The following is a 72,089-nucleotide window of genomic DNA, read 5'->3' as shown; positions in this document are numbered from 1 at the left end:
TATACAAGTATTTAATTACCGGTTTAATTACTCATTAACCAAGAGGTTTTATTGTAGAAATAAATAATATCCAACTGGTGAAGATTATAAAACTGTTTTGTGTTATAAAATGTATGGTAATTAATCTCGTAAGCTGTATGATATATCTTGGATTTTGATGTGTATATAGTATTTTTAAATTTAATTTCCTAAGTAATTCATAAAAAATAGTGACCTAAAAATTGGTTGATATTGTGAAAACATACCTATTTCCTAATTCTTGGTGTAATTTGATTATTAATTCTTCTTCCTCTTGGGTGTAGTTCCCATGTTTTAGATTTGGCCTCAAGTAATTCAACCAGCGAAGTCTGCAACTTTTCCCACACCTTGCTAAACCTATAACAAAGAACCACTAATACTCATCAACACTTATGGCATATAATTAATGCATATATGATATATTTAGCTCAAATAATCAACTTTTTTCAGTTTTCTTGATTCTTTAATAATATATTCAAAGCAGAAATTAAAGTTAATTATTATGAATGACTGAAAATATATATGTACCTGCAAACTTTGGGAGCTGACGCCAATTAGAATGACCATATCTTTGAACAAAAGCTATTAATCTTTGATCCTCTTCTCTACTCCATGCACCTTTCTTCACTCCATATTTGTCATAGAAAGGAGCTCTCACCATCTTTTAATGATAATTTGGCTTTGGATTTGTGTTTGTATTTATCCGAGACAAAACTGAAGAGAGTAGTAGTAATAAAATCAACGCACCATGTTGGGGAATTTATACAATTTTATATGCCAATAAGAATGATTAAAAGGAAGGAAGGTTAGCATGTAATGACAATGTTACTTCCATTCATTAGCCAACCTAGCTAATTAAAGAAAGTGGAAAAGACTGACCTAAGTCTGACATATATAATTGTTTATTATTGCCAAATTGAAATTATAATAAGGAAACCTTCGTTGTCTACTTTATAATATATAGTGTTATTGAGATAATTATATAGCTTTTAAAATAAAAAAAGAACCTTCTCTTACGTCTGAAAGGGAAGACTATACAAGACTAGCTAATAAGAAATTGGTTTAGCTCACTATATATGGATTGTAAGTAATTAATGTCGATATGAAATCTACACATTTAAATATGGTTGACTTTAAACGAGTTGAAAAGTAAACCCACGTAGTTATATCGTTCAAATTTTAATTTGATCATAGTATTTACTATTTAATTAATTTAGGGTCTCTTGAGATAGAAGTGATAGAAATTGTGACATAGGAGTAAAGAAATATTTTTTTTTTTGGTATGTGTCCCTTATTTTGAGAGATATAAAAAGACAAAAGTACAAAAACTAATCCACTTGATAAATTTGACTTTGTGTGATTTAGCAAAAAAAAAAAAAAATTCAATAAAAACTCAATAAAATTTGACTATGAGTTTCATGTCCATAAATACAATCAATTAAAACAGCGCTTAGCAAAAAAATTAAACTCGAGCACAATTCAACACTTTGATGTCATTCAAGGTCCCTAAATACGAACACAAAACAAACTAACATCACCATCAGAAACATCTACTACATTTTTAACACTGGCGACGTGATCATGGTGAAACACAGTAAAAAACCCTAGTGAAAGGTTAATAAAAAGCCATATCCTTATAACTAATAGAAATTAAGAAAACTGTAATCCTGTTAGCAAAATCAACCTGTATACACACCGCCCAAAGAAGACAATAACTTAACCATCCCTGGGAATTTGTCACAGTGCTAGATTCAAACAACACCACATTAAGCACACAATTATATTTGTCAAACTTTTATCTCATCCTTTCTCCTCAAACCGTCATCTCATCCTTACATTTGCCGACAATTACATTGAGCCTACAAACACTAATACTCCCGTGCGTTAAAGGTATTACAGTTTAACCTATGCCTTGTCATACCTTGTATTCTCTTTATTCGGTTGCTTTGAGTTGAGAAGTTTATGAAATAGGATTTTCAATTTTAGGAGAAGAAGGACACTGGAGCTAAATATACAGTAACATTTGAAAATTTTCATAAATAAATTAAATTTTTAATTATTAATTTAATAATTTAATAATTGGATTTTTTTTACATGTTAATATCATTGAGGACGCTAACAATACACGTAAGATCGTTATTATCAAGATGGAATTTAGTTTAGACAATGGTAGCCATGTCTCCCTTCCAAAGTTTTCATAAAAGAATTAGGAGTATTTTTACAAAAGAACAAATATAGCTCAATTGATTTAAATTTTATATTTAGATAAATACTTTTTTTGGTCTCTAATATTTTTTCTGTGAGACATATAGCATTTTAATAATCTTTAAATCTCAATCTAATTCTCACCCATTAATAAAATTGGACGAATCGACCCCTACAATCAATTAGCAGCAGGTTGTCTTCGTTTGACGTGTCAGATGGGATATGATGTGTCAATGTCGAGTGATAGGTATCAACTCCAAATAGTTATAAGAACTAAAATCTTCTAGTAGCAGGTTGTCCGTCTGTCGTGTCAAGTGGGATATGATGTGTCAATGCCGAGTGACAGGTATCAACTCCAAATGATTATAGAGACTAAATTCCCTCCTCCTCCTCCTCCTTCTCTCATTATCATTACTATCTACTTCTACGGTCTTAAAACTCTTCTCGCATTAACCCTGAAAAAATTATAAAGCTAGTGATCCGTATATCATTAACAAGATTAAGGACAATCAGAAGACCTGAGCGACGAGCTTGAATGCCTCATCAGATGTCACATGGAGACTCTTGTAACGCTTGCGGAGGATAAGGCATAGTTAAATGACTCTGGACGTAGTACCAATTAGGAAAGAGGAAGTTGTTAGCGGTGACGGTGTGAAAGACGGTGAGGACAGTGAGAATCTTGGTGACGTCGAGAAGATTTAAGGTGAGCTATTGAGCGAGGTTGAATGAGGGTGAGAAGAAGAAGAAGAAGAAGAAGAGGAAGAGGGAACTACGATGGTGGTGACTGTTATTGGCAAAACAGAGTGAGAAGATGGTGGTTCTGGAGATGGCGCGATGGAGGAAGAAAAAGAGAAGAAGAGGAGGAAGAGAAAAGGAAGAGAAAAAAGAAAAGAGAAGTTGGTTCGACGATGGTAGTGCCATGGTGATGGTTGTGAAGGTGAAGTTCGATGATGATGGTGACTGGTGAAGAGAAAGGAGAAGATGACGAAGAAAAGGGGAAGAAGAGAAGATGAGGGTTTTTTATTTATTTTTTATTTTTTTATTTTTGCAGAGAGAGAATTTTTAGTCTCTATAAGTATTTGGAATTGATATCTGACATACTCCTGATACGTCAAACAGACAATTTGCTGCCAACTAATTGTAAAGGTCGATTTGTCCAATTTTATTAATGGGTGGTGGGGTTAGGTTGAGGTTTAAAGATGATTAGAGTGCAATATATCTCATAGAGAAAAGTTCAGGGATCGAAAATGATATGTATCCCTTACATTTTTATTTTAAGTTTGTGGGATCAACTCTCACTTTTTGCATTTATTCAATCATTTTTTATTTTAAACATTAACCTCTTAAATTTGGACTTTAATGGACTTTCACAAATTAAAGGTTTTATTGGCTTATTTATATAAATTAAAATCTCATTCTCATTATCATTTATTATTCTCATTATCAACAAGATTTTACAATTTTAATGTTAGAATTAATTGTAGTAAAATTAATTTCTTTTATCTATATAATTATTTATTTTATAATAACATTTTGGACTTAGGCTTCAATAGACTTTTACAAATTAAAAATCTTACTGACTATTTTATACAAATTAAAATTTTATTTTTATTTTTATTTATTATTTTTATTATTAACAAGATTTTATAATTTTAATATTAAAATTAATTATAGTAAAATTAATTTATTTTATCTATATAGTTATTTATTTTATAATTTTAATTTTAAAATATTAATGTATTATATAATATTTGTCTATATAATTATTTATTTATTGTCATATTAATAATAAATTTAAAAATAATGATATTTATACATTTTTTTAACATAGGTAGCTCAACACAGTAAAGTAGAGCATAAAAAACACAGGACAAGAAAAAACATAAATATAAATGAAAGTTGTAATCCGTTGTCATCTCCGGCATTGCCATCAACAACCAAACGGATCAACTCCACACCATTTCTTGTAACTCAAGAAGGATAGAATCTTCACTCCTTCAACACTTGTCTCTACCCTCTGAAAAACTCTGCTATTCCGCTCCAACCATATATTCCAAATAACCGCACAGAAGCCTATCAGCCATTTCCTTTGCTCAGACTTTCCACCTGCTACTCCAGTCCAACTCTTAAAGAACTCCTTGATTGTTCCCGGAACGGCCCAAGCTCTATCAGTAAACGTCAACCATGCACACCACGCCTGTCACGTGAACTCACAAGCAAAAAATAGATGATGAACAAATTCTATGTCTTTTTTACACAATACACAGATATTGTCATGATGATTAACAATGCCAAGTCTACTCAGCCTCTCCTTCGTGTTTACCCTGCCTACTAGCACAAACCAAGTAAAAAGTTCAACTCTTGGAGGAACCAAACCTCTCCAAATGGAGCTTGTGAAGTTGTAGCTCGTAATGTCGGCTGAGAGAGTCTCTTTTTGTAGCACCTGCACAAAAGAATTAGTAGAAAAAACTCCATTTTTATCAAATTTTCATACAACTGAATCCTCTCTATTAACCGATAACCTTACAACTCGTAACCGATCGTGAAGTTGATTGAGCAACTCTAGCTCCTATTGGAAGAGTTCTCTCCTCCATTGAAAGTCCCAAACCCACTCTAGCCCATCCCAAAACCCACAGTCCCCTATTACGGATCCTTGCTGATTTGAAACAGAGAAGAGTCTCGGAAAATAATCTTTCAAGGAGCCATCTTGTAACCAAACATCCTCCCAAAAACGGATGTTTCTGCCATTTTCCACCTCCATGGACAGACCCCTGATAATCATATCTCGAACCTGTTGCTCCTTAATATTAAGCTGGCAAATATCTTTCCATGGTCCCCCTCTAGATGGCAACGGTTGGTTTGACAACATTACCGTTGGGTCCAACTGATTATAAGAGCAAACAACCTTCTTCCAAAGCGAGCAGTCCTCCTTAGAAAAGCGCCGCCACCACTTGAACATAAGCGACGCATTCCTAATTAGAGCATCTCCCACCCCCAAGCCACCTAACTTTTTCGGAGCTTGAACTATCTCCTATTTCACCAGTAGTATCCCTTTATTCCCATCTTCTTTACTCCACAAGAACCTTCTTTGAAGCCCAATGATCTTCTCTGCAACCCCCTTTGGCATCTTATACAAGCTTAAGTAGTAAACCGGCAGGCTATTGAGAACAGATTTTATGACGACCAACTTACCCACTTTGTTGAGCGATCTCGCTTTCCATAAGCTCAGCTTGTCTTCCACCTTGTCCATGATTGGTTTCTAGGTCTTCACCAATCGAGGATTAGCACCAAGAGAAATTCCTAAGTACCTGACAGGTAAAGCCTCTTCGGCACATCCCAACAGACCACACATATTCGTCACCCATTCCTTCTCACAATTGACTGAAATTAGGCTCGACTTTTCAAAGTTGATACTCAGGACAGACATTAACTCAAAACAGCGCAGGAGCCTCTTGTAATTCAGTAACGTCTCCGTTTCCTTTGGACAAAATAATATGGTGTCGTCTGCAAATTGGAGATGCGACAATTCTATATTGTCCCTTCCCACCAGCAGTGGAGAAATTCTGCCATTTCTAACCGCCTCCCCCACCATCCTATGCAGAACGTTAACAACAAGAACAAACAGGAAAGGAGAGAGAGGATCGCCTTGTCTGAGGCCCCTCTCCATCTTGAACGGCTTGGTTGGTGATCCATTGATCAACACTGACATAGATGCTGTAGTCACACATTCCTTCACCCAGGTCCTCCATCTAAGACTAAAGCCCATCTTCTGTAGCACTATATCCACAAAGCTCCATCTTCTGAAAGTCCAATTTAATAATTGCCGCTTCCTTCTTTCACAGCTTGAGCCAGTGGACCGTCTCACAAGCAATGAGTGCACCATCATGTATTTTGCAACCCTTTACAAAAGCAGACTGAGTCTCCCCCACTAGATGTGGCATCACTGATCGCATTCTTCTTACTAGCACTTTGGATATCACCTTATATAAGCAGCCAACCATACTAATTGGTCTTAAGTCTTTGATTTCCTTGGCCCCCACAAATTTTGGAGCTAGTGCCACCCAAGTAACATTTGCATCTGCTGGTAGCTTTGCATTCTGGAAAAAGTCTAACACAACTGCAGTAAACTCCTGACCAAGCTCATCCCAGCATTTCTTTATGAAGTTCATATTATAGCCATCACTACCTGGAGCTTTACTGGACTCACAATCCCACACTGCCTCTCATACTTTCTTTGTCGATGGCATTTTCTCTAGCACTGCTGCCTCTTCTTTAGTAATCTGCTTGACCAGCCCATCACGGATCCCAATCAAAGGGGCATGCTCCTGCCTATATAGTTCTTTATAAAAAAACCCATAATCACAGTCTTTATTCTAGCCTGATTCCGTGTCAATCTTTCATTCAACACTAGAGAATCGATTCTGTTGTTCCTCCTTCTTGCCGATGCTAGATTATGGAAGTACCTAGTGTTCTTATCCATATCTCTAGCATGCTTGGACCGGGACATCTGCTTCCAATGCATCTCTTTTCTGACATACCACTTCGCACATCAATTCACCAGAGCCTTACGTCTAGCCTCCATTGTTCTGTCATAACTACCGGTACTAACCTTATCATCAATATTCTTAATCTCTTCCTCAAACTTCTTTATCCTGTTGTCCAAGTCCCCAAAATTATCCCTATGCCATCTTCTGAGCGGTACTGTCAACGCCTTCAACTTGTTTGTAAACATGTCACCTCCCAATTTCTTCCACTCATCCTTTACCAATTTCAGAAACCCTTCATGTGTAAACCAGGAGTCCAAACTGCGAAAAGGTCTTGGACCCGCACATATTCTAGAATCTTCTAAAATCAATGGGCAATGATCTGATAAGCCTCGCGGTCCTCCTTTCAAACGAGAATCTGGGAACTCCTCAAGCCACTCCAAACTGACCAGAATCCTATCAATGCGGCTACAAGAACTACCTCGAAACCATGTGAACTTCCGGTCGGTTAACGGTAAATCGACTAGCTGTAAATCTTGTACCCATTCCTTAAAATCCTCCGCAGATGCCGGTAGGCTTGTCGCGCCTTTCCTTTCTTCCAAATGTAGTATCTCATTAAAGTCTCCCATGAAGCAAAATGGAACCTGACATAGACCCACCATGTAGCTTAACTCCTCCCACATCACCTGTTTCTCACTCCGAACATGTGCACCATACACCAAACAGAAAACACATTTGAAATTATTTTTATCAGAAAACCTTCAACGCACAGCCAGCCATCCCCTTTATAGCAGTTCAATCTTTTAAATAAAAAATTATCCCACATTAACAATAAACCACCCAATGCACCGACAGATTCCACAAAATCCCAATCCACTGTATCACAACCCCACAAGCGTGCTACATCAAACCTAGACACAACCTCCCTCTTGGTTTCAATCAAACCTAGCATATTCAATCTATATTTTTTCTTCAACTCTTTCACCATACTCCACTTGCCATGCCCTCCTAGGCCTCTAACATTTCAACAACTATAAATCATTTAAAATAATTTCTACACACCTTGTAATGTTGTTTGGGTCTGCTCCTCCTAGCTTTCTCCTTTTGTTTTGTCATCTTTCTTTTTGCTGCCATTACTTCATTCTGACTTTGTAATATCGCCATAATATCTTCTTCATCATCATAAAAAACTGCACCTGACTCCACTGCTAATTTCAATGTTTCCTTATTCTCTACTAACTGTTCTGCTTGTAAGCCCCTCTGAACAGAATCTGGTGGTGCATTATCAATATATGTCTCGGAACTAGCATCCTCATTATCTCGTTCAGTCACATTGCCTTGACCCACATCTTCATCTTTTCCTACTATCTCTTCCAAATGTACAGACCATCCGCTTACTTTTTTAACCAAACTCTCCACTTTCGGTTCATCATCAAAGGCAGTCGGCGGTTTTCGTCCCACCTTTCTCCCAGCTCTTTCACCGGCGCACTGTACCAGGGCAAGGCTTCGGTCCTCTGCTTCCCCGCCAGGCCAGCCAAGAGCGCCGCCAGGACAGTCGGCAGCGCCTCTCCTCGACGCAGAGGGAAGCGCGCAATCCCGGTTATCCACCCCATCCACCACGGGAGGCGTCGCGCGGCTAGTATCACTGAGTACGCCCCTGGTTGAGTCACCTTCATACATCTTCGATATGGGAGTGCAGGGAGGCAGCTGACCCTGTCCAGACTCGCATCGTTGTTGCTGGTCTGCCCTACCCTCCTTCTTCGACCCGGATCCACGAGCACGCAACTGACCCGGTCCGTCTTCAACTCCACGTTCCAGATCCTGGCTTGTCTCATCATGGTCTCCAGGCCTAGATCCGCGAGGCCGCAAGGAACCTAGCCTAGCCTCTTGTCCGTCTCCTTGTTGGAGCTCCACGCCACTCAACTCTCCTTGGGCCCTGCCTACATGGAACATATAGACTCTACTCAGCAGCCCATCACGCCAATATTCCTTCTCAAGCCCATTGCTTGAATGCCCCAGCAGCTGTTTGGTGTTATTACTAACCTTGTGGGCCTCTCTCCCTTGTAAAAACCCATTTACCTCATCTCCACCGTGAATAATGTTCTTTAGCTATTTGGTCCCACTTCTTTTTTCAATGCATATCTGTGTAACAGTTTTCTCTGATTCACTTTCTATACACTCGTCAAATCTCCCAAAATCAGCATTGTCATTAACACCTTTAGATTTGAACTGATCCGTCATCCGTTGTCTCTTCATGGCCATTTAATTATCTTGATTGCAATCATTCAAAAAAATGTCTGTTGTGACCATTGTACCCTTGTTTTCACCATCGTCATTAGCTCGTGTTCTGATTAGGTCCGCCGCCGGATCCCACATTGCCGCCGTCAACAACATTTCTCCGGCTTGTGAACTAGCATTTGCATATATTGACTTCACACTTGCGTCTTCCAAAAAGCATTCATCTCCGTATATTTCACGCCCTATCTCTTTCACAAAAACATCAAAACCACTAGTCCCAACCGTGATATGAATCCTTTCCTTGATATCGTCAAAGACACAGGTATCAATTAACACTCTCCCAACACTGAAGGATAATGCAGACTTCGTCACATCATCACACTTGACTACTTCACCCCATAAACCGCCTATTGTATTGAACGTCTCCACTGACCAGCATGTAATGGCACTCTATGGCATTCTAACCATACATTTTATTTTAATATAAATATTATTATATAATTTTTATATTAAATTTTTTTGCCTCCCAAAAATCTTTTTAAGTTCTGCCACTTAGGCCCAGTTTGGATAAACAACTTAATTAAGTTACTTTTGAAGAAATAACTTAAACAATAAATGTTTATATTAAAAGTAGCTTATAAATAAGTTATTTTGTATTTGGTTTCTTAGTTCTAAAAGTACTTGTTTTAAGAGAAAAGTGATAAAAAGCTTTTTATTATGAGAGAAGTCATTTTTTTTAACTTCTCCTTAAGCACCAAAATAGCCTTTTAGAAAGTTACAATTTTGTTTTAAAAATTGTACCAGACATTAATGCTATACCTTTTCATAAGTTAAAAGTTAAAAAAAACCACTTATGAACCTATCCAAACGAACCCTTATTACTACATTGTTACTGTATAGTTGATGATTGGTTAAATTTGTCTAAAAGAAGCTACTTTTTATACTTACAACTTAAATTTTAAATTTTACATGGTCATATTTGCTAATATTATATCTTTCATGGCCAGAGTGTTAGTGCTTGTTTAAACTTTAAACAATTGCGCTTATCAACCTTTTTGGTCTTATATTTAATCACATTCCCACCCGGGATAGATAATTAAACGTGAACTTCGCAATGTAAGTTTCCAAGAAAAATGATCAAATAAATATAATAATTGTGCTTCCCAAAATGACTGAACTGATTGATTACGTTACTATTTATTCTTTAATATGCAATGACTCACATAATTGGCCCTTGGCGCCTGGCGGATTGAAATGGTCGCATGTATGAGATATTTGATATATTTTTATCGTATGAAAGGCACCTTATTATTCTAAAAGATGAAGGGGAACTATTTCCCGTACAAATTTCCACATGTGAAGAACGAATATAAATATACTCTTGCAAACTTAAAAAAAAAATCAAAATAATTATCTATTTTACAAGGAATCTAGTATTAGATCTGGCAATTTGCTTCATGAACTGTTAAAAGTATTGTTGCATGACGCTATTTTTAACGCGCTAATGCGTGAGCATATGATATCATCATCACTTTTTATACGATCATATATATGGACAATTCACCTAAATAAATTATTTTACCTTTAAAATTACGTAAATACATTGTTTTATATATCTATGGAAATTTTTACTGGCAGCAGCGGTTTACACAAACACAGAATCCACTGCTACCAACCGCAGATTACGTTGAGTTGTGGCGGTATGAAAACCGCTGTCGCGATTTCTGCATGATTATGGTTGGTACCAATAACGGTTTATATGCATTGGGACACGTGTGTAAACCGCTAGAGGCAGCTGCTATTTACGTTGAGTATAAAAACAAATAGTAAAATTAATTTTTATTTAAAAAAATAATTATAAAACAAATAATTAATGGTATATACTATTTAAATAATATCATAAATAAAAAAATTTAATTTATCATTTCACAATATAATTTAAAAAATATAAATATGCATGTAATAAATTTTTTATTTGTATTTATTATTAAAAGTGAGACCAAATTACAAATAAAAAATATAATACTCAAAGTATTAAATTATATAAATCAGGACTAATTTTTTTTATTCTCATCTCTTTTAAAATTTATAAATAACAAAATAATTTATTTTTAGCCAAAAGTTTACTAAATCATATATTTTTTTTTAAAATCACTTCTGTAACGCCCTACCATACAGAGTCTTATGCTTAAGTCATAATTCAGAGATGGCAAGGTATTACGACCTCTAAAACAAAAATTTAGTACGTATAGTAGTATGAATAATTGATTATAACTAGGAGCCTTTGTAGAAAAAGGGGTAAACAAAAACCGTAACTCGAACGCGCAACACTCCGATCGATAACGTAACGAGCAAAGGATAAGCTAACGCAAGATCATATATATAAAGAGTGTCAAAAACAAGAATATCAAGACTCAAAACCCGGCTGCGAAGAGAACCGGTCCGAGCATAGCAATATATACATATGATAAAATAAGGAAACCCCAAAGGAAACCCAAAGGGACACAAATACAGAAAACCTATTCTCCAAAAATCCCCTCTAGAAGGAGTCATCACAGTTTGTATTATTTAATGGAGATAAAAGTATCTAAACAAGATATATAAACCAAACAGAGTCCCAAGAACAAAGGATCTTCGCTAATCCAGAAGTCCCCAACATGTCTCAACGAGAAGCCTCGCGTCCTGCATCTGAAAACCACAAAATCCGCATGGGTGAGAACCAGAGGTCCCCAGCACGGTAACAGCTTCCACATATATAATACATAATAATAGAGGAAAGCCAAAGGCAATCCTAGAACTTCCTCCAGATAATATCAAAGCTTATAAACAAGCTAAACCATATAAGGGTATCTGACTAAAGATTCTTCAGTCTAACTAATACTTCCCTTTCCAATTCCTTCAAACCTCCCAACCACCAGCAGGAGTATATTATAGCAAACACAGTTATATCAGACAAAGAATATACAAATAGGAGCAGTTAAGACATTTAGACAATTAGCAAGTAATATGCAGTCAAATAGGCAATCTCAAACAATTCACATAGTATGCATATGATGAATGCCTGTCCCTAGTGGCTGATGATATCATCTGTCGGTTATAGAGCCAACCCGACAAGTCCTGGTAGCTAACCATTGGACTGTCCCTCTGTCGCGCATCCCCAACTCGAGTTATACTCGTTATAAACTTGATCATAAACATGATCCATATCCATCACCCTCACTGGTGAATATTTCGGGGGCGAGCTCATCCGGGTCTTTCACAGTGCCCGGCCACACTTACGACATAGGGTCAACAGAGTCTCGAGCCTCCACCTGGAGCACGTGGTGGCTAGCCACTGCTTCCTCCCAGGGATCTCGTGCCTCTGATAGTGGAAGTGCAAATCTCAATTATCAATAATTCAGCATAAGCATGCATGAATTCTCATCCATGGATCAACATCCATATCAGCCATCCGGCTCACGGTTCAGTCCAGAACCAGCCAATATTCATATTATACACAGCCTTTCCGGCTCACGGTTAAATCCATAACCAGCCGTTTCATTAGCAATTATAGCCTTTCGGCCCATGGCTTAACAAGCACTTCCACCACCATCCTCCGCATCTCACATAATAATCTTGATCCTCATTGATCATTCATTTTTCCCTTGCTTCACTCGCAAGTTACCTCATTCACTAGCCCCCTTTTTAATAGCTAGGCATGTCATAATGATTTAAGACATAAGTGGTGAGATCGGAGGCTTAGAAGTATGAAATTTGGCTTTTAAAACTCAAAAATCAACTTTGGGATGAAAACAGGTCCACGCGTACGCGCACTCCACGCGCACGCGTGGATGGCGCTTTCTCGAAGAACGGCGCGTACGCACCAAGTGCGCCTATGCGCGAGGGGTCATTCTGCTAAAAATTTTCTAAGTTAAAAGCTGCAGAATTTACAGATTCAAACCCCAATCTTCCGACGGACATAACTTCCTCATTTTAAATCGTTTTTCACTCGTTCTTCGAACGGCATGGACATCATGGATCCAATTTCATTTCTAAACAGATTTGGCACAAATCAGAGATCCGTAGTCCAAGTTATGTCCCGTCAAAGTATGCCCAAAAACCATGTTTTCATACAAAACCACAAGGTGCCATTTTCAAAACAAGCCACTTTCAACTCTTTTCAAAATCAATCAAACATGCCAATTTCAATCCTTCTCTTTGAAATCATTCAAAATGTACCAAAATCAACAACAAGCCATCCTCAACTCACACATTGACACTTTACCAAGGTTTCCAAAACCACATCCAACCATTTTAACACTTCTCAATCAAATGGCTAAAGGACAAACACAATATCATGTCATACATCCTTTCCCATCCCAATTTCCAATAATACCATTTCCAATTAACCATCATTATACATAATCAACATCATACTCACCATCAACATGGTACCACCCATCAATTCAACCTCAATTATCCATCAAGCATATATCACAACATGCATTTCTCATATTTCACACAATCAAGGCATCAATATTCATAATCACATATATGAACACATCATATATTTCAACCATTCAACAACACCAACAATTCAATGCCTATCTTAGGGCCTCTAGCCTAAGTATTTCCTACCACATTACATATTAGATACGGGAAACTAAAACCATACCTTAGCCGATTTTCCCAAGCTCCCCCGGAGCACTTCCAAACCACTTATCCACAAGCTCTCAAGGCCTCAACACCTCCAAGAACAGATTTTTCACCACCAAACCCTTTCCAAGCTTTTCAAAGTCACCAATCAAGCTCCAATATTCACATATACACAACCTAAGCCACAACCATCATACCCATACACAACATCTCAAAACCCAAACATCATAGAACAACAAAATCACACTAGGGTTGAGAATCTTACCACACCCAAGGTCCAAGGAGACAACATTAACCTTCTCCTTCAAGAGAGTTGGGTCCTATAACATCAAAGAACCCAAAATCTCAACATTTTACCCATGAAACTCGAAAATAAGGGCTGGAATTTCGAACAGAAACACGTGGCTTACCTCAAGATTAGTTGTATGGGTTTTGTAGAGCTCTCCGCGGTGAACGCGTGGCCGCAAACGGAGCGGCAATCGGAGATCTAGATCAAAAGTTATGGTGGTTTGAAGATCAAGTGAGAGAAAGAACTTGAGAGAGTGTTCTTCCTCCCCTCTCTTCAATTTCAGCGTGTTTGAGTGTGTTGTGAGGAGAGAGAGTGCTGAAAACTAGGGTTTTGGTTTAGTTATGTTGGGCCAAGGGCCCACTTTGGGTCCGGTTGGCCCGGTTTGGCCCGTTCGGTCCAATCTTGGTCCGAATTCTATAAAATTGGTACCGAAATTCTCGTCTCAATTTCCTCTATCATATTAAGCCATAAAAATATCATTTTTGGCTTTCTAGAATAAATTCTCATATATGGGTTAATTAGCCGTTAATTAACCAGGTCTTACATTCTACCCACCTAATTGGGAATTTTGCCCACAAAATTCAAATTCAAATTCAATTACCTGAGAATAAGTGCGGATAATCCGTTCGCATCTCCGACTCAAGTTCCCAAGTGTGTTCCTCAACACCGCCTCGACTCCAAGCCACTTTGACTAATGAAACCTCTTTTCCACGCAACCGTTTGATACTAGTATCATCAATTCTGACTGGAGCCACTGGAAGCGTCAAATCTTCTCTTAACTGAACCGATTCGGGTTCTAACACATGGCTAGCATCAGGAGTGTACTTTCGAAGCTGCGACACGTGAAATACGTCGTGCAGGTTTGAAAGATGGGGTGGTAAAGCCACCCGATACGCCACTGGCCCAATCCTCTCCAAGGTCTGAAATGGACCAATGTATCGAGGATTCAACTTCTTTTCTTTAATCGCTCTACCTACTCCTGTGGTCGGAGTAACTTTCAGGAAAACATGATCTCCTGCCTCAAATTCTAAGGGCTTTCGCCTTTGATCGGCGTAACTCTTTTGACGACTCTGCGCCGTAAGCATCCTATCTCGGATCTTCTTGACTTGTTCAGTGGTCTCAGCTATCATTTCCGGCCCCAACAAGCCTTTCTCTCCAGCTTCATACCAACATAGTGGAGATTGACATTTTCTCCCATACAAAGCCTCATACGGAGCCATTCCGATGCTCGCATGGTAACTATTATTGTATGCAAACTCTACTAACGGCATATACCGATCCCAACTCGCTGGTTGGTCCAAAACACAAGCTCTCAACATATCCTCTAGTGTTTGGATCGTCCTCTCGGATTGACCATCTGTTTGAGGATGGTAAGTTGTACTCAAGCTTAATCGGGTTCCAAAAGCTTTCTGAAATGCACCCCAGAACCTCGAAGTGAAACGAGGATCTCTATCAGAGATTATAGTAGCAGGTACACCATGGAGTCTCACAATCTCCTTTATGTATAACCGAGCTAGCTCCTCAAGGGTGTAAGTCATCCGAACGGGTAAAAAGTGAGCTGACTTCGTCAGTCGGTCCAGATCACCCAGATAGCATCAAAACCAGTCCTAGTCCTTGGCAATCCCGACACAAAGTCCATTGCAATACTTTCCCACTTCCATTGCGGAACCTCTAAGGGTTGCAACATCCCGGAAGGTCTTTGATGTTCAATCTTTACCTTTTGACAAGTTAAGCACTTTGAAACATATTCCGCCACATCATTCTTCATACCCGGCCACCAAAACATCGCCTTTAAATCATGGTACATCTTAGTACTTCCCGGGTGAATGGAGAATCCGCTTTTATGTGCCTCCTTTAAGATATCTTGCCTCAAAGTGCCAACATCCGGCACCATGATCCTACCCTTGAATCTCCATAACCCATCTTTCTCTTCCGACACTCTCCACTGTTTTCCTTGCTCGATAGCCGGTAACACCTTCCATAACGCTTCATCATTTTCATGAGCCTTTAGGAGTTCGGACTTAAAGTCGCTCGAGATTTCTAATCGGCTCAAACACAAGGTTCCAGATACTTCTCGAGCACCAATTTTTAGACTCTCGAATCCCTTGAGCAACTTCTCCTCTTGAAGCATCATCCAAGACGCATATAACGACTTTCGACTTAACGCATCCGCCACTATATTCGCCTTTCCAGGATGGTAATTTAACTCAAAGTCGTAGTCCTTCAACAATTCCATCCACCTTCTCTGCCTCATATTAAGCTCTTTCTGATCAAAGAGATACTTCAAGCTCTTATGATCAGAGAAAACTTGGAACTTAACCCCATAGAGATAATGCCTCCACACCTTCAAGGCAAACACAACCGCAGCGAGTTCCAAATCGTGCGTAGGGTAACTAACTTCATGAGGTCTCAACTGTCGTGAGGCATACGCCACCACATTATGGTGCTGCATCAGCACGCACCCTAGGCCCTTTAACGATGCATCACAGTACACCTCAAAAGGCTCGTTCGGCTCAGGTAACACTAACACAGGTGCAGTGGTCAACTTTTTCTTCAATGTCTGAAAGCTCTCCTCGCACTCAGGAGTCCAAACAAACGGAGTGTCTTTGCGAGTTAACTTTGTCAACGGCAAAGCTAATTGCGAAAAGCCTTTGATGAACCTTCGGTAATAGCCAGCTAAACCCAGAAAACTCCTTATCTCAGTTACTGTGGTTGGTTGCTTCCAATCCATCACAGCTTCTACCTTGGTTGGATCTACGGCTATTCCCTTCTTACTCACCACGTGACCCAAAAACTTCACCTTATCCTTCCAAAACTCACACTTAGACAGTTTCGCATAGAGTTTCTTCTCCTTTAGAATCTGCAACACGGTCCTCAGGTGTTCCGCATGCTCTTCTTCAGTCTTGGAGTAAATCAGTATGTCGTCAATGAAGACAACAACGAATTTATCCAAAAACGGACGGAATACTCTATTCATGTAATCCATAAACACTGCAGGAGCGTTCGTCAACCCAAAAGACATTACAGTATACTCGTAATGACCATAACGAGTCCTGAAAGCAGTCTTAGGGATATCCTCACCCCTCACCCTTATCTGGTGATAACCGGATCGCAAATCAATCTTAGAGAAAACCCCAGCTCCTTGTAACTGATCCATGAGATCATCAATCCTCGGCAATGGGTACTTATTCTTTATGGTGACCTTGTTCAGCTGCCTGTAATCCACACAGAGTCGCATACTTCCATCTTTCTTCTTTACCAGTAACACTGGAGCTCCCCACGGGGAAACACTTGGTCGGATAAAGTTCTTACCCAACAATTCCTCTAACTGAGACTTTAGCTCGGCCATCTCTAATGGTGACATCCTATAAGGAGCACTTGAGATTGGTCCCGCCCCAGGCACCAATTCAATAGCAAACTCGACCTCTCGGTTAGGTGGAAATTCCTCAATATCATCGGGAAACACTTCCGGAAACTCACACACTACCGGAATCTGATCCAACCTTTGATCATCACCCGAAACACCCGCGGTTAACAACAGGATACCCTGACATTCGGTTCCAGAACAGTTCACCATCATTGAATTCAAGTAATAATTATTCACCACAACCGGCCCTTCTGTATCCTCCGGCATAAAGTACACCGACTTGGTAGAACAATCAAGCAGGACATGGTTTTCGGATAACCAGTCCAATCCCAAGATAAGATCAAGACCGATCATCGGTAAGCAGATTAGATTATGGACAAAATCACGCTGCTTGAACCTAAACGAAACTTTCGGGCATCCTAGTCTAGTTACCATGGCTTCATGGGTAGCATTTTGTACCTTTAGGTCATAACCTAAGGTTACGATCTTCAATCCTAACTCATGGGCTTTCTCAAATGCAATTAATGAATGCGATGCTCCCGAATCAAATAAAGCATTTAAAGTTTGACCAGCCATTTCACAGTTACCTCGAATGAGTGTCTCGGATCCCTCTGCACCCACAGCTGAGGTGGTGAACACCCGACCCGTCTGTTGTGCTTTCCCAGCACCTTGCTTTTGCTTCTCTGGACAACTTGCGGCTTTATGCCCCGCCTTTCCGCAATTGTAGCACAAACCCCATCCGGCCTTGCATGGTACTCCCGGATGGTGACTCCCACACCTAGTACAAGCTTGTTCATTCTGAGGTTGCTTCCCAAACTTCTTCCCTTGGAAATTGTTGTTGTTGTTGGGCTTCCTGAAAGAGCTCCCCCTCTTGAAAGACGGACCTCTAGGTGCAAAGCCCTTCCCTCGGTTCTGTGGAAATGAACCTTTGTGACTCCCTTTCTCAGCGGTTGCCCTTTTCACACACTCCTCAGCAACCCTACACTTGTTCACTAATTCGGAGAAAGTCCTAATCTCCATTGGTCCTACTGAACTGAAGATATCACTCCGGAGTCCTCCTTCATACTTAACACACTTCCATTCCTCATATTCCACCGGAGTCCCTTGGCACATACGAGAGAACCTGAACAGCTCCTCAAACTTGTCAGTATACTCTGATATGGACATAGTACCCTGCTTCAGCTGTAACAATTCAAGTTCCTTAGCCGTCCTAGCAGAAGTCGGAAAGTACTTCTTATAGAACTCTTCTTGAAAGACATTCCAGGTGATATAGTCATCACCCTGCTGCAGAAGACGTCGGATGCCTTGCCACCAATGCGACGCTTCACCGGTGAGCATATAAGTGGCAAACTCGACACGCTGTCCTTCAGGTACCACTTGTGCTTGTAATGCTCGCTCTATAGCCTGAAACCATGTATCGGCCTCAGTCGGGCTAGTAGTTCCCTTGAACTTAGGTGGATTAACCTTCAAAAAGTTCGCCAGTGTCATCGGGCCCTGAACTCCACCTCCGTCATTACCATGGTTGTTCATCTGTTGACCAAGAGCCTCAGCAGTGGCTTGCATAGCAGCAGCCATATTCTCCAACGCAGTCATAAAGTTCACCGGGTCATTAGGATTATTCTCCGGTGCACGAGCATTCGTACGACCTCTCGCACTACCTCTACCGCGTCCACGAGGCGCCATCTGGTTCCTATACACACCCAACAATCGATATTAAGTTGATCAGTCTCAATATCGAAAGTCTAGTGCTTCAAAGTCCCAAATGCATGCTCATGAACGTTTATGCCAATTATATCAAGCAGATATACTAATAGCACATAACACACACACAGAGAATGCACAGAAGCATAGTCAGTCCATCCCTCAGGCTCTATAGGAACGAACTGCTCTGATACCATAATGTAACGCCCTACCATACAGAGTCTTATGCTTAAGTCATAATTCAGAGATGGCAAGGTATTACGACCTCTAAAACAAAAATTTAGTACGTATAGTAGTATGAATAATTGATTATAACTAGGAGCCTTTGTAGAAAAAGGGGTAAACAAAAACCGTAACTCGAACGCGCAACACTCCGATCGATAACGTAACGAGCAAAGGATAAGCTAACGCAAGATCATATATATAAAGAGTGTCAAAAACAAGAATATCAAGACTCAAAACCCGGCTGCGAAGAGAACCGGTCCGAGCATAGCAATATATACATATGATAAAATAAGGAAACCCCAAAGGAAACCCAAAGGGACACAAATACAGAAAACCTATTCTCCAAAAATCCCCTCTAGAAGGAGTCATCACAGTTTGTATTATTTAATGGAGATAAAAGTATCTAAACAAGATATATAAACCAAACAGAGTCCCAAGAACAAAGGATCTTCGCTAATCCAGAAGTCTCCAACATGTCTCAACGAGAAGCCTCGCGTCCTGCATCTGAAAACCACAAAATCCGCATGGGTGAGAACCAGAGGTCCCCAGCACGGTAACAGCTTCCACATATATAATACATAATAATAGAGGAAAGCCAAAGGCAATCCTAGAACTTCCTCCAGATAATATCAAAGCTTATAAACAAGCTAAACCATATAAGGGTATCTGACTAAAGATTCTTCAGTCTAACTAATACTTCCCTTTCCAATTCCTTCAAACCTCCCAACCACCAGCAGGAGTATATTATAGCAAACACAGTTATATCAGACAAAGAATATACAAATAGGAGCAGTTAAGACATTTAGACAATTAGCAAGTAATATGCAGTCAAATAGGCAATCTCAAACAATTCACATAGTATGCATATGATGAATGCCTGTCCCTAGTGGCTGATGATATCATCTGTCGGTTATAGAGCCAACCCGACAAGTCCTGGTAGCTAACCATTGGACTGTCCCTCTGTCGCGCATCCCCAACTCGAGTTATACTCGTTATAAACTTGATCATAAACATGATCCATATCCATCACCCTCACTGGTGAATATTTCGGGGGCGAGCTCATCCGGGTCTTTCACAGTGCCCGGCCACACTTACGACATAGGGTCAACAGAGTCTCGAGCCTCCACCTGGAGCACGTGGTGGCTAGCCACTGCTTCCTCCCAGGGATCTCGTGCCTCTGATAGTGGAAGTGCAAATCTCAATTATCAATAATTCAGCATAAGCATGCATGAATTCTCATCCATGGATCAACATCCATATCAGCCATCCGGCTCACGGTTCAGTCCAGAACCAGCCAATATTCATATTATACACAGCCTTTCCGGCTCACGGTTAAATCCATAACCAGCCGTTTCATTAGCAATTATAGCCTTTCGGCCCATGGCTTAACAAGCACTTCCACCACCATCCTCCGCATCTCACATAATAATCTTGATCCTCATTGATCATTCATTTTTCCCTTGCTTCACTCGCAAGTTACCTCATTCACTAGCCCCCTTTTTAATAGCTAGGCATGTCATAATGATTTAAGACATAAGTGGTGAGATCGGAGGCTTAGAAGTATGAAATTTGGCTTTTAAAACTCAAAAATCAACTTTGGGATGAAAACAGGTCCACGCGTACGCGCACTCCACGCGCACGCGTGGATGGCGCTTTCTCGAAGAACGGCGCGTACGCACCAAGTGCGCCTATGCGCGAGGGGTCATTCTGCTAAAAATTTTCTAAGTTAAAAGCTGCAGAATTTACAGATTCAAACCCCAATCTTCCGACGGACATAACTTCCTCATTTTAAATCGTTTTTCACTCGTTCTTCGAACGGCATGGACATCATGGATCCAATTTCATTTCTAAACAGATTTGGCACAAATCAGAGATCCGTAGTCCAAGTTATGTCCCGTCAAAGTATGCCCAAAAACCATGTTTTCATACAAAACCACAAGGTGCCATTTTCAAAACAAGCCACTTTCAACTCTTTTCAAAATCAATCAAACATGCCAATTTCAATCCTTCTCTTTGAAATCATTCAAAATGTACCAAAATCAACAACAAGCCATCCTCAACTCACACATTGACACTTTACCAAGGTTTCCAAAACCACATCCAACCATTTTAACACTTCTCAATCAAATGGCTAAAGGACAAACACAATATCATGTCATACATCCTTTCCCATCCCAATTTCCAATAATACCATTTCCAATTAACCATCATTATACATAATCAACATCATACTCACCATCAACATGGTACCACCCATCAATTCAACCTCAATTATCCATCAAGCATATATCACAACATGCATTTCTCATATTTCACACAATCAAGGCATCAATATTCATAATCACATATATGAACACATCATATATTTCAACCATTCAACAACACCAACAATTCAATGCCTATCTTAGGGCCTCTAGCCTAAGTATTTCCTACCACATTACATATTAGATACGGGAAACTAAAACCATACCTTAGCCGATTTTCCCAAGCTCCCCCGGAGCACTTCCAAACCACTTATCCACAAGCTCTCAAGGCCTCAACACCTCCAAGAACAGATTTTTCACCACCAAACCCTTTCCAAGCTTTTCAAAGTCACCAATCAAGCTCCAATATTCACATATACACAACCTAAGCCACAACCATCATACCCATACACAACATCTCAAAACCCAAACATCATAGAACAACAAAATCACACTAGGGTTGAGAATCTTACCACACCCAAGGTCCAAGGAGACAACATTAACCTTCTCCTTCAAGAGAGTTGGGTCCTATAACATCAAAGAACCCAAAATCTCAACATTTTACCCATGAAACTCGAAAATAAGGGCTGGAATTTCGAACAGAAACACGTGGCTTACCTCAAGATTAGTTGTATGGGTTTTGTAGAGCTCTCCGCGGTGAACGCGTGGCCGCAAACGGAGCGGCAATCGGAGATCTAGATCAAAAGTTATGGTGGTTTGAAGATCAAGTGAGAGAAAGAACTTGAGAGAGTGTTCTTCCTCCCCTCTCTTCAATTTCAGCGTGTTTGAGTGTGTTGTGAGGAGAGAGAGTGCTGAAAACTAGGGTTTTGGTTTAGTTATGTTGGGCCAAGGGCCCACTTTGGGTCCGGTTGGCCCGGTTTGGCCCGTTCGGTCCAATCTTGGTCCGAATTCTATAAAATTGGTACCGAAATTCTCGTCTCAATTTCCTCTATCATATTAAGCCATAAAAATATCATTTTTGGCTTTCTAGAATAAATTCTCATATATGGGTTAATTAGCCGTTAATTAACCAGGTCTTACAACTTCATTCTCTTTTATTTATATCAACCATACAAAGGAGATTCGGAGAGTTTGAAATATGAGTTGTGTTCTTTGCTGCTGATTTGCATTTGAGGTTCTAGCTAAATGAATTTTTTTATTTGTGCAACTTTATTATCTTATGCCAAAAAATAAAAACTATTTGTATTTTATAGTTGATTGATTGGATAAATAATAGTGATAGTATCATAATTTTGATGAATAAAATAAAAAATATAAATATGCATGTAATAATTTTTTATTTGTATTTATTATTAAAATGAGACTAAACAGTAAATCAAAGAATAAGTATTGACAGAGTACTAAAATATATAAACTAAGACTATTTTTTTTTAATCTTCATTCCTTCTAAAATTCATGAATGATAAAATAATTTATTTTTAGTAAAAAATAGTGAACTTTTTTATTTGATTTGCTATTTTTAATGAATTTTTTACTAAAAATAAATTATTTTATTATTCATGAATTTTAGAAGGGATGAAAATTAAAAAAAAAAAAATTAGTCTTAGTTTATATATTTTAGTACTCTTTGAATATTCACTCTTTGATTTGCTATTTAGTCTCATTTTAATAATAAATACAAATAAAAAATTATTACATGCATATTTATATTTTTTATTTTATTCATCAAAATTATGATGCTATCACTATTATTTTTCCAATCAATCAACTATAAAATACAAATAGTTTTTATTTTTTGGCATAAGACAACAAAGTTGCACAAATAGAAAAAAAATTCATTTAGCTAGAACCTTAAATACAAATCAGCACTAAAGAACACAACCCATGTTCCAAACTCTCTGAATCTCCTTTGTATGGTTGATATAAATAAAAGAGAATGAAGTGATTTTTAAAGAGAAAAATATATGATTTAGTAAACTTTTGGCTAAAAATAAATTATTTTGTTATTTATAAATTTTAAAGGAAATGAGAATAAAAAAATTAGTCTTGATTTATATAATTTAATACTTTGAGTATTGTATTTTTTTATTTGTAATTTGGTCTCACTTTTAATAATAAATACAAATAAAAAATTTATTACATGCATATTTATATTTTTTAAATTATATTGTGAAATGATAAATTAAATTTTTTTATTTATGATATTATTTAAATAGTATATACCATTAATTATTTGTTTTGTAATTTTTTTTAGATAAAGATTAGTTTTACTATTTGTTTTCATACTCAACGTAAACCGTTGCTACCTCTAGCAGTTTATACACGTGTCTCAATGCACAAAAATCATTACTGGTAGTAGCAGTTTATGACCAACCATAATCATGCAGAAACCGCGACAGGCAAGCGGTTTTCATGCTACCACAACTCAACGTAATCCGCTACTGACAGTAGGGGTTTCCATAGATATGTAGAACAATGTATTTGCGTCTTCGTTTTGGAAACAATGCATTTACATAATTTTGAAAGTGAAACAATTTATTTAGATAAATATATATATATATATATATATATATATATATATATATATATATATATATTATGGCAAACGTATATTTAACAAAAATGTACGAGAAACAATAAAAGGCTCATTTTTTTCAATACGAAGAACGTATGTGTATTATGCATCGTTATAGAGATTGGATGTGTTAGACGTTGATGTGGTGGCTTTGTTTTTGAAATTTATGTAGAAAAAATTAGATTGTACGGTTTTTTTTTTGTGAAAGATGATATACAAATTGAATGGTCTAATTTGTTTAAAGAAAAAATTTTGAATCCTGCACTTTCTAATCGGTGAGTGCGATTTTAGTAAATTTTTAATTTTAGAGAAAAAGACAAATGGATCCTTGACTTTTTAGTTTGCGGACATTTAAGTCCTTGAAGATTTAAAAATATATTTAAGTTCTTGATTTCTTTAAAATATGGACATATTGATTCTTGAGTCTAATTTGTTTAATTTTAAAAACTCACTCACGTGTGCATCCGTATCAACCAGGTCAGTACAACGGGAGTCACGTTTGATTTTTCCGTTGAGTCTGACAGACCCAAGTGAGCATGAAGGATCGATCGATATGTCTAGGTTTTAAAACGGTCAAGGACTTAAATGTATTTTCAAATTCTCGAGGACTTAAATGTTTGCGAATCAAAAGGTTAAGGACCTATTTGTCTTTTTCTCTTTAATTTTGTTTTTGATAAGGAGCAAATCGGACCGTCCGATTTGTATTAAAAAAAATTAATCCCTAAATGAAAATGAGATTAACCGATTTGTACACAGTGCATTTCCTAGTTGACAGACCTCTCTTCTTCCTTCCTCATCTCTGGAGAACTCTCCTCCTCTTGATAAATTTTCGTTTGTGTTTCAAAAAAATTAAGCTCATTTTGATGTGAGTAAAAAAAATGAATAATAGAATTGTGTTAAAAGTATATTGTTATAGTCAAACTTTGTTACAAATATTTGAATGAGTGAAATTTGTATGTGAGAATTCATTAGACATTATTATTCCATTGATACTCTCATTTGAAAAACTTAAATGTATTATTCTCAAATATCAAGGAGAGTGCCATGTATTTATACAGGTATCTTATATTGGTATTTGGTGGTTTCGTTTAATTTCAAATGAAATATATAACTAATGAAGCGAGTATGCAAGAGATGTTTTTAATGTATATTGGAAGTCGCTCTCAGATGTCGTTCATTGAGTTCTATATTGAGTTTGAACAATTTGAAGCTGACCGAAATATTAAACAGAAAGATTACAATAATACAGTGAGGAAAAGTAACTACGAAGTCGTTAGTCCAGATGGAGATGAAGATCAAACTGACGGCACTATGGAGGCAGATGTGGCACAAGTGGCAAATGTACCAGCAAACCAACATCCGTTTGATGAGCCATCTTTCATGCGCGTTGTAACACCCTAACATTCACATTCTTATACTCGAGTAATAAATCAATGATAATAAGGTGGTACGACTTAAGGTGGAGTTATAATACTTATATAATTAGAAGAATTTATTAAACAAGAAGTCTGAAAAGGAGTAGAAGAAAAATCACGAGCGCACACACACGTATCGAAGAATATAACGCGTTCGGATAGATAGGGTAAAATAAAAACTTAAAGGTAGAATTGAGTAAAGATAGAACGCATGCACGCATGCACAGACGCACGCATGCACGCATGCACGTTACAGTAGTAAAAACAGTTGATAACAGTCTTATCTCTCCCAAAATACATCGAAACCTCTATATGCAAGGTTTCAAAAGAAATATTTACATCACATCATTAAAGTTTTTCAAAATAAAAGGGAGAGGAATCTAAACAAAATACAAGTAGAACTCAAAATAGCAGAATTCAAAATAACGAGATTGTGAGTAAATCGGGAACTCTGTTGTCTTTTCCAACTTGGTATACTTCTTTAAGACGCCTTTTATGTGAGGATTTAGTGATTTCCTCTCCTGCAAACCCTCCATTTATCATGTGTATGTGCCTCTCAGGAGTTTGTGGGGATCGATCTTGCCGTCCTCCGTTATCATCATCTCTTTTCCTCTTTCTTTGATTGTCTGACCTCTCGGTCAGGTACCTTTCTAACCGACCTTTTTCTGACCAGCTTGTTGAGTTAAGAAATTAACTAAATTAATTAGTGATGACAAACATTATTTTTGACAAAATAAATAATTAGAGTGGTTTAATTAACAAGTATATGTTGCTAATTATTTATTATATGTTGCAGGCCAAAATGTGAATTACAGCCCAAATGGAATGAGAAACAAAACAAGTTTGATGGGCTGGTAAATCAAGCAAAGCCCAAAAGGAAGCAAGCTTAAGAAATTAAAATGAGCCAAGCATATCTCTACCCGATCCAAGCCCAATTTTGTTTCAGCAAACAATTCCCTCCATCTTGCTCCAACCAAAGCAACGTTCCTCTCCTCTCTAATCAAGTCAAATCAAGAGTTCAGAAAAGTAAGAAAGAGAAAGAGAGAAAAAGCTTCCTCCATAAGCCAATAACCAAAGAAGCAAGAGAGAGAGAGTTGAAGCTTGAAGCACAGAAGCTAAAACAGAAATCCCAAGCTAAATCAAGCTTAAGAAAGGTAATCCATCTCATCTTGCATGCATCAAGATCCTCATCTCTTCTTCCCAACTCTCTGCACTACCCGAAAATGGCATTGAAGGGAAAGTTGTTCGTTGCCCTATTCTGCTGTGTATCTACGGTCTTAATCAAGACTTGGGGACCAAGTTGGTGTTCAAGGGCTCAGATCAAGTTGACCATAAGAAGATTTCTACTGTTACTGCTTTGTGGCTTTCGGTCAAGTTGGAGAAGTCAGAAGAAAAGGTTCTACTTTGATGCTTGAGAAGAAAAAGTAAGCTTGTGGGTTGGTGAAGCTCAAGGCTCAAGGTGTTGACCTTGGAAGAAGAACTCAGCCACATGCAAGGAGATATAAGAAGTTTGCTGTTCACTCAGAAACTAAGGAGAGAAAACCAGTGAATAGAGGTTTTGTTCTGAGAAAGCTCTTTGAAGAAGTTCATCTAACTGGACAGTGCTTCCTAATCAAAGGTGCATTCCGCCAGTATGAAGAACTAAATCAGAGGCTTGCTAATATGGTTTTTCGCATAGCACAGAGGCTGTTGATGAAGTCAATCTCCTTCATGTTTTACTGATTGTAATGTACTTTTCTAAGCTTATCTTTCTGTAATTTCTTGAGAGAAAAGGCATTGTGAGAAAGCTTAAGAAAAAGCCATGAGTTGAAAAAGGCTGAGAGACACACTTGAGAGAAAAGCCTAGAGTTATTTTCTGATTTCTTTAGGTTGATTAAGTGTCTTGTATCCAGTATCTGAATGGTATCCCTTTCTTAGTTGGGTTAGCACTAAGAGGTATAGTTAGGTATTAGCATAGCCAATGTCAAGTTAGGTTAGAACTTGAGTGTGAAAGGATTGAGTCAATTCTGTGTTATTGGTGTATGTAATACTGTTTACTATAGTGAAATTCTTCCACAGTTGTGGAGGAGACTGGATGTAGGTTGCATAGCACAAGGCAACCGAACCAGGATACATGCTGGTGTTAGCTTTTCTCTTCTCTGCTGTGTTCTGTTTTCTGATATTCATGAGACAAAAATAAATTGTCTCATAAATTTCCGCTGCTAAGTTAAAACAGAATCAGAATTGCAAATCTGTTTTAAAAGGGTAACAACAGTAATTAAAAGGAAGGCATAGATTCAACCCCCCATTCTCTAAGCCTACCACAACCTTCACAGCTTTTCTATGACATTCTTTAAGTCATAACAATTATTTGTAGAATGCGCATACAACTTGTGGTACTCGCAATATTCTGTCCGACTTCTATTCTTTTTGTGTTTGATGGGCCAAGGAGGTGGAAGCTTTTCGATATAACATATCTCCCTGTAAACATCTACAAGAGAGACTCGTAGTGGGGTGTAGTTATGGTATTTTCGAGACTTTCGAATTGTATTCCTCTTTTTTCTTAGCTTTCTTCTCTTTGTCCCGAGGTTGATAGAGCAAGTTTGGCTTCGGGAGAGGCTCTCTAAGTCGGAAATTCTCCTCTATGCTGATGTACTTTTTTGTCCGTTCTTGTACTTCATACAAGAAAGTCGGGTGTCGTTTGGATATGGATTGGGAGAACGACCTTTATTTAAGGCCATTAACCAAACCCATTATTACCGCTTCAGGAGTCTCTCTCCGACTTTTTGTTTGACCCCGAACAGGCTTGGAGCGTGCTTGACTTTATCTTTTTGAATTGAAAATCGAGTAAAGAACTTTCTTACTAGGTCATCAAAGAAAGTTACTGACTTGGGTGGTAAGTTGTCAAACCATTTCGTTGTTGCTTTAATCAGTGTTGTTCGGAAGACCTTGCAACGGGTTGCATCAGAAGTATCAGCTAGGTATATCCGACTTTTGAAATTATTGAGGTGGTGCCTCGGGTCAGTCATTCCGTCATAGAGATCCATGTCGAGGGTCTTAAAATTTTTGGGAACCCGAGCTCGCATAATCTCTTTAATGAATGGATCTTCCTAACCGAGAGTAACAACATAAGTCCCATAACCTATGATGAGCTGAGAGGAAAACTCCTTGCCTATGAAGCCACACACACAAACACAGACTCAAAGAAAAAGGGAATAGCCCTCAAGTCACAAATAGAACCGAAAGAGAGTGAGTCTAGTGATGGTATTTCAGATGACGAACTTTTGTTTTTTGCTAGGAGATTTAGAAGGATGATGAAGAACAAAGGCAAATACAAGGGTTCAAGTTCAAAGGAGCACAAGATAGACTTGAGCAAAGTGACGTGCCATCATTGCAAGGAGGCTGGACACTTCAAGTCAAACTGTCCAAAGCTCAAAAAGGAGGACAAAGGCAAAAAGGAAAGGAAGAGAGTACTCATGGCAGCTTGGGAGGATCTTGAGAATGACTCAAATGAAGAAGAAGAATCTGAAGGAGATGACAAAGACTGTTTCATGGCTGGAAACAACAATCTTGATGAGGTAAATTATTATGATTTGACCATTGAGGACTTGCATGTTATTATTGATGATCTCACCTTAAACACCTCAAAACTGCTTGATAAATACAATGGATGCAGATCTGAAAGAGATGTGTTAAAAGCTGAAAATGAATTTTTAAAAGAAAAAGTGAAGGAAACTGAATGTGCTTTGGACATCATTGAAGAAAACAGATTTCTAAAATCTGAACTTGAAAAATTAAAAGGAAAGCACATTGTGGATCCTTCACATGAGTTAATTGCTGAAAACAAAAGATTAAATGATATGATTAAAATGTTGAATGGTGACTTAGCAAAATTTGCTCAAGGTTCTAGCAACTTGGACAAACTACTTGCAAGTCAAAGACCATTGTTTGAAAAATCTGGTTTAGGCTACATAGCCAAGGAAGATGTTGTTTCTAACACATCCTCTATAAAATTTGTGGCTTCTTCATCAAATACCAAATCCATACCAAACAAATCAGGTATCGGATATGTTTCAAAATGTGAAGAAAAATCTGATGAAGAATACACAAATGTAGCTGAGTATTCACCAAGAGCTAGTCCAAGTTCAAACCGGCCAGGTTTGGGTTATATTTCGAAAAATGAGGCCGCTTTCAAGAAACCAACTTTTCACAACAAAACCTCATTCTCGAAAGGTAAAAATATTCAAAAAAATTCTGGTGAAAATGCTTTTGCAAAGAGGAATAACTTTACTAAAAATCAGTTTGTCAAAAGAAATGCATCTCCTCCAAGAACCAGAAAATTTCAAAACTTTAATCATTTCAAGCAATATAACTCACATCAGTTTCAGCATCACACACCAGAAAATCATTGTGTTAATTGCAAGAAATTTGGTCACTCATATGCACAATGCTTCATTGAAAAGAGAGTTGTAGGAAACAAAGTCTACAATGTTATTTGTGATTTCAATGCACTTGGGCAACCAAGATGGATTAACTTCAAAGGATCCAAATTAATTTGGATACCTAAGGCTACTTGAAACTCATCATGCAGATTTGCCTAGCATCCAAGAACAAAAAGGACATGTGGTACATGGATAGTGGATGTTCAAGGCACATGACTGGAAGGTCAACCTACTTCATCAAACTAAATAAGTATGATGGAGGTTTTGTGACCTTTGGAGGTGATGGTAAAGGTAAAATCATTGCTGTTGGAAAAGTAGGTAATGAGCAATCTACTTTCATTGATGATGTACTTTTGGTTTGTGGTTTAAAGCACAATCTTTTAAGTATAAGTCAGCTGTGTGATTTGGGATATTTAGTTGTTTTCAAAAGGCTTGAATGCTGTGTTGTCAATGAAAAGACAAATGAAGTGATGTTTGTTGCCAAGCGTTTCAATAATATGTATGGACTTACTCTTGATGAACTAAAGAATCAAAATGTAGCTTGTCTTCACTCTAAAGAATCTGAAAAGTGGTTATGGCACAAGAGATTGGGCCATGCAAGTATGTTTCAAATAAACAAACTTGTAAAGAAAGAATTAGTAAGAGGTCTTCCTTTGATAAAGTTTGACAAAGACATCACTTGTGATGCTTGCCAAATGGGAAAACAAACAAAAAGTTCTTTTAAACCAAAGGAAGACATCTCTACTAAAAGACCACTTGAGTTGCTACACATTGATTTATTTGGTCCAACAAGAACTCAAAGTCTAGGTGGTAAACATTATGGTTTAGTAATTGTGGATGACTACACTAGGTTTGGTTGGGTTTTATTTCTTGCACACAAAAATGAAGCCTTTTTCGGCCTTTGAACCTTTTTGCAAGAAAATTCAAAATGAAAAGGATTTGAAAATCTCTTCTATAAGGAGTGATCATGGAACTGAATTTGAAAATAATTTGTTTGAATCCTTTTGCGAGGAATTTGGAATATCTCACAACTTCTCTTGTCCAAGAACACCACAACAAAATGGTGTTGTGGAAAGAAGAAATAGAAGCATACAAGAGATGACAAGAGCTATGCTTTGTGAGAGCAATGTTCCAAAATTCCTTTGGGCTGAAGCGGTTAACACAACTTGCCACATTTTAAATAGAACAATCATAAGGAAATTTTTGAAGAAAACCCCTTATGAACTTTGGAAAGGCTACCCACCAAACTTAGATTACTTGCACATCTTTGGATGCAAATGTTTTGTTTTAAATAACAAAGAAAATTTGGAAAAATTTGATCCAAAGGCTTATGAGTGTTTGTTTGTAGGATATTCCACAACTAGTAAAGCATATAGGGTTTATCATCAAGATGCTAAAATTATTGAAGAGTCCATACATGTTACATTATGTGATACTAACTTGGTGCAAAGCATTTTGGAAGATGTTGATGCAGGAAATCAAGCTCAAAAGGAGGATGAGACTGCTCAGAATCATGGAAAAGAGAATTCTGGACAAGCTGAACCAGAAACAGCAAATGATGAAAATTCAAGAGACAATTCCATTTTGTCTCATGAATCTAAAGGAAATTCTGCAGACATCAGCACACAGAATCCCTTGGTGACTGAATCTGCCTCCAAGTCCACTAGACCTCGTGAATGGAGATTCTTGAAGAATTATCCTGAGGAATTTGTCATTGGGGACGTCTCTCAAGGAGTGCAAACAAGGTCCTCCACTAGAAAGGCAAATGAAGGTTCAAACATTGCCCTTCTTTCACAAATAGAGCCTCAAAATGTCAAGGAAGCACTTAGTGACCCTTCTTGGGTTAAAGCTATGGAGGATGAACTTCTTGAGTTTGAAAAGAACCAAGTGTGGACGTTGGTTCCAAGGCCAAGTGGAAAGAAAGTGACCGGCACCAAGTGGATATTCCGGAACAAGTTGGGAGAAGATGGTAGCATTGCAAGGAACAAGGCAAGGCTGGTGGCACAAGGATATGACCAAGAAGAAGGAATCGACTTTGATGAATCCTTTGCCCCTGTTGCCCGAATGGAAGCCATAAGACTTCTCTTAGCTTATGCTGCATTTTGTGGTTTTAAATTATACCAAATGGATGTGAAATGTGCATTTTTGAATGGAGTGATAGATAGAGAAGTGTATGTGGAGCAGCCTCCTGGTTTTGAAAATAAAGAGCATTTTGATCATGTTTTCAAACTATCTAAAGCTCTCTATGGTTTAAGACAAGCTCCTAGAGCGTGGTATGAGAGACTTAGTTCTTTTCTTTTGAAAAATAGTTTTCAAAGAGGCACCACTGACACAACTCTATTCATCAAGAACTCTAATGATTCTTTTATTCTAGTCCAAATATATGTTGATGACATTATTTTTGGATCAGCAAATGAATCCCTTTGTTCTGAATTTGGAAAACTCATGACAAGTGAATTTGACATGAGTATGATGGGTGAACTTAATTTCTTCCTTGGGCTGCAAATTAAACAAACTGAAAAAGGTATTTTCATTCATCAAGAGAAGTATGCCAAGGAATTAGTTAAGAAATTTGGTATGGAAAATGCCAAACCCATGGGAAATCCCATGCATCCTAATTCTAAATTAGACAAAGGAGACACTGAGAAAGATGTTGATGAGACTAGGTATAGAGGAATGATTGGCTCTCTTATGTACTTAACTTCCTCTAGACCCAATATTGTGCAAAGTGTTGGATTGTGTTCTAGGTTCCAATCCAAACCTAAAGAGTCACATCTTTCTGCAGTTAAAAGAATCATTAGATATGTTCATGGCACATCCAATTTTGGTCTTTGGTATCCTAAGATTGATGATTTTTCTGCAGTTGGTTATTGTGATGCAGATTTTGCTGGTGATAGAGTTGACAGAAGGAGCACTTCTGGTTTATGTTGCTTCCTTGGAAAGTCCTTAAATGTTTGGTCAAGTAAGAAGCAACCAACAGTGGCCTTATCCACTGCAGAGGCTGAGTATATAGCTGCTTCTTCTTGTTGTTCTCAGCTTTTATGGTTAAAAACACAGCTTGCTGATTACAAATTAAAGGCTGAAAATATTCCCCTGATGTGTGATAATATGAGTGCCATTAATATTTCTAAAAATCCAGTTTTGCACTCTAGGACTAAGCATATTGAAGTAAAATTTCACTCAATAAGAGAACATGTCCAAAAGGGGGATATTTGCATTCAATTTGTTAAATCAGAGGAGCAATTGGCAGACATTTTTACAAAACCGTTAGCTGATGATAGATTCTGCATGCTTAGGACTTGTCTAGGAATTTTGAGCTATGATTCCTTGTTTGAAAAATACTGATGTATTTGCTGGAGCTTTTTGTCTCATAAACAGGTATGAGACAATTCTGGGCAGGTGATGAACGTTTCCCTCAAGTCAACGTGTTCTGGACTTGTTTCAAATGAATCTCAATTTGGGCCAACCTCAATATTCAAATCAAGAATGGTCCAAATGCGTTTCATTAATTTCTTATCACCTCAAGGCCCGAATATGAATGTTACAATCTTGTGTGTTAGTTTTTGATGACTTATGTGTTTCATGAAAGGTTTTGTGGCCCAAAAGATTTTCAAGAGGATTTAATTTTGGCCCAAAAAGGTGGTTCAGGTTAATATTGTTGTTTTTCAAAATTTTAAAATTAATTTTTAAAATCAAATAAAATCTTTCTTGAATGAGGTCATGTCTTTTCAAGTCTTTTCAAATGGTGATGCAGTTGCATGGTTTTGGAAACTTGCTTTTTGGGTACGGTTACCAACACTCCCTCTCTTCCCTCCATAACTCCTTCTCCATCACTTCGGTTTTCACCACTACCCTTACTACTCTCTCCTCTTCTTAAATTGAAACTAACCAAATGAGGAAGAAAACCATTGCAAAAAGGGCTCCTCGTGAGAAGGTTTTTAAGCTACCCACAAAGCCATCCACTCGCTCTCAAGACCGCACATTTACCCCTTCTCCTTCTCCTCCTACCTCTCCTCATCGCTGTGACCCCATGGCTCGGACCAAAAACAATCCCAGGTTTCCTGCCTCTGCCAAGCCGACGCCACCACCAAAGGCCACACCTTCCAAGCCTGGCTCCTCAAAACCAAGTTCAGCAAAGCCTGGCTCCTCCAAAGGCAAACGTCAGGCGACTGAGGAACCCATACCCGAACCATCTCAACCAAAATCCAGGTCGGTTCCAATGCGCTCTCAACGAGGTAACACTCGAGTCCCTCTCCAGAATGTTAAAGAACCAGACATTGGACCTTTTGATCACAAAGCTCACTTTTTGACTTCTCATTCGAACTATAACCCTTATAGATTCAAATCTGCCATGAACAATGATTTTTATGAGAAGGTTATCCAGTATCGTACCCTATGTCCATCTTTTCTCGCTGATTTGCCATCTTTGAAAAGAAAAGGATTTCCTTTTGTTGATAACTTGATTTTTCTGGACTGGAATCACCTTTTTGATATCAAAAAACCTGTTTATCCCTTGTTGGTCAAAGAATTTTATGCAAACATGACTTATCATGAGGGCACTGCTCATTCGTATGTCAAGGGCCGAGATATCGTTTTAAACAATGAGACCATCAGTGATGCTTTGAAGTATACTGATGTTGGGCCCTGTGCCTACACGTCAGTTAAGTGGGATGAAGGAGTTGGTGTTTCTTACAATGATGCCCTGGCCAGTATTTGTGAACATATCTCTTTAATAGATGGCATTACACCCACTCACAAAGCCCTAGGATATGAGCGTGCTCAACTGCACCGAATAGTCAATCATATTATTCTGCCTCAAAGCGGCTCATATCAAAGGGTTTCCTACACTGATACTCTTGTTTTATATGCCCTTCTCACCAAAACTGAAATTTCATTTGCATATTTGATGGTTAGATACATGTTTGATTCTGTTAGAAGTGAAAAGGACAAAGCTCTTCCTTATGGCATGTTTCTAACTTGTATTTTTGAGTATTTTGGTGTTGACTTGACCAATGAGAAATATGAAAATAGACATTCATATCTAAAGGGAGGTGGTTCAGTGAAACAGCAAAAAGGACCAACTCGATCTGAGAGAGTGGTTCTAGATGACGATGATGAAGAGTTCATTCCAGATGATTCTACTGCTCCGTCCACTGAGGGTACTTCCATTTCCACTGGGAAGAAATCCACTCTGCTGAATGTGGTCAGGGATGTTGCTCAAGAGTTTGTCTCTCAATCGAACCACTTGATTGAATTGAGCAAAGAGAAAAGGAAGCTGGCTAGCAAGCATGAGAACTTCCTGAAGAAGTCAAGGGATAGAGTGGCTGTACTGATGACCTTCATTGATAACCTTCAAAATGATGAAGATGCTGCCACTGATGTTGAAGAGGATGCTGTTTCGGAAGGGAATGGTTCTGATGCCTAGGATTTGTCTCATAAAAACTGCTGCTGCTCTCTTTTTGTCTCATGATTTCTGCTTCTTTTGCTTCTTTTGAACTATTTCTTTTTGGATGACTGTAATAACTCTTACTATTGATGCTCTTTAGACAGTTTAATTAGTACTTTGATCTATGCTCTAACTCTTTTCTGCAGGATACAAGACTTTGTTTTTGTTGCTCTTATCCGCCCTTGATGACAAAAGGGGGAGTAAAATAGCAATAGGATAGGATAGTAGATAGTAGATCCTAGTATTAGTACTTGTTACTTATCTTTGCTGCATTAATACTTGTTTCTCACATGCTGAATCTATTTGCTGATGGTAATAGCTTAATGTTGGGCTGATTATGTGATGTTGCTCATTTGATATCCCTTGTACAAGATATATTGTACATAACTCTTTATTGTGCTTCCTTTAAGTACAATGTGAAACAGGGACAAAGAGGAAAGCATAGATTCAGGGGGAGCAACATAAAATCAAAGGGAGTTTTCTAAACCTAACTCAAACTTACTTCCTTTTGATTATTGCTTAAATCATGTTTGTCATCAAGGGGGAGATTGTTGAGTTAAGAAATTAACTAAATTAATTAGTGATGACAAACATTATTTTTGACAAAATAAATAATTAGAGTGGTTTAATTAACAAGTATATGTTGCTAATTATTTATTATATGTTGCAGGCCAAAATGTGAATTACAGCCCAAATGGAATGAGAAACAAAACAAGTTTGATGGGCTGGTAAATCAAGCAAAGCCCAAAAGGAAGCAAGCTTAAGAAATTAAAATGAGCCAAGCATATCTCTACCCGATCCAAGCCCAATTTTGTTTCAGCAAACAATTCCCTCCATCTTGCTCCAACCAAAGCAACGTTCCTCTCCTCTCTAATCAAGTCAAATCAAGAGTTCAGAAAAGTAAGAAAGAGAAAGAGAGAAAAAGCTTCCTCCATAAGCCAATAACCAAAGAAGCAAGAGAGAGAGAGTTGAAGCTTGAAGCACAGAAGCTAAAACAGAAATCCCAAGCTAAATCAAGCTTAAGAAAGGTAATCCATCTCATCTTGCATGCATCAAGATCCTCATCTCTTCTTCCCAACTCTCTGCACTACCCGAAAATGGCATTGAAGGGAAAGTTGTTCGCTGCCCTATTCTGCTGTGTATCTACGGTCTTAATCAAGACTTGGGGACCAAGTTGGTGTTCAAGGGCTCAGATCAAGTTGACCATAAGAAGATTTCTACTGTTATTGCTTTGTGGCTTTCGGTCAAGTTGGAGAAGTCAGAAGAAAAGGTTCTACTTTGATGCTTGAGAAGAAAAAGTAAGCTTGTGGGTTGGTGAAGCTCAAGGCTCAAGGTGTTGACCTTGGAAGAAGAACTCAGCCACATGCAAGGAGATATAAGAAGTTTGCTGTTCACTCAGAAACTAAGGAGAGAAAACCAGTGAATAGAGGTTTTGTTCTGAGAAAGCTCTTTGAAGAAGTTCATCTAACTGGACAGTGCTTCCTAATCAAAGGTGCATTCCGCCAGTATGAAGAACTAAATCAGAGGCTTGCTAATCTGGTTTTTCGCATAGCACAGAGGCTGTTGATGAAGTCAATCTCCTTCATGTTTTACTGATTGTAATGTACTTTTCTAAGCTTATCTTTCTGTAATTTCTTGAGAGAAAAGGCATTGTGAGAAAGCTTAAGAAAAAGCCATGAGTTGAAAAAGGCTGAGAGACACACTTGAGAGAAAAGCCTAGAGTTATTTTCTGATTTCTTTAGGTTGATTAAGTGTCTTGTATCCAGTATCTGAATGGTATCCCTTTCTTAGTTGGGTTAGCACTAAGAGGTATAGTTAGGTATTAGCATAGCCAATGTCAAGTTAGGTTAGAACTTGAGTGTGAAAGGATTGAGTCAATCCTGTGTTATTGGTGTATGTAATACTGTTTACTATAGTGAAATTCTTCCACAGTTGTGGAGGAGACTGGATGTAGGTTGCATAGCACAAGGCAACCGAACCAGGATACATGCTGGTGTTAGCTTTTCTCTTCTCTGCTGTGTTCTGTTTTCTGATATTCATGAGACAAAAATAAATTGTCTCATAAATTTCCGCTGCTAAGTTAAAACAGAATCAGAATTGCAAATCTGTTTTAAAAGGGTAACAACAGTAATTAAAAGGAAGGCATAGATTCAACCTCCCCTTCTCTAAGCCTACCACAACCTTCACAGCTTTTCTATGACATTCTTTAAGTCATAACAATTATTTGTAGAATGCGCATACAACTTGTGGTACTCGCAATATTCTGTCCGACTTCTATTCTTTTTGTGTTTGATGGGCCAAGGAGGTGGAAGCTTTTCGATATAACATATCTCCCTGTAAACATCTACAAGAGAGACTCGTAGTGGGGTGTAGTTATGGTATTTTCGAGACTTTCGAATTGTATTCCTCTTTTTTCTTAGCTTTCTTCTCTTTGTCCCGAGGTTGATAGAGCAAGTTTGGCTTCGGGAGAGGCTCTCTAAGTCGGAAATTCTCCTCTATGCTGATGTACTTTTTTGTCCGTTCTTGTACTTCATACAAGAAAGTCGGGTGTCGTTTGGATATGGATTGGGAGAACGACCTTTATTTAAGGCCATTAACCAAACCCATTATTACCGCTTCAGGAGTCTCTCTCCGACTTTTTGTTTGACCCCGAACAGGCTTGGAGCGTGCTTGACTTTATCTTTTTGAATTGAAAATCGAGTAAAGAACTTTCTTACTAGGTCATCAAAGAAAGTTACTGACTTGGGTGGTAAGTTGTCAAACCATTTCGTTGTTGCTTTAATCAGTGTTGTTCGGAAGACCTTGCAACGGGTTGCATCAGAAGTATCAGCTAGGTATATCCGACTTTTGAAATTATTGAGGTGGTGCCTCGAGTCAGTCATTCCGTCATAGAGATCCATGTCGAGGGTCTTAAAATTTTTGGGAACCCGAGCTCGCATAATCTCTTTAATGAATGGATCTTCCTTTCCAAGAGGGCTTTTATCTCGATCTACTCGATTGCTACGTCTTCGAAGGTCAGTTTCTAACTTCGAGAGCCTTTCCTCCAGCTTTTTTCATCATTGTACTTCTTTTTGTAATTCATTTTCTGCTTCTCATTGTCGTTCTGCCTTCTGTTTGAGTTGTTCTAATTGGCCGCAATAGCCGTGAACCAACCCTAATATCTCTGTCGGATGTGGAGGTTCTTAGTCTTTAGGTGGATGGAATTTTAAATGAATCCGTTGCGGATGATAGTTTTCTGACGTTCCATCCCGGTGTAGGGTATTTGTTCTCTCCAAGGGTAGAGGTAATGCAAGTGCCAGGTCATCGTTGTGGGGCTCTGGTTCCAACTCAGATGCCATATGACCGTTTTCCTACTAGTTGTCCACCATACGTAGTTTAGACTTTCAGGTCCCCGGCATCGGCGCCAATGTTCCGAGGGTTACCTGAAACTGGGTTATTTTTGGGCCTAGATGTGAGATCCAAACACCTTCTGAGGTAGCGTCTGACTTGTGTAGGAGCCGAGGTACCATCGTCCGAGTTCCTCGTAATAAAAAGGTGGTGGATGGTACCTACAAAAGACTCCGATACTTCAGTTAGCAAGGATTTAAGCAAGCTTTTAATAGATTGAGAACCGAATATACCTGAGATTTTGTCAGTATATTTATAGTAAAAAGATAACCACTTCTTTAGAGTAATTTCATCTTTGATGGTGAATGACCGTTCTCTTATTCTTGAGATTCGTTGAGATCTCCCTTTTAGATAAAATAAAGAAAAAATAGACAAAAGTACACCCGAATTTTCACACGGTGGACAGATGTACTCCTGAATTTTTTAATGAGTCATTTGTACACATGAATATAAAACTCCGTTGTCAATTCTACCCCTCCGTGACCTGAGTAAATTTTCTGGCGATGGTGGAGGCCAGGTGACACGGTATTGTGTGATGTGGCCAATTTGAGGTGACAATGTGAAAAATAGAAATATTCATTATGAAATTTGTTGAAATAAATACAAGAAAAGGAAATAATGAAATCACTGTTCATCTTCTTCCTTCTCTAATTTCTTTGAACCATATGAACCCTAACATAGGGTGTAGACCTTTCATTGGCCTCGATGGCACATTCTTAAAGGGCTTCTATGGAGGACTTCTACTCACTCCAATAGGTCAAGATGCCAACAACCAGATTCCCAATTGCTTATGCCGTGGTGGATTCAGAAACTAGAGAAAACTGGAAATGGTTCTTGGAGCATTTACACAATGACTTGGACAACTACAAGGTTTATGGTTGAAACTTCATTAGTGACCAACAAAAGGTATGCATTTACACATATTAATTGAACAGGATTTAATCATCATCGCTTCTGTGATATGCATATTTGGAATAATTTCACAAAGAGATGGAAGGACAAACAACTCAAAGGGGCTGTGTGGGAGTGTTGTCGAGCCACCACAAATCAAGAATTTGATGCTGCAATGTTGAGACTGCAACGGATCAATACTGGAGCATGGGAGTATCTGAACAAGCTTGATCGGAAGCAGTGGAAGAAAATCAGCAAGTAGAACTAGCACAATGGCTGCAACTCAAAATTAGTTGCTTTGGACAAAGGAGTTTTTTGGTTTTGGTGTTCTCATTTGGACCTGCAGATTTCTGATTAGAGTTTAAAAAATTGTTGTTATCATTTCCTGTGTTAGGGTTCATATAGTTCGAAGAGATTAGAGAAGGAAGATGATGAACAGTGATTTCATTATTCCTTTTTCTTATATTTATTTCATCAAATTTCATAATGAATATTTCTATTTTCCACCGTGTCACCTCAAATTGGCCACATCATACAATACCGTGCCACCTGGCATCCACCACTGCCGGAAAATTTACTCAGGTCATGGAAAAGTAGAATTAACAACGGAATTTTATATTCATGTATGCAAATGACTCGTTAAAAAATTCAGGAGTACATCTGTCCACCGTGTAAAAATTCGAGTATACTTTTATCTATTTTTTCTAAAATAAAAAGTTAATAGAAGATATTTCAAGAGTCAATTGCTTATTCAAATAAGCAGGGCCAATCTCCTATTGTTGGGTGAAAATAACCGCCTTTATTGGATAAACTTTTAACTTTTTTAGACCTGATTTTATGTTGAGTTAGAGTAGAGCATAACCTATTTCATTATTAGAGTAATATTAATTTCTATTTAATTTGTTTATGTGATTTACCCTTTAAAATATATATTTAATTTCGTTATTATATGCAAAGAATAGTAAAGAGTATCGCCGATAAGGATTGAATATAAAAGTAATCTCTTTGATCAATGATTATGGTTGAGAGAGCTATTGCGGCCTTCAATATATAATACAAGTGACAAATAATAATAATAATAATAATATATAACACACATCACTGCCAACATGGTATAATTATTAACACAACAATATTAGCGTACAGCTTGTATCAATCGTCAGTCACCAATGATGATTGACCCATCAAGAAACAACTAATCCCAATAATATGAAATGTTTATTCATTAGAATACGTATTATCATGTTATTGTATGAGTGAGATGTCGTCGGTCATATATGGCTGTGACAAAAAATTTTGAATCATGGATAGTATGTGATAATCAAAATTGGCATCACTAGCATCCAGAAAATCTTCACTGCAGAATCCGGACTTTCAAAGTGATAATTATTATAATTGTCTGACACATTTTCCTTTGTTATTATTTGGTGAGAAATTTGTTCATCACTCGCTGTTGTGTTATTATTGTGATCTGAAGTGGTTACAGAAGAAAATTCGTCACTAGAAGAAGAAGATAGTGGTGATGATGGGGTAGAAGTGCATTCTGAAGGATCAAGATCAAGAACAACATTATTGTTCATAAGTCATAACCACCGCCATGTTCCTCTCACGGTGGCATTCTTGTGATGATGACGATTTGGATGATTCTTTATTGTTATTATTATTATTACTAGTAACTTCTTTTTGTTGCAAGCGCGCGCTTCTTGAGCGTTGTGTGCCAATAGTTCTTGATTTCGTTATCTGTTAGTTCTTCCTGGTAATTTCAGACGCAATTGAATTCATTAACATCAAGCCATCAATAATAACCAACAAAATCATGAATTAATACCACCCAATTAAGAATCAACAAAATCATATGCGTGCCTATTAAATTAAATATTTGATATATCTATTATTTATTTAGTATTTTCCTATGATGTACAAACACTGACATGGACACGGAACACGACATAACACGCACATTTTAAAATCTTATAAGACACGGAGACACGCATACATATAAAATATAAAGTATTTTTTTAGATAAATCGTAATGATATTTTAATATTTTATTGATATTAAAATATAAATTAATTTTTTAATGATTTTTAATGCCTTATTTTAATTATATCAAGTATTTAAAATATCTTTTTATTTTAATAAATAATAATATATACTATATCTAAATTTATTTCAAGAATATATATTAAGAATAAGACTGAACACGTTCACACGTGATGATATTTAGGTGTGTCCAAGTGTGTCCGAATTTTTTTTTATTTTTTATTAAGACACGATTGGACACAGCAGACACGCGTGTTGGACGAGTGTCGGTAAGTGTCGTGTCCGAAATGTGTCCAACACGCAGACACAGCAACTCAACGAAGTGTCCGTGCTTTATAGGTATTTTTATTGTCTTCTTATACTTTTCCATAATTAATACGACCACCTATAAGGCTAGAAAAATAATAATATAAAGTTTAACGTTTATAATTTTATACATATATTATATATTTATTATATATAATATTATTTAATTATTTTTTGAGTTCATCTAGAACTAATTTTTTTTTTCCAAAAACAACAATTTTTTTAATTTTAAAATATAAATCCTAAATATTAAATTCTATATTCTAAATTCTAACTATAAATTCCCTAAATTTTTCAAAAAAAGAGGATTAAACGAATAAATTTACAAGAGCAATGTGATATATATAATTTGATTAACCTATAGTCAATTCTAAATATTAAAGATTAAATTTTAAATTTTAAATTCTAAATTCTAATAATATAAAAAAAAAAGTGCCAACTCAAAGTATTGGCTAAAACTAATAAAAAGTTTTGACCCTTATTATTTCTCATCTTACAATAAATAAAAAAAGCTTGCTTGACTAATTAAAACAAGATTTTCTATATTTTTTATTTTAATGTTAATTAAAGAAATTTTTTTTATTAATATTGCCTGCTTAAAAATTGGTAATATTTAGAACGTTTTTCATTTAGTTTATTAGTCCTAATATTTATTCCCGGAATTAAAACTTGCGGAGGAGTTAGCTTCAGACTATTATTATTATTACTTAATTACCTATTGCCGAGTTTATTGTGCAATTTGATGATAATATCTTCTTCTTGTTGAGTAAAGTTCCCTCTTTTGAGATTAGGACTTAAATAATTCAGCCACCTCAACCTGTAACTCTTCCCACATACACCTTGCTAGGCCTGAAAAATCAAGAAGAATTTCATATCATTGATTTAAGACCGCTACAAATTATTGCGTGCTAGCTGCACCATTTGAAGGAATACATTAAAAGTGATTCGCAAATAGTATAGATAAATAGTATAGATAAATATATATTACCAGCAAATTTTGGAAGTTGACTCCAATTCCAGCAGCCATACCTAGTAACATAATCAATTAGCTTCTTATCTTCCTCAAGAGCCCATGCAACACAAGAAATAAGGGATTTAGCCACGAAAAAAATAGTGGTTAAAATCCATAAAAACGGTAGCAATCATACATTAGTCACGAAAAAATATTTGTGACTAATACTCAGTTTGCCACAGTTTTAAAGTTATTAGTCACAGTTTTAAATATCGTGGAGACCTTTAAAGAGCCACAGTTTGTACATCATTTTTCGCATTTAATGCCGTCGATAAAAAAAATCAAATAAAAAATTATAATTCTACCATACTTTATTCGTAGCTAATTTGTGCAGGCTGAGTTTTTCGGCCACTACTTTTTCTGCAAAACCATGAAAATTAATAAATAATTAGTTAATAAATTAATTATTATTCAAAGAAATTAGGAAATTAAATTTGATAAGTTAGAATAGTAGAAATAATTAAAATACGAATTTTAACCATAATTTTAACCATTGTGAATTAGTGATTTAGTGAGCTCTATGTTGATTATTGTGATATTGTGTGAGTTAAATTGTGCTTCATGTTATTTTGGAGTCCAATTTGGCAGTTTGGAACGAGATTTTAGTGTTGGAGCTTGCGGAGTTGGAAAATTGTGACTTGAAAATTGAGAAGGGAGGCACTTTGGGGTGTTTTTGGCTTAAGGAGTAATCGACCAAGGGTATGGTTTTTGGTTTCTCATTGAGCGCGCAGAAAAAGGGGCAAGGGTGAACAAGAAAAACACAAACCCTTGCCACTTTGATCTTCAGTCTCACATATCTCTCAATCCGGAGCTCCGATCGCCGCACCGTTTGCGGTCACGCGACCACCACGGCAATCTCTTCAAAATCATCCAAACAAAGTGGTAAGTAGATTGAGTTTTCTCACTCAGCCTCTCTTTTCCCAATTTAAAAAATTTTAGATTTTGGTATTGAAGAATTGAATGATTTTGATGGTTTATGTGAATTCTAGCAGCGGATAATCACTGTGTTTTGTCCATTTGACCCGTGGATAACGGTAAGAAAACTCTAACCATTGTGAATTGGTGGTTTAGTAAGCTCTATGTTGATTGTTGTGATATTGTGTGAGTTAGATTGTGTTTCTTGTTATTTTGGAGTCTAATTTGGCGGTTTGGAACGAGATTCCAGTGTTGGAGCTTGCGGAGTTGGAAAATGGTGACTTGGAACTTGAGAAAGAAGGCACTTTAGGGTGTTTTTGGCTTAGGGAGGAATCGGTCAAGGTATGGTTTTGATTTTTCATAGTTAATATTTAATTTCACGTGAAAATATAGACTAGAAGACTTTAAGATAGGTATGAACTGAATGGATTGTGATTGAATTGTGTATTTGAGATATTGATATGATTTGTGTATGATGAGTATATGAATTTGTATTTGTTGAGTTTTGAGTTTATGAAGTATAAGATACTGATGATGACTATTAGGTTGTTAAGAATTGATGATGATTTTGTGATATTGACTTGAAATGGATTGGGTTCATTGTGTGGGTTGACATGTATAGTGTGAAAGAGTAGAGTATGAACATGTTTAGGGACATTGGACTTGTTTACGTTGTGAATTTGTGGATTTGGAATTGAGAATTTAGAAAGTTATAGGTTTTGTAAATTTTGTTAAAAAGTTGAGTTTAATGAGAATTGTTGAATGAAATCGATGCATTTATATATTGGAAGGTTATGGAATGGTTGAAAAGCATTTGAACATGATTCATGGACATTGGGACTGATTTGGTTGTAAAACATTTGGTTTTAAATTGAGAGTTTGGTGAATTTGAGGTTTCAAAGTTTTTGGTAAAAAATAATTTTTGACCAATTTGGCGGGCCATAACTTGGCTTCCGGACTCCCAAATTTTGTGAAACTTATTTTGAAAGAAAATTGGGTCCGTGAAGTTTACAACGTTTGAAAAACGGATTAAAAACGATTTTTAACGAAAAAGTTATGCGTGTTCGAAGTTGAGTATGCAAAAAATGGAATTCTACAGACTTAATATTCTACAGACTCTGACAATTTTTCTGAGAAAAGTGATGCATGCGTACACGACTTTGCCAAGTTTTACAATCGTGCATACGCATGAAAAGCCATGTTTTGAAGGTACGCGTACGCGACAATGTTCACGCGTACACGAGGCACCCCTCGATTTTGAGTACCCGCGTAATGACTCGACTCTTTAAAGGAGGTGTTCTAGGGACTCTAAGGATCAATTTATTTTTGTTTTTGGGAGTTTGTATTAAGAATTAAATTTTCTATAATTTTTCATAGTTCAGCTACCCGTTGCAAAAGAAAAACAAAAAACAGCAGGTAGCAGTAATATTAGAAAATTCATGAAAAATCTAATTCTAATCGAATGCCTTTCAAATTCAGAGGACATATACTAGACATGCCTAAGTTTTAATCACATGAGTTTCAGATCAATATCAAATCATATTAGGAAGATATGCAACTGGAACATAATCCTGTTTTAAAAGACAATTTTTCTGAAATTTCAGTGAGGTGGTCACACTCCTAGTTGCATATTTAATTTTTCTAAATTAGCATTAATCTGAAATTTGATCTGGGTATTCTAGACACAAAGGGCTGTGAATTGCTTTTAGTTCCAACTCAAACTCTTATCAGAATTTAAAGTTTGGTAGATTAGAAGTTACTGCCTCAGCAACATGAAAACGGAACTTTCTGCATAAATCACCGATTTTTAAAATTCATTCCTCCCAATCTACCCATCAATAAATTCTAAAATTTTTATGAGATAGTCTATACACATCCAAGTTTCACAAAAAATTAATTTTATAAAAAATTACCGTATAGATTTTGCCCAGAATTTTACACAAGTTGGCGCCAATCTGCTGAATTTTCTGCAGCAAACAATTCAACAACCTTATATGCTAAATTTTGTATCTAAGCTGTTAACCTTCCTAAAACCAAAATTCTAAATTTATTTCAGTTAACCAATAATGCTACCACCATTAGCATAACCCTAAGAGCCCAGATTTATTAATTCAACAAGCATTCACACAATTGGTGAAATTTCATAATCTCAGCAAAAATCAACATTTTTAGCATATCATCATTAACAATCATACATCAATTTCATCATTTAGCAAACAATTCACCAAGAACAGCCACAATCAATATCTAACTATTCTAACTCTTACTTTCTTTTGTTGATCAATAACAAAGAATTTATTCCTGCTTCTCCCCTGAACCCGAACCCTAACCAATTCAAGAACCAGAATTTTGATCACATCCTCAAGGCCATTCGGCCAAATCAAACATAAGTAATGGAAGATCACTCACCCCTCTTTGTTTGTGGTGGTAGCTATGCTAACAAAATTTGAATAAACTGGGAGAATGAAGCAAGGGAAGGGTCGCAATTTTGAATTTGAGGAGGAAAGGAAGAAGATGAAGCCGTTGGACCTTACCTAGCAAAGAAGCTCGAAGAAACAGCTTGGTGGGTAAGATGTAGCTCCCTCTTCAGCTTCGGTCAGCTCGCTCCTTGGCCATCACCCTCCTTCTCTTGGTGCTGTGGTTGATGAAGGGCTAGAAGAACTTGAAGAACGTTCTTGTTCTTGCTCCCTGATGCTTCGGTCGTTCTCCTTCTCCCTGTTCTCTCTTCTGCTGTTCATGGAATCAAAGGAATGAGGAATGGTGTTTATATAGTTAGAAGAAGAAGAAGAAGTAGGATGCGGTGAAGGCTTTGCTGGTCTTTACTTCTACTAACACCTATCAATGATTCATCATTGCAATTGGTGATCAAAAGGTGTAATCATAGTTGGAGGCTTTTATGGGTTTGGTTAGCAAGAGAAGGAAGGAAAGGGGGTTAGGGCTTTAATCATGGTTTGCTATTCTTTTAATAGGACGATGGAGCTTTACACTTAGGATGTAAATCAAAGGTGGCGAAATGCTACGACCTCTAAAAGTAATATATATATATATATATACCAAGTTCCAGACCTGACCTGCGAACACTTAGTTTGCACGAACACATAATTCAACTTATCCTAGGTCGTCTAGCCTAAGTTTTCACGCAACATTATATATTATCTACAAGAAACCAAAACCATACCTTGGTCGATTCCTTCCTAATTTTGAAGCACCTCAATTATCTCTGTTCTTCAAGTGACTAAAGTCCCGAATCCTTACTGAACGAAAACCCAACCTCTACGGTTTACTTTCTAGTCACCGATACTACCAAATTTTTCTCCAAAACATATATCTCTCTAATTCTACATAAATACCACAAAAAATCAAACTAGGGTTCATAATCATCAATGGTTCACAAGAGTTAGTGGTTCCTCACCTTACCGATAAAAATTCGGGATAAGACCCAACAAGTTCACAAAACTAATTTGATCCTAAACACCAAAATTTAACAAAAGCTCAACACTTTTACTTAAAGTTTTTTAAATTGGAGAAGGAATAACTGGGTGTGAAATTGGAATTTTCTTATCAAATTGTTCGGTGAGTTTCGTAGAGAATTTCGAGACGAACGCATGACCGCTAACGGCTCATCAATCGGAGCTCCAGATTGAAAGTTATAAGGATTTAAATATTATGTCTTATTTTGTTCGTGCCTACGCATTTAGTTATCGTATGTGAATGCTTCGTGTTTCATAATTCCTTTTTATGCGACTTTGAGCTTTACTCCTTCATCGGGTTTCTAGTTATATAAATTCTTGGATACATATTATATATTATAAGCTTTAGAACTGTCGTGGCACTTTGATATCCTTTGCTTTACGGCTAGAGGTAAGGCTTAGGGTAACGGGGTGTCACATTTATGGTATCAGAGCGGTTCGTTCTCATGAGCCTGAGGGATGGACCGATTGTGCTTCATTGCATACTCTGGGTTGTTTGATTTTTCTTTCATGCTATTTAGGATATCTGTTTGATATGCATAGCATGCTTGTTTGTGAGTACTTTTGGGATAATTGAACCACTGAGTTTGAGATATTGAGACTGATCACCTTGATATCGATTGTTTGGTGCAGAAAGAAAACCTGAATGGCAACTCGTGGACGAGGTCAATCACGTTCACGGAGAGATAGTGAGGATGACTAACCTAGCCAATGCGTTACAAGCTCAACATGTTCCAGAAAACCAGTTCGTAGAGTTTGTGGTGTATCAGTTGATGGATGAGGCTCAGCACTGTTAGTAGGGGAAGTAACGACTGATGCAGCTACAGAATGAGGATAAATGCTTTTGTGGTTTTTAAATTAAGATTTTCAATTTCTAATCGGTATGGCTTTGAATCATATTGAAAAAGTTTCAAAGCCAAGAATGATTTTGAAATTAGTTTGGAACTTTTGGTTTAAATAATTTGGTTTTAAAATTGGGTTAGAATTCTTGGTTTGAATGATATGGTTTAAATGAAAAGTGAGTTCTACGATTTTGTTAATTTGTGAATTTGATTTGAAATTTAACTCATCGAAAAGGATTCAAATTGAAAAGTTATGATTTAAGGATTTTAATGAATTTAAGGAAGAAGTGGGGGGGGGGAGGTTTTAGGTTTTCTAAACGTTAATCTTCTCTGTTTTAGGTTTTCTAAACGTTAATCTTCTCTTCTTCAGCGTATCTCCATGGGTGAATAGAATGAAAGCTCGTTTTTGGTGTTTTTATAGGATGGACCTTGGGTTCGGTTCGGGTCCGGTTCAATCAGTTCGGTCTGTTAGCCCGATTTTAGGTCAAAATCTTTAAAATTAGTGTTAAAATTCTTATTTTAATTATTTCTACCCTTCTAACTTATTAAATTTAAATTTCTAATTTCTTTGAATAATAATTAATTTATTGATTAATTATGTACTAATTATCCAGGATTTACATCTTGGTTCGGTTGAACAAAAAAAAAAATAGCGGTTCAATGTATTTTGGTTCATGGTTAACTAGTCCTAATGATATATCTATACTTCTCTTTAATTAATTCATTATATGATTAATTGAAGAGGTGGTGATTAACTTGTGACAATAATTATTTTGTAGAATAATTAATTATAATGGAAAATTATTTTAAGTTACTAAACCTCGCCGTCAGACAATTAAAACAAAGAAAAATCTTAACTTGGCGAGTGAAGTTAAATTATAATTCTTCTGTCTTAATATTTATCTAACACACACACACATATTATGATAAAAAGGTTTTTGGAATTCACTCGGAATATATGAAATAGAAAATAGGGTTCTTACAGCCTATGGGGTGTCTCTAATGGGTTGGCAGCCTCCCCTTTTCACCACTTGATCCCTCTAATAAGTTACCTCATTTTTGCTCTATCTCAACCTTTATATCCTTCGTTCTGTATTTTACACCTGTAATGCTATTTTAGCCCTCACCCAAGACTCCCTTGTTAGCTAAGTGCTTAAGTTTCCGCCCCTCACACTTGGTAGCACCTGCTAGATGAGATGTTCTAACATGAAACACAATCCCTTTATTTTCCTTCAGGACTTTAGAAAGGTTAAACATTGGAATTGAGGTACTACTGACTTTCTCTAATCTGCTCTGTTCCACATTTCTATCCTTGCATATAAGGTTAACAAAAGTTTTAAGAAAACTCGTTGGTGTAGGTTTCTTGTCAATTCGCTTAAAAGTACTGCCACTCCTATACATGTTTAGATTTAGATTCTTCTTTACTTCCTCTAACCGCCTTTTCACCTCCTGATCTGACTTGCCACTGCCTTCTCTAATAACTGATCGCAATTTTGGTTTTTCATATTCCAAATATCCATAAAACAACAATAAACTCCCAGCTTTTCATACTTCAGATGAATCTCATAATACTTCTTGTTGGCGCTTACAATTTTGATGGATTGTCTCAACAGTTTTGTAACGTATACTACAACCCGCACCTTCATAATCCACTGCCTCTAGGTCACATCACAAACAAATCAGCATTTATAACATCCTCCTAATCGCTCTTCAATCTTCTTTGGTGTTTCTTTTATTTTGCAAATTTCTGGTATACCCCACATTTGAATTCTACATTGGAATCGTTGAATAGTCTCCACCTTCTATCCCGTAATTGGATTCCAATGTTAAACATGGATCAAAAATTGCATGAATAATCATGGTAGTGCACGAAACTAGCTCCACAGAATTCATACAGATAGACCGGCAAGTATACCAGGTCATCCAAGTAATACTTCAGGTGAGTGAGGGACAATTCCACGGAGATTGTTGGTTTGAGCATGCAGTGGTTATCTTGCAGATCTTAGTTAGGTGGATAGAAATTATAGTTGTCACGAGAAAAAGCATAAAACAGAATAATAAATAAAACGTTACTAGATAGATGAGAAATCAATGGTGATAGAACGGTTGAGACTTCAGAGATGCTTTGTCTTTCCGGATTTTTCTTACTGTCTACTTCAATAACTTTCTGATTCCTTCAATGGCAGCCGCAAGTGATTAACTTATGTCCTCTCATCAAGTTAACCTCCTCCACTGCAGCAATTCACCACGTTGAGATGACTCATATCCTCTCATTAAGCCACCTCTAGGTTTCTCACTGTAGCAGAAGATGAAGCTCTAAGCAATCCACTCCCCTTCACGATCCTACTCAAGGTGCCACAGACAAGGCAGATCTTCAGGATCAGAAAGTGCTGCTTCTCTGACTCTAGCCTTAACGCCACAGAGACCTCACGCACCCATAGTAAACGGGATTTCATGCCACGTATCCAAAGTTGCTCAGATGCTCTATTGGAATCCGCAATGCAATCTCTAGCTCTGGTTCAACGCTATCCAGGTTAGGGCTCACACAAAACCCAAGTAGAACAGGGGTGATTGTCACGGGTCACCCTCAATTCATAAGATGAAGAACGAGGTTGTATAAGAGAATAGGATCAGATATATTGAGATAGAAGAGTAGTATTATTATTCCATGAAACTCAGCAGAGCTCCTAGCCTTAACCTTAGGAAGTTAGTAACTTATACTGATAGAAAAATACAATGAAAGGTTCAAATGGACAAAAATGAGGTAGAAGCTCCTAGACATGGGTGATCTTCTCCTATATATACTAATCTAATAACTAAGGATTACAGAAATAAGATAAACTAGTCTTATAGTGCGAAAATCCACTTCTTGGGCCCAATTGGTGAGTGTTTGGGCTGAGTTTTGAGTGTTCTCACGAGCTAGTACCCCTTAGGGGCGTTGAACACTGGCTAGGGGATCCCTTTTGGGCATTGGACGCCAGCTGCTCCCCTGTGGACGCTGGACACCAGGAATGAGACTGGTAGCTGGAGTTGAACACCAGTTTTGGGCCTTCATTTCTGAAGAAAAGTATAGACTATTATATATTTCTGGAAAGCCCTAGATGTTAGCTTTCCATAGCCGTTAGAAGCACGCCATTTGGACTTATGTAGCTCCAGAAAAGCTCCTTTGAGTGTACGGAGGTCAGATCCTGACAGCATCTACAGTGCTTTCTCTGTCTCTGAATCAGACTTTTGCTCAAGCTCCTCAATTTCAGCCAGAAAATATATGAAATCACCATAAAATACACAAAACTCAAAGTAGAATCCAAAAATGTGAATTTTGCAATAAAACCTATGAAAACATAATAAAACTTAAACAAACATACTGAAAACTATATGAAAATGATGCCAAAAAACATATAAAATATCCGCTTATCACATGGCAAGCCTTTTTCCACCTTTATCAAATCAATTTATTTGTCAAAGATAAACTAATATATATTATCCCTATTGTTTTTAATTCGTAACCCCTCAGGATGGTTCCATATAACTGCAAAAGCAACATTTATTGTACCACTTTTGAAGTCTCGATTTGCTGTAATCATCCCTATCAAACTTTTAAAGCAATCATCCATCCCTGTCTTCACGTCTACATCCTACAAAATCATCACTTTCTCCTCTACTCCGTTAATTCGATCTAAGTTTCCATCTTTTTGTTGTAGGGACAAGGACATGGTGAGAAGAAAACTGTAGGCCTCTCTGATTAAATTTCTATTCATCTCTCTCTAGTATGCATCAATCTCACTTTCATACACACAAATTCTAGTTTTGACATAAAAAATACTACAAGTATATTTTTCTTTTTATTATCATTCTTATATTATATTATGTATTTTTTGTTGTTTTGGTGACAAATATCGCTTAGATTTTAGTGAATTACCACTACAACATTTTAGGTTTATGGTCACAATTTTTTTGGTCACGGTAAAAAAAGTGACTATAGAGGGTTTATGGTTACGGTTTTTTACCGTGACAAAAATAAGTCATGGTCACGATTTTTAAAAAAAGGGTGGCCTAAAAGGCTCTAGGGTCACGGTTTTGAGGAGTGACCTAAAGGGATCTATGGTCACAGTTTTTAAAAAAGGGTAGCCTAAAGGGTCTATGGTTACAGTTTTGGGGAGTGACCTAAACATGTCTATGGTCACGGTTTTGAGGGGTGACTTAAAAGGGTTTATGATTACGGTTTTTCAAAAAAGGGTGACCTCAAAGAATCTATGGTCACGATTTTGGAGGATGACCTAAAGGGGTCTATGGTTATGGTTTTGGGGGTGACCTAAAAGGGTCTATGATTATGATTTTTTATCGTGACCAAAAGGTATCTATGGTCACGGTTTTGAAAGGTGACCTAAAAGGGTCTATGGTTATAGTTTTACGAAAGGGTGACCTAAAATGGTCTATGGTCACAGTTTTGGGGGTGACCTAAAAGGTCTATGGTCAGGGTTTTGAGGGGTGGCTTAAGGTGGTCTATGGTTACGTTTTTTTAAAACCCTCCCCCCCCCCCCCAAATTCTCCATTCCCTCGTCGTTCTTCACTTAGGAAAAAAGAAACCCTCCCTTATCATTTTAAAACCCTCTCTCTGCCCGTCTTTTCTTCCAACTACGCACCCTCCTCCCCTCACGCACGGTGCCACCCATTGTTTCTAAGCCCTCTCTCAATCTCTCACCAGCAACAACTCACCAACTTCAGAGTCTCCTTAGCCCGCGGCGAAGCTCCTCGTTCGACTGACGACGGTAATGACTGCCAGTGTTGTGCCCTACTTCTCGGTGACGACTCCTCATTTGACTAATGACGGTGACGACTCCTTGTTAGTATTATTGGAAAAGAAGAACAATCAATTGTGATTTTGTTCTCCACTTCACTCCTCCAAGTCTCTGATGGTCATTGATGCCTTGTCTCCATTGAATCCTAAACGGAGAAGCTTTACCAATGCTTATTCCATGGTAACTCTTTCATCCTCCTAATGATTCTTTTCTTCTTTCTTGCCTCATGATTTTTTATTTTTAGTTTTATTGATTTCAAGAATTTTTCCTCTTTTTCTTTCTTTTTTAAGCTTAATTTATAGTTTTTCTTGATTTTCTTATCTAATTGATTTATGTTACGATCAGGCTTTGCTTTATTTTTTACCCATATTTGTTTAGAATTCTTTTCATTTAATCCTCAGAATAATTGTAATGAACTGAAAACCCTAAATTGTTAACCACAGAGTGCAACATTTGTGAAAGAAATATTAATGGTTAATGATAATAAGGTTGATGGTAACGTGTATCTAACTGACTCTATCTATGTATTTTTATATTGTAACAAAATGTAGGTCATTTCTAACCAAAATCGTAAAAATAGATCCAAGTAAAAATGGAATCATCGAATGGGTCTAGCTAGCTTTGAATTAGTACGCGCTGAATTCGTATTATATTTGTGCTTTGCATTTAAATATCTTTGCATGTTTTATATTATCTGTGTTGACTTAGTCACATGTTGGTGGTTTCTTTGTGGCTTGCAAAGAAGGAGGACAATGAAGATCCATTACAATCTGAGATGTTTGTTGTAACTCGTACGAACAAGAAAGGAAAGACTTATCCGAAAACACAAGAGACGGTTGTGAGTTGTTTAGTTTCTTAGAAATGTACACTAAAAAGAAATGTGTTAGCTATTTTTTATTTTTAGTATTTACGCGCATCAACTTATTTTGATATTATTTGTGTGTAATATGATCATCTTCAAAATTTGAAGTAAGCAGGATATAGTGATAATGAAGTAGTTCAAACAATTTTTAGAAAGGAGAAACATGGTAGAGTTCGTTTGTATGGTCAATCAGTCACAAAATCCTCTCTTAAAAAAAGATAAGCAAATCCGAAAAATGCAATAACATACTGAAGTGGTTTTAACTATGGAGAAAAATCAAAATAACTTAACTTGCAAGTTGGATGGTTTAACAAACTTTATTAAAACGTTGTTGCAATAAGTCAATACCGGCATAAATGCAGAACAAGTGCAAGTAATGATAGAAGCTACCCAACAATCTCCGCCTGACGCCAATAGTGCACCAAATGATGTGCGGCGAAGCATGAAAGATTTGGAAGTAAGTACTATCAAATTAGTAGTTAAATTAATAGTAACTGATTATTGTTGATGTTAATTTTATTATTGATTTATTGGCCTTAAGCAAATCTACTATAGAATCTAGTTTGTTAGCAGAAGGTTGCTTGTTCTTGTTGTACTTAGTATGTACTAGACTATTGTAGTAGTTAATTATAAAAGTTTGATGTTGGCATGTCTTTTTCAAATAAGAAACTCATTAAGGATGGTATGCTTAGAGCATTAGTGCCGAATTTCAAATAGAGTAAGGTACAACTACATTAGTTGACTTCTTAAACTTTTTTCTCTTCATTGTCATTGGAATTTTTTTTTCATGGGTACCTTTATAAATGTATGACTTTCTTAGAAAAATCATCATCATTATCACTATCTCTATCTCTAGCTCTAGCTATCTATCTCTATTTATCTTCTTTATTTGATTCATATTATATATTCTTAATTAATTAATGTTCACTACAAGAAAAATACCCATTCAGAAAAGGATACACAATTGTGGTATCATTTTAAAAGTGTAGCCTTAGGTATTACAGAAATCACTTATAAAGCGTAGCCGTAGGTTGATATCTATAGGTTCACTTTTCGTATCAAAGAGGATGCTTTTAGAGAATAGCCTATTTATTAAGTTTTGGGAGCGTTTTAAAAGTGATGCCTAATGTATCTAGAACAAAAAACTTGACACTTGGTGAATTTTTTCCCTCTTAACTTTTTCCTGTAATCACGCACACTCAGCTCACACACTTAGTGAATTTTTGACCCATTCCCTCCAAAGCACCCTATTAGAGAAGAAAACCCTCCAAAGCACCCATTCCCTCCAAAGCTCGTCATCCCCCTTTCAGAGAAGAAAACCCTCCAAACACTACAAGAAAAATACCCATTCAGCCGCACTTTTTTTAAACTACATTTGAAAAGCGTAGCCTATTCTATGAATAGGCTACGCTTTTCTCCGTGTTGCCTTTTGATGAGAGAAAAGAATACACAATTATGGCATCATTTAAAAAGTGTAGCCTTAGATATTATAGAAATCACTTATAAAGCATAGCCGTAGATTGATACCTATAGATTCACTTTTTGTATCAAAGGGAACGCTTTTAGAGGGTAGCCTATTTATTAAGTTTTGGGTGCGTTTTAAAAGTGATGCCTAATGTATCTAGAACTAAAAACTTAACACTTGTAAATTTTTTCCCTCTTAACACTTGTAAATTTTTTCCCTCTTAACTTTTTATCCAGCTCACACTTAGTGAAAATTTTCCCTCCAAGAGAAGAAAACCATTTCACCTTTCACAAAGAAAAACCCTCAGCTCACACTCAGCTCACAAAGAAAACCATTTCACCCTTTTAGAAGAAAACCCTCATCGTCATCACCCTCAGCTCGTCATCGATCACCCTCAGCTCGCTCGTCATCACCCTCAGAATACCCTCCTGCATCACGAATCGAAGCTAACCACTGACCCCCACTCACCACTCACCGCCACACACCACTCACCACTAACCACTGACTGTCGCTCGAAGCTAAGTCGCCCTCTTGCACTGATCATAGCGCGCTGCCCAGACCGTTCATCTACCTTCGTAGTCTCTGCTCTCACCATCACTGGTCACCATCGTCGTATCTGCGCTCACTGTCGCCGCTCAACCAAGTTGTCTTTGTTCTCACTGTTGCATCTCACCCTTGTTGTCTCTGTGCCGACCATCGCCGCGCGCCTAGCATCATCGTTCTCTCTGCTCACCATCGTCGAGAAGGTGTGTATAGATTTTCATTTGGTTCTAAAATTGGAGGTTTAGGGTTTTTAATTTAGGGGTTTGGTACACTAATTGCCTGTTATCAGTGAAATCTGAAGTTTGGTTTAGTTCAAGTGATTCAGTTGTTGTTTACTGAAATCTGAATTGAGTAGAGGTTGCTTGTTTTTCTAAACTATATTTGTTTGGGTAATAGAAAAATGAAATGCAGTCACTGCCATCACATGGAACTAATTGGTTATGATTCTTTATTGCTTCCTTAATTGCCTGCGGTGAGACAAGAAAATTGAGATTCCTTAATATATTTCTGTCACGAATAATTCTATGAATCAAGGTTTCTTCTGTATAGAAAAAAGTATTGAATAGTTCTTCTGCATAGAAATTAAAAGTAGTATATGGTTCTTTAATTAGAGGTCACAAGAGAGCAAAGCATATGGTTCTACTTGTATATGCATAGAGAAAAAGGGCTGAAATAGTTGATGGACAAAGATAGTGTGGTGCACAAGAAGGTGAAATAGATGAAGGATATGGCTGGAAAAGCTGTCCTTAATGGTGCTCTTCTTTGAATTCTGTTGAAGAACTAATTGAGGATATCGTAGGTAGCAATTTATAACTATTCTGTTGTGTTTCATGAATATAGTTTTCCTTTCTTAGAATCAATGAATAAATTAGTGTGATAGAGAATTTTTTGACTAATATGATATAAGTTAGAAATTAAATTATTGTAGTTGGTCTATCAATTTTTCTTGAACTGTTGCCAGATCTTTCTATTCCCATATGCTCTATTTTAATGTTGACTAAACCTCTATGATAGTGATGCTATTAGCATTAGCACTAAGTCATACTTATTATCATTAGTGGAAAATTACAAATTACAATTTTTTCATCTTCGTGACCTACTTCCTTATATATACACCTGCTGAATGGTGTTATCAAGTTTAAAAGCATTCAAACTACATTAAACAGTTGAAAGAAAGATCAAAGAAACTATGGTACGAAATGCAACATAGTTAATTAGTTATTAGATCTCTGCTTATCTGAGACAAAATCCTACTTAGTTTATTGAAATTCGATTGTTTTTAGGTTTTTTTATACTACAATATCTAGGAATATCAATATGTATCATTTCTCCTTTTGTTCATGGTTGGTTTTTTCATTAACTTATTCATTGATACTGAATCCTTGCCAAAAATATCATTTAAATTTTTTTTCCTTTAATAAAAACTCTCAACTTCTAACTCTAGTATCTTTAACATGCAATAGTTAGTTGATGTTAAATTACTAAAATTCTGGGTCAGGTAAGGATCAGGATTCCTAAGATCACAGCATGATCTTTTGCAGAAGAATTACTAACTAGATCCTAATTTTGAATGAGTTCAACCATGGTAAGACTTTGACCTATTGAAGCTTAGTCCATTGTAAGACATCAAGCCACAATTTTTTGTAATTTCCTAAGGAATGCTTGAGCACAATGTTGGTGGGTTTCGATTTGACCAGAGAGAGGTAGTTCATAGTTGCAAGATTGATCCTTGTGTGCAGAGAGTTTTATCAGTATGTTAAACTTGTGTTCCATGTGATTGTATTTGTATTTCTCTTACTTGTTTATTTTGAGTTTTTGACCTTAATTATGTGATGAATGTTGTAGGCAAGACGAGCTTTGAGGGCGTTGAGGGCAGTGGTGAGGCTGCAGGCTATATTTCGCGGAAGGCTAGCGAGGAAGCAAGTTGCTGTTACTCTAAGGTGCATGCAGGCTCTTGTTCGAGTTCAAGCTCGCGTCCGCGCTAGGAATGTGAGGAACTCTCCAGAAGGGAAAGCCGTGCAGACACTATTAGATCAGTACCGCAACCAAGCTGATCCTATCAAGGAGGCTGAGGTATTGTAAAAGCTTTTTAAATTCCTCTCCCCAAAAAAGATTCTATAATGGAGAAAAATACTCATGTCATCCAAAGATATATACATAACACTCAAGTTAGTCCTGCACTGATCTTAAATGTCATTGTAGTCTCTCTTTTTTGAAATTGATATAAATTTTTAGTTCTCTTAGACATCAATATGTATTATTGCCAACTTGCTCATTCTGGTAAACCTTTTTTTTTTTAAATTTTTTCCACTTAAATCACCTCAAGTGAAGATATTTCTGGTGCTTTTTCCAATTTTAATCTGTACCCCGTACTAGGTATTTCAATTTGATTAATTTATTTATTTATTTTATATTAATATAATAATAATAATAGTTTTTTTATTATGGTTATAAAATCTGGGTCCTGATTTTCTGGTCTCCTGAAGGATATGTGTGTGTGTGTGGGGCTTTTTTCTGAATTACTTAAAATGCACAAGTGTTAGCTTGGATCTATGTCTTTTGGTTGGTCATCCTAATAAATGGGGTTGCTTAGTTGTTTAGTATTGAGGGTTGTTCTACCTGCTCTATTTAACTGTTTTGAGGGTACGGTTTATAATATTAGGAGTATGAGGGTGGTTGTTGTTCTGTCTTTGCTGAGGTTGATGGTGCACCTGTGTCACTTAATTAGGACATGTTGCTACAACACTATGCCATTGCCCATGTAATTTATCACACATTTCATGAAATATAACACAATTGATTACCTTGTTTTTGAAAGTTGGAGTCATTGATGCAAGAGTCCATGTCATCAAAGCAAGATCCTTCAATTTTCACTCTTTATACTTGTCTGATTTTGTAGTTGATGGTTTTTCACCTTTTTTAGCAAATTGAGATGAATTTTTTTCTTTTGAAAAATAATCTCCTAAAGATTGGCTCTGTATAGTGATGAGTATAGTTTTGTGCCATGTACTATCTAATTAAGATGCATGCCACATTATTATTGTGATAACAAATGATTATTGTTTGTCTACTTTAACTTTAATCTTTGTTGATTGAGATTCAAGAAACTGCATGTAATTAAACAAGATTAGATTAAAGAGAGGTGGCATTTATTTCTTTGGTCTCTTTAATTATAGTAATAAAAAAAGTCAAAACCCAATGAAATTGAAAATGAATTGAATCTGAATTATTTGACTGAAAAAAGGAAACATTAAAATTCTCTCCGCTTAAAATTTCTTGATTCCTTCAAATTTGTGTGAAAAAAATCACCTTGCATAAAGTTAATTAGAACTGTTTCCCTAAAAATTACTATTATTACAACTCTTTTCATTATTAAAGAACATTCTTTGACAACTGGATATATAGTTGCATTGCTTGGGTGCTCTGTTTTCCGAAAGAGCCATTCCCATTATGGAATAGCCAAACAACGGTACACTATTTATGAATATCATGAGCTATGTATATATATAATATTGATATAACATGCTGGAGTGGATCACAGAGCAGAAGAATATTAATTAATTAAAAAATTGGAGTGGTAAATATCACAGTTTTACACAATAATATTTTGTATTTTTACTTAATTAGATTGCCGTTATCTGTTGAATGATTTAATTGTTGCTGCTGCTGCTGGGTCCCAAATCTGTTTGATTATATCAATTTAATTCTTGCTAAACGATGATTGCTAAATTCGTGGTTAAATGGTTGGATATGGCAATTACAATTTTTTTGTCTGTAATTTTTACAGTTATTCGTGGTTAAGGTTGAAGGCGAAAGTTTTTGGTTAAGGTCTTCCAAGAAGATTTTGTCAAAACGTTGATCGTGTCATGGCAAGGTACAATGCATACTTTAATTCTTTTGATTTGTTAGTTTTGAAGTTGCAATTTAACTTATTATATTTGTACTATAAATTCTATGTTTCTCTTTATTTGTTTTACCTCAATGGGTTTCTAGAGAATTACTTCTAAGACTAGGAACTATTTTCCAACCTAGTTACAAGTCTTTGAATGTCCTTTTCATTGCCCATTCCCTTTGTAGCAAATAACACCCTGCCTCCTCTATTCTTCTAATCTTCACTTTGCGACCCCTTATAAATTTTCTGCCTAAAAAATTTAATAATTATCGATTAGGTTTTGTGATATGCCAAAGGATTGGATGGATCTACCGAGGTATAGCGAAGAGTATATCAATGGTGTTATTAATTTTTTAGACTTTGCATACTCTGAGGGAGAACCGGACGGATGACAAATTCAATGTCCTTGTAAGAGGTGTTGTAACATTAATTGGTATAGAAGAGATGTGGTATTCGACCATTTAGTAGCCGACGGATTTGTTAAGGGATATAGAACATGGATTAATCATGGCAAATGGGCAATCCTGATGGCGGTTGACGATGACACGGATGATGAAGAAGGTGCATGCGATGACATCGAAGGACTGCTTAATGATGCATTTGGAGATGTATCTCATGCTGAGGGTGTTACTGTAGGTCAAAATGAAGAGGCTAAAAAGTTTTACAATTTAATAGATGGGGCAAGTCAAGAGTTATACCCGGGTTGTAAGAAATTTTCTACATTATCTTTTACCATCCATCTGTACTTGTTAAAGTGTTTGCACGGTTGGAGCAATGCCTCCTTCACTTCACTTCTTGAGCTATTGAAAGAGGCAATGCCTGACATTAACATACCTTCATCTTTCCATAAGACAAAGTCTATGATAAGAGATTTAGGTCTGGATTATAAAAAAATTGATGCTTGTCCTAATGATTGCCTCATGTATAGAAAAGAACTAAAGGATGAAAAACACTGTCGTGTGTGTGGAACTTCTCGATATACTGAAAATTCCAGTGATAATAGCGAGAACCAACCTGACAAGAAAGGTCGTCTTATTCCTGCAAAGACTTTGAGATACTTTCCTATAATTCCAAGACTTCAGAGATTATTTATGTGCTCAAAGACGGCAGCTAGTCTGAGGTGGCATGATGAGGAGCGCGTAAAAGATGGGACGTTAAAGCATCCTGCTGATGGCTTGGCATGGAAGAACCTTGATGAAATGGATGAAGAATTTGCAAAAGAATCTCGCAATATTAGACTAGGCTTGTCAAGTGATGGGTTCAACCCATTTCGTAGCATGAACATTTCATGGAGCACGTGGCCCGTGATGCTGATGGTATACAACTTGCCTCCGTGGATGTGCATAAAACCTGAATATTGTATGCTTTCTTTGCTTATTCCTGGGCCACAATCACCTGGTAAAGACATTGATGTGTATCTACAACCATTGATAGAAGACTTGAAGTTGTTGTGGGAAAAAGGGGTCGAAACCTATGATGCGTCAAAGAATGAGACCTTTCACATGCGGGCAGCTCTTTTGTGGACAATCAACGATTTTCCTGCTTATGCTTTGTTGTCTGGGTGAAGTACAAAGGGAAAGTTGGCTTGCCCTTGTTGCAACAAAAATACTAGTAGCTTACAACTAAAACACAGTCGGAAGACAGTTTATATGGACCATCGTGTCTTTTTACCCATGGATCATCCATGGAGAACCAATACAAGGTCTTTTAATGGGAAGCAGGAATTAAGACCCCCTCCACCTGTTATAGAAGGACCCAAAATTTTTTAGATGCTACAAAATGCTGAGAATGTCTTTGGAAATAAGCAAAGTACATCAAATAGTTTCCCATGGAATTGGAAAAAAAGATCAATTTTCTTTGAATTGCCTTACTGGCACAAGAACCCACTGCGTCACAACTTAGATGTCATGCACATAGAGAAGAATATACTTGACATACAGTGTAATTGGAACTCTCTTGGATATCCCAGGTAAGACAAAGGACCATTTGAATGCTCGATATGACTTAAAAGAAATGGGTATCTGAAAAAATTTTCAACCAAAGGAGGTGAATAATGGCAAGAGAACAAAGTTGGCAAAGGCATGTTTTTCTATGACTGCTGCAGAGAAGTCAGTTTTTTGTGGTGTTTTGAAGACAACAAAGCTACCTGATGGCAGTGCTTCGAATATATCACGCTGTGTACATCTAGGAGAAAGAAACGTTTCTGGGTATAAGACCCAAGATGCTCACTTTATGCTTCACTATTTACTACCAATACCGATTAAAAGCATCCTTCCTGATCATGTGGCCATTCCGTTGATTCGACTAAGTTCCTTTTTTCGTCGCTTGTGAAAAAAGTTCATCACACTGGAAGAGATAGATTTACTGGAGTTAGAGATTGTGGAACCATTATGCCAGCTTGAGAGGATCTTTCCCCCTAGTTTTTTTGACATAATGGTTCATCTTCCCATTCATTTAGCAAATGAGGTAAGATTGGGAGGTCCGGTGCAGTTTTGTTGGATGTATCCTCCGGAAAGGTACATGTGTACATTAAAGTCATATGTTCGCAATAGAAGTCGGCCCGAAGGTTCTATTGCAGAGGCATATCTGGCTGAGGAGTGCTTAACTTTCTGCTCAAGATACTTGCACGGAGGTGTGCAAACAAGAGTTAATAAGCGGCCTCGAAATGATGATGATCCTAACGAAGACGAAGTTGTGCCATCAAAGTTGTTTTCTAACAAAGGTCGTTCGTTAGGCGTGGAAAATGGAGAACCAATTAATCTAGATGACAGATCAATTGCTCAAGCCCATGTGTATGTATTACACAATTGTGAAGAAGTGGCAGATTATGTTAAGTAACTTAATTAAACTTTTTTTTATTCCGATCAAGTTCACCCATATTTTTTAGATCAAACCTAACTATTATTAATTATAGAGAGCATGAGGAAGAGGTTAACAATCAGCGGGGAACGAAATGGAGAAAAGCAAAAGTCCACAACAAAACGTTCGCACAGTGGTTTGAAACTCGTGCGAGGGATCCAAATGTGCCTTTCTGGCTAAAAGAATTATCTCGAGGTCCAAGCTCTGTTGCAAGAAGATTTTCTGGATATGTAATTAATGGATACAGGTTTCACACGGTGGAACGTGAGGCAAGGAGAAAAACACAAAACAGTGGTGTCACATTAACTGCTTTAACTTCAAGCTTTGCAAGTGCTAAAGATCAAAGTCCAATCCAAGACAATGTAGCTTATTATGGCAGGTTGTTTGAGATAGTAGAGTTAGACTATTTTGAGCGTTTTAAGGTTGTCTTATTTCGGTGTGAGTGGTACGATGCTGGGAGAGATAAGTATGGTCTTACATTTGTTCACTTCCATAAGAAATGCTTCCAGGATGAACCTTTTATACTAGCATCTCAAGCACATCAGTGTTTTTATGTGCAAGATCCATATGAACATAACAAACATTATGTTATGGAAACTGTCCCAAGAGACTTATTTAAAACAAGCGACGAATCTGAGTCTGAGGCCCGTCAAACACACTATAGTGAACAACACGAGCGTATAACGAGCCCTGCCATACCAGCTGATGATGGTGAACTTATTCTGGAGAGGACTGATTTACGACCCACAGTTATTGAAACGGTTCCCCAAGTGACTTTTGCCCAAGAATATGAGGCAGACTTCATTGGAGATTCTGATTCTAATTGGTCATCCTAAGCAATTTATTGCTTAATATGTACATATGTATACTTAAGTTTTCTTCTTCACATTTTTATTTGTAAGTAATACTTATTTTTTTGTTAATTTGTTAGTCTTTTACATTTTTCTTATATTGATTTTGATGGGTATATTGACTCTACTTAACTAATTTATTTGTGTAGGAATAAGGAATTTATTGATCTTAAAGCTATATCAAGTAAGAATTTTCTTAGACAATTCGAGGCTAAGAGACAAAGGATTGTAACTGAACGCAAGAAATATGAAATGGAAGCTGCAGCTGCTAATGACAAGGAGAAAGCTGAGCGAAGGGTGGATGAACCTGAAAGTCAATTGGAGATGCGTGCAACCAAAGGACAGAAGAAATCCATGTCAAAGAAGCTGGATTTTAGTCATCTGCAAAGCACATTCGACTCTATAAGCAAAAGAACTAACTTCACACCTACCACCTTGGAAGTACAGCCAAACATTCTACCGCAACAGCCAGAAAATAAAAAGAGAAAGGAGCTATTGACTATGCCTACTGCTGAGAAAGTCAAGAATGGAGTGCAGGGTGGAAAATCAACACAAGGCTTGAAGAAGTCTAAGCCTACAAACATGGAGGCAGATGAACTTACAAGGAAGCTCGAAGCAATTCGTAAAATGAACAAGGACGTGTCAACAAGTCTAAGCCAAGAGCGGAGTTGTCCAAGTTATACTCAACTCACAATCAACAAAGGGCAGCAACAGAATATTCAACTCACAGATGAAGAGACTCAAACAGGGCAAGATGACACAACTTTGCCTTCTCCTGAAACTATCCTACAAAATGAAAGTGCAATGTTGGAGCAAAGAATATCAACAAAGGGTAAGAGGATGCCAGGAGTAAAGGCTACGAAAATTGACGAATTCTTAAAGGAAAATGTGATAGATGTGGAAATTGAAGGACCAAGCACTAAACTAAGTGAGGACGGGGAAGAAAGCATGGCACTTGATAAAGACTATTATCAACATGTGATGGAGGACATTGATGATGAAGAAGGTACTGTTTTGCTCTGTTTCTATTGATGATAAATATTTATTTTTTTTAAATTGTTATAGAAAAACTGGACTGATAGATCTAGTTGTTTGAAGCTGCGACTACTTGCATTGTGTGAACACTTTATGATTGATCCCTACTACCATTAGTTTACTTAGATTTTGATATGACACATGTTTGAAGCAAAAGGCACTTATCTTAATTACTTTTCAGGTGAATTATTATTATGTGGAATTTCTAAATCTGGAAGCTTTAATTAGCAACATGAATATCTCTATCTGCCAATGCATGTGGAGTATGTAATTTCATAATTGGCCAGTGGCCACAATGCAAGTTATACCTTTTTACAAATAGATACATTGCGTGTAAGTTATGTAATTAATATAATCATATATATCATGCTTGAAAGTGACCTGCCCATCATGCTTGAAAGTATTTTATACTTTCTTATATTATGACACAGAATAATAATCTATTATCATACATCTCTGTAATAACAATAATAATCATCTTTTTATGCGTATTTTAAAATTTAGTGAAGTCCATGATGTGGAATGAACTTAAAAGTTGTGTGCTTTGATCGATTTCTAGAATAGCTAAAACTTGTCCACTTCATGGTATCAATTACATAGGTCAGATTTATAATTTTTATATTTGTGTACTTGTTTGCTTTATATGCTTGTTGAGCTCGAGTTAATTAAGCATAATCTGATGTTGACTAATGAATGAAACTAGGATAGCCAAAGAAGAAGAAAACCCGTGGAAAAACAACTTGCAAGGAGATTTATGCAAGGACTATGGAACAGCAGGAAGAAGTCACTTTTGATCTTGGACAGCCCGTAGGACCAACCAACCAAAGTGTTTCTAATTTAACTAGTTTTGTTGGCACTATTGGTAGAAATAAAAGATTCGTTAGTCTTTTGTACACTAGTTGGCATGCTATTCCTCCTAAAGCTAAGAAGTTCATGTGGGACTATGTTAACGTAAGACACTTGGTAATTATTGATTTCAATTTTTTTATTCAGCACAAGAGCATATAACAATTACCTATAATCATGCAGACCAAGTTTCTCCTCCCAGACAGTGGAGAAAAGTGGGTAATGCAAGCGATTTGAGATGCTTGGAAGCGGTTCAAAGGAAAGATTAAGCAAAAGCACTTTGTTCCCTATGATACTATTAAAGATATGGTGAAGAATCGACCCCCACAAGTACCAGAAAGTGGTTTCATAAAATTGATCTATTATTGGAGTCATCCTCTAATCCAGGTAAAATACTATATATGTCGACTTTTCATGTGAAACTATTTGACTATTAAAAGAGCAATTTGGCAGATGAAGGATCTGAGTAGCTAGCTTTTTAGTTCTTACACATAATCTCTTATTGCAGAATAGCTTTTCCCCTTGAATTTACTTTTGTAATTTTTCTGCATCTGATGCTTCTGATTTGGAAGTGGGGTTCTGTTCTGTTTCATACTTCATTTTTCAAGTTTGAGATTGATTTTTTTCCTCTTTCTTTCTTTCTTTCCCTTCCCACTGAAGTTATATATAAAATTTGAGTCTTTCTTACTTTAATATGTTAAGAAATTATGTATAAATTTTGTTCACTGTATCTATGAATATATATACTCTTGAGTCTTGAGTTTCGTGTCAAACTCAAGAGTTCATCTAAATTCATGGAGCTTAGCTAAACTCGAATCGTCAAACTCAACCCTGATTCTTTAAGCCTTCAATCTGGAAACAGTTCTAAATTTGATACAGTTCTGCATAGGATGCAACTGATATAACACTAATTGTGGTGTGGACTACTTGGAAAAATTGACTTATCCATATATTTTGGTTGCTTCTGTAAATAGTTGTGGTTGAAAATCTTTGTATAGTCATCTATCAAGTTCTATTTTTCAATGTGATATAACACTTTCTGCCAAGTTATTTTTTTATTTAATTTGAGTAATAGATTTTCTCATGAAAACCACATCTGAATTTTGCTTTTACTGCATTGACTTATAGGTCACTGGAATTAATTGATTGAATGATGAGGGGTTTGGGTAAGCATATTTTACACGAGATGAGATGTCATTGCCTTTTGCAATTGGAATACTAAAATGGAAGTATAAAGCTAAGAAGGAAGTGGAAATCATGAAAAATGTGAATGGATTTTTTCGGTTATAAAATTTACTTGATCATGTGAAGTGTGAATTTTTACAGTTGTGAAAAAACTGAACAGGTGCTCCAATGTATTATAAATAGATCTTTTATGCTTGCTTTTGGGTATTGTTCAGTGCTTTAGCTTAATAATGCAGCCTTGCTAGTCGATTTTCCTAACTCATTATGCTGCACGTTTTAGTAACTGTATGCTAACTTTTTATTCACTTCCAGTCAATAAGTCAAAGAAACAAGCAACACAAGAAAAATGTGAAGTTTCCACATCGCATGGGGCCTATCAATTTCGGAAGGGTACGAGTGGCTATGGTAAATAGTAGATTTATATTTATTTAGAATTTATATTTGCATAAATTGAAGGAAGAAATCGAAGTATGATCTTGTTTTGCAGCGAGCAACAAAGGAAACAAAGGAGGAACCAAAAAGGTTTGAGATGTTCATTGCTACACGAACAAGTCGGAAGAGGAAAGAAGTGGATGAGGAAACACAAACTGTTGTTGTAGGAGTTCATTAAATCATTCATAATTACATTTCAAATTTAGGATATGGTAACTAACTCAATTTTAAATGTTTCTTCTATGCAGGAAGACTTCCAACACCGCCAAGTTGCTGGTGAAACAGAAGAGGAAGCATTTGAGGCCTTATTCGGGAAAGAACAACCAGGTCGGGTAAGGTTGTATGGAAGATCTGTGACAAAGAATGATTTAAAAAAATATGCTGAAATTAATGAAATCAAGAATCAGCACAAAGAGGAAGTGTCCAGTCTGAAGGATAAACTTGGACACATGGAGGCCCAACAGCAAAAACAAGAGGCCAAACAGTAAAAACAAGACGAAGAGATTCATGGGTTACGAAATATGATCAAGTTATTACTGCAGCGATCGGAACCTGGAATGAGGCCAGAAGAACTAGAAGCTTTATTACAAGACGCCCAACAGTCTCCTATTGATGCGAATAGCGGCCATGGATCAACACATTTTCCGAACTTAGATGTGGTATGTCCTTATCTATTCCTTGTTCCATAGTTTTTTACTTGCATTTACATTAATTGCTATGGCTGTAAATGTTTGTTGGCTTTATTAACACTGAAGTTGTATTGCTATGGCTGAAATTTGTTTGTGTAATTCTGGTGGTTGTATTTTTTATTTTGTGCACTTGGTACATATGAATTTGTCCCTATATCTAATTTAAGTGTGAAAGTCTGATTAATTAGTGCATGAAAAATGCTATAGGGATATATCAGGATTGTGTTAAAGGAAATGGAAGAAAGAAACACCAGTAGATTTTCATGGTTTGAATGAAACAAGATAATACATAATTCCTTGAATTCACCTCTTCTGCCGTGACCATGTTATTTTTTTTAGTATATGCTTTCTTGGTTTACTATGACTACGTGTTCCATTTAATTTTTATAATTACGAATGTCATTATGAATTTTTTTTTAACTACTTTTCTATATAATTATGCAGGGTAACAATGAAGATTAAGCAATGAAGATTAAGCTGACTATTATTGTGGTTTATTGGCTAAGATAGAGTGCTATTTAGAATCTTTACATGTATGGTTGACTAATGATTTTTATTAGAAGATACTTTTATTGGCTAAGTGATATTATGGTTTTGATATGGCTATACTTACTTTAGTTTGAGTTGTATGAATTTTTACAGTTAACTTCATTCTAGTACTTTTGGATCAATGTTATAAATATATTTTGGTTAGAGAAAATTTTTATTATATAAAGAAATTATTTAGTATAATTATGTATTTATTTTTATTTTGTAATATTCAATTCATTTATACATGTAATCATATTAACTATTATGTTGTATTAATAATTATTAGATAATTATATATATATAGAAAAAAAAAGACCTAAGGCTATACTTATATGTACAGTAGCTATAGTATACAAAAAAAAAAACCGAGACCTAAGGCTACACTTATATATAGTAGCTATAGTATACAGAAAAAAAAAAACGAGACCTAAGGCTACACTTATATACAGCAGCTATAGTATACAAAAAAAAAAAGAGGGACCTAAGGCTACGCTTATAAAAAGTAGATATGGTATACAATGTGGTTACGCTTTACAAGTGATGCAGTAGGTTGAAAAGCGTAGCCTATTCTGGAAGAACGAGAGCTGAAAAGTGTAGCCTTTGGTCCTAGACAACATCACTTGAAAAGCGTAGCCTATTTCCAAATGCCAAAAGCGTAGCCCTTGGTACAGAAAAGCGTAGCCTTTGAGAATAGGCAATGGCCGAATAGGAATCACTCCAAAAAGCGTAGCCGTAGCCTAAGGCATCATTTTTTTTCACTTTTGGCTACACTTTTCAAGTGTACCTGAATGGGTGTTTTTCTTGTAGTGAAAGCACGAAGAAAACCCTTTCAGAGAAGATCAAAAACCCTCTCACTATCGTTGCACCCCAGTCACCACTCACTCCCACTCACCACTCACCGCCACACACCACTCACCACTCACCACTGACCGGCGCTCCTCTTCGCCCTCCTGCACTGATCGTCGCTGCGCTGCCCATACCATCGTCGATCTCTACGCTTCTCGTTGTCCTCTCTGTGCTCACGTCGTCGATTAGGTATGTAATAATTTCTGTTTTATTCTGAAATTTGAGGGGTTTAGGGTTCCGATTTTAGAAATCTCCAAAGAGAAGGCTCGTTTGGCTGCTGTTCAGGTATCCACTCACAATCTGATTTTCATTGATTCCATCATGTGTGTGATTTTAGGGTAGATTTTTTTCCCCTCAATTTTTTAACCTTTCTGATGGTTTGGTTTTCTAATTTATGTAAAGGTTAATGGACTTGTGTTGGTTGAAGACACTTGCCTTTGTTTCAATGCCTTGAAAGGTCTTCCAGGTTGGTATAATTTTCTTGTTTTATATGATTCTAAGTTGGAAGTATTCAACCTGGCACTGATTTTATTTGAATGTTTTAATTTTTTACATGGCCTTACATGTAAGTTCTATTTCACATTTTATCATAATCTTAAGGTACTCTCTTTTTGGGTTCATATAAAGTGTTGTTAATTTTTATATTTGTTCTATGAGACCAATACCTTGATACTGTGAAAATAAATGAATAAGGAAAAAGGATGATTTGTCAAAAGTGGTTGAAAATACGGTGGTAGATACGAATGAAAGCAAGGGGTCAATTTGTAACATTTAGGAATGGGTTCTCCTCTATGTAAGGATAGCTGCTGAATGAGAACTGTTCCACTGTATCAGATTGTTCATATCAAAATTTAAACCCACTATTTCCCCCTGTATTGTCGTTTCTTTTAAATACTATATATAGTTAATTAGTCCGTTATGGAAGACATGCATAACTTCTGCCAAAGCTTCCAGAAATTTGATTCCTTGCCTACTACTACTACTACTGTACTAATTGTCAAGCATTTTTCAGTTTCAATATTCAATAGGCACACCACACACTATTCAAATTTTTGTATATGCATATCTATTATTGTTGAAAGGGAAATGTCTTTGGTGAAGAATGAAGATTCACACTAAATTTACAGAGAACATGAAATTTCTTTTTTGATGACCTTTTTCTCTTATTAAAAAAAATAATCCCCATTCAAAAGCATTCTTTACCATAGCATCATACTCAATAAAGTCCTTCAAATTGAACTTATTTATTCTTGTGACCAATGGAGTGTCCCCCCCCCCCCCCAAACCCTCTCCTAGAATTTAGTATTCTCTTTTCTTAGTGATGCCAATTTGAATGTTGCATTATAGGTTTTGAAGAGTTATGGACATATTGACGTACATCAAGAACAGCCTTATGGTGATATCAGATTGAATTTGACCCCTTCCTTGAATCGTCAATTTTGATAGTTTGGTTAAGTTGCTTGCAATACTTCAGGGTGCTGATGTAAATAGGTAAGAGTTCTGCCCTAATTTCTACCTTCTTTTAGATTGTCTTTTTTTTCCTACCCTATTTTGTTGTTTTACCGTTATCTCTTGAATGATTTAATTGCTACTACTGCTCCTGAGTCCCAAATCTGTTTGATTATATCAATTTAATTCTTGCTAAATGATGATTGTGCTGAATTTGTTGTTAAATGATGCTATGGCTGAAATTTGTTTGTGCAATTCTGGTTGTTGTATTTCTGATTTTGTGCACTTTATACATATGAATTTGTCCTTATATATGATTTAATTTAAAACATAACACGGACTAGTAGTGTTTCACAAGAATTATGACAAGACAGAAAAAGATCTGACTGGAAAGAAAGTATTTGAATGAGTAAGCTTGCTTTCAGGTGTTGTTTCAGGTGCTGTTGTAGTTGGTTGTAGAGGTAACAAAAATTCCATGAGTCAGCTTGCTTTCTAGTAGCTTTTTTATTTGTTTTATTTTATTGTGTGAATTTGCTTTTGGAATTTCTACTATTGGATCCTTGTTTTTGTTTTTGAATGTTGGATGATCTGTTTTGTTATGGTAAGAAATATGCATGCTGAGATAGAGATAGGAAGCCTGCACGTTTTGTTAATAATGTTGCTAGTTTGATTTATGAGCTTATTAATTGTGTGCTCCTTCGGGTAATTTTGCACTTGAGCTGTTTGATGAAATGCGCAATAGGCTTATACATGTAAAATCCAAGTTTGTTAGAGTGTAGAATTTGTTGAAAGGCTAAAAGCCAAGTTTCATGAATGAATTAATTGATGATACATGCTAATGATTATTTGAGATGATGCTGGTCTAATTGTTATATATGATGCAGTAAATTGACGATAATATATGTGAATTGTTTGAGTGATTTGTGGCTAGATTGCTATGTTGAGTAATGCAGAAATTGTTGATTTCATATGAGTATGCTTAAATGTGAAAAGTGACAAAAAATGGTGATTTATTAATCCTGAGTACTTGGGGCTGATTTAATCTTTCCAACAAGTTGCAATAGGTAAAAAAAAGTTAGAATGCAAGGTTAGAGTGGGTGAAAAGTTAGGAATCAATTTTTGACCTCTCAAAACCCGAGGTTACATGTTGCAGAATTATGCAGTTTCGGGCAGCAATTTGTGAACAAAACTGGGGCAATCTAGCTACTCAAAATGAGTGAAATTATTTTTATATGAAACTTTAAGATGTCTAGATTATTATCCTAAAATTCATAATTTTCCGATGTGTGGTTTGGGAGATATGATTTTTAGAAAGTGGTCATTTTCTGCAGAAATAATGCTGTACGAATTCTGGAACAGCAACTTCAAAACCACATATCTCAATACTCTGAAACTCTTTGGAGATGAAACTAAAGAGGAATGAAATATTAGGATGTCTAGTATTTTATATCCAAGTTTCAGGATAATTCAAATTTTATAGAGAAAGTTGTGTCTTCTGAAAGCAGGGCTGTTCACTGTTGTGACAGCACCCTTTCCTTAAAACAAAATCATATTTTGAGAGGCATAACTTTTTCTAGAGAAGTAAAAATTCTCTGAGACTTGAACTGGGTGAAAGATGGGTAAGTCTAGTTCAACCACACCAAACTTTAGGAGAATCCAACCAAAGATGGATTTTATATGATTTTTCTAAATTGGTTACTGCTTGCTGTTTTTCTG

General features: G+C 36.7%; 2 protein-coding genes, 1 long non-coding RNA gene and 1 pseudogene across 7 annotated transcripts in view; 2 read left to right on the top strand and 2 right to left on the bottom strand.

Moving 5' to 3' along the window:
• The window catches only part of LOC107634261 (transcription factor MYB15-like), a 1,734-nt gene extending 1,055 nt beyond the window's left edge, over positions 1 to 679 (bottom strand). Inside the window, exons 1-2 of the mRNA XM_016337813.3 lie at positions 547 to 679; positions 246 to 375 (exon numbers count right to left, since the gene is read on the bottom strand). Of these exons, the coding sequence (XP_016193299.1) occupies positions 246 to 375; positions 547 to 679 (263 nt within the window). The remainder of the gene's footprint in view (positions 1 to 245; positions 376 to 546) is intronic.
• Positions 680 to 40,603: 39,924 nt separating this feature from the next.
• LOC107634263 (uncharacterized) lies at positions 40,604 to 46,694 on the bottom strand. Of its 4 annotated transcripts, XR_015907681.1 has the most exons (6): positions 46,312 to 46,694; positions 46,045 to 46,102; positions 45,691 to 45,744; positions 42,839 to 43,222; positions 42,566 to 42,699; positions 40,604 to 41,254 (listed from the first exon to the last, which is right to left on the bottom strand). It is a non-coding gene; the product is annotated as an uncharacterized LOC107634263 (long non-coding RNA). The 4 variants fall into 4 exon arrangements; XR_015907683.1 differs by lacking the exon at positions 45,691 to 45,744; XR_015907680.1 differs by lacking the exon at positions 46,045 to 46,102.
• Positions 46,695 to 55,449: 8,755 nt separating this feature from the next.
• LOC110269403 (uncharacterized) lies at positions 55,450 to 64,786 on the top strand. The gene is made up of 5 exons (XM_021117206.2): positions 55,450 to 55,961; positions 57,604 to 57,831; positions 59,546 to 59,632; positions 63,510 to 64,366; positions 64,577 to 64,786. The coding sequence occupies exons 3-5, from the start codon at positions 59,625 to 59,627 to the stop codon at positions 64,621 to 64,623; spliced, it is 912 nt and encodes a 303-aa protein (XP_020972865.2). The 5' UTR covers positions 55,450 to 55,961; positions 57,604 to 57,831; positions 59,546 to 59,624; the 3' UTR covers positions 64,624 to 64,786.
• Positions 64,787 to 66,792: 2,006 nt separating this feature from the next.
• Positions 66,793 to 68,244, top strand: LOC107629908 (uncharacterized; annotated as a pseudogene). The gene is made up of 4 exons (XR_001618067.3): positions 66,793 to 66,831; positions 66,914 to 67,021; positions 67,107 to 67,517; positions 67,992 to 68,244. The product of XR_001618067.3 is annotated as an uncharacterized LOC107629908 (transcript).
• The last annotated feature ends 3,845 nt before the right edge of the window (positions 68,245 to 72,089 follow it).

The sequence above is a fragment of the Arachis ipaensis genome, chromosome B3, assembly GCF_059453495.1.
Source record: "Arachis ipaensis isolate K30076 ecotype BB chromosome B3, ASM5945349v1, whole genome shotgun sequence".
Lineage (NCBI taxonomy): Eukaryota > Viridiplantae > Streptophyta > Magnoliopsida > Fabales > Fabaceae > Arachis > Arachis ipaensis.
Note: the sequence above shows the minus strand (reverse complement) of the source record. Positions and strands in the feature narration are given on the sequence as shown.

Bases quoted from the DNA above. Each gene is read 5' to 3' on its own strand.
- LOC110269403 (XM_021117206.2), top strand. The intron at 64,367-64,576 runs GTACTGTTTTGC...ATTACTTTTCAG, and splicing joins GGACATTGATGATGAAGAAG to GTGAATTATTATTATGTGGA.